Genomic DNA, 60,948 nt, shown 5'->3' on the forward strand with positions numbered 1-60,948 from the left:
TTCTGGTCCGATTCAGCTTTCGACCAAAACTACAAAGTTGTAGCCCTATGTGTTGGGCTTCTACAGTCCAAAGCACGACTCTTAACTCATTGTCACATAATTATCTAATAATTAACCCTAATTATTGGATCAACATGCTTTGCATAATATAACTCTTTATATATCCAGTAAAATCACAATAAAAGTTTGCATGAATTTCATGTGATTTTACTATTTATTTAACAATAAATAAAACGATACACATAATCATGCAATTCATCACATAATTTATATCAATTCACAATTCAAAACTTGTTTGAGGGTTTCAATCTCCATTGAACAAGGTTAAAACTTTTAATTAAACAAAACCCTAATTTTTATTTAATTAAAACGAAATTAATAATTAATTAAAATAAGAAAACCACTTTAATTAATTAATTAAAATTCAACCAACCCTTAAACCCCCTTTCAAGTTTTGATCTTTGTAATTAATAGATCACATATGTGGCTCATGATACCACTGTTAGAATATATGAACATATAAACATACAAGATCACGAATAAGCGCAACGGAAGAAATCGAAACATATATGCAATCACATTGATTAACAAAGAGACAATCGATACGTGTACCTTATATGCAAAGATCCAATTGAAATAATAATAATAAGATTACTATAATGCTTAGGGTTTAAAGCAAAACCCCTACACGATCGCACACTAAACACCCCGAATAATATATGCTAGTACCCCGATCACGAACCTAAACAACCCTTTGTTTAAAACCCTAAACTAAAGTTGAAAACCGAAAACCCCTTTGAGGTGGGGAGTTCGGCCGAACCAAGAGAAGAGGGAGAGAGGAGAATTGTTTGTGAATTGAATAAATGAAAAACCTAGGAATTAGCCCTTGTATTTATAAGGTAATTTTAGGTTAAACATAACTTGGAAACTAAGCAACATCAAGGCTATGGAAAGGTCCAAGCCCCCTTTCCAATTTTCACATTTTAATCCTCCTTTTTAATCAATTAAATATAATTAATCCTTTAACTATGTTTAATTAATTATTTCGTGATCAAATTAATTAATATATTACTTTAATATATCAATTGTTATTATCGAGTTACCGTGTCATTTCGTGTGACCCCGTAGGCTTAAATTATTTCCGGACATGCAACTTATAATAATATGATCATATGCCAACACCAATAACCTTATTCCTTAAATGATATAAACAATCCTCTAAAGCATTGTATGCATCCATTCTCTTCTTGTACTCTTGATCTTCAAATTTAAACTTCTCAGCATCTTCAATCATTTTCTCCATCTCTTGCTGCGACAATCTTCCGCTGTGATTGGTGACAGTAAGTTGTGTAGTTTTACCAGTTGATACTACCTTAGATGTCACTTTCAGAATGCCAATAACATCTATTTCATAGGTCTCCTCAACTTTCGAGACTCCTTGAGGAGCAGACGGAATTCCAAAAATCCTAAACTCTCCTAACAAATAGTTGTCTTTGGATCTAGTCCTCTCCCCTTGATAAACCTTGATACGTATAGACGTTTGGTTGTCTCTGGTTGTAACAAAGACAGAAGACTTTTTGGTAGGAATGGGAGTATTTCGTGGAATGACAACATTCATTATATCTCCCTTCACCTCGGTGCCAAGCAACAAGGGTGTGACATCCATTAGCACCAAGTCATTTATCATCAATGTTGTCTCTGTTGGGATAATCTTGACATATATGGTTCTGTTAGTATTTAGTATGCAGTGTTGGTTTTAAGTTTAGTTCGTATTGTTTGTCATCAGTGTCTTTAGCAAAATTAGTTAGTCTAATATTTTATATCATTTTGGTATAAAATGGTTAGTAAGTTAGGAGAAGTTTCTGCAAGTTTTATTAATTAGGAAGTATCTTGACCAAGTCACAAAGAAAGGCATGTTGAGTGGAGAAGTGGTCCTTCCATGTACCGATTTCTTTGGGGAAGTTGGAAGTTTATTGAGTCGTTTATGTTTCACATGTGATGTATGCCTATTTAAGGCCCCTTTATGCTTATGAATGAAAACAACACTGCATTTTTAGTTTCCATATCCTCTCATAAATTTGCAGACTTTCTTCACTTCGTTTTTACACAAACCATATAACAAAGACAGCAGTACTAAATCACACAAGGTAGTTCCATCAGTCTCACCACATAGATTTGCAGCCATGACGGCTGCTCCATATGCAACGGCTTCATCAGGATTAATGTTCTTGCATAACTCCTTACCACCAAAAAATTCCCGCAACATACATTGGATCTTCGGTATTCTAGTAGACCCCCCTACAAGAATCACATCATCCACGCTGTCTTTACTTAAATTTGCATCAACTAAACATGCCTCCACCTTCTCGATACACTTGACAAAAAAGTTCATATTCAGCTCCTCAAACTTGGCACGAGTAAAGTTCATAGAAAAATCGATACCCTCATGCAATAGTTCTACTTCAATTGAAGCATGAGTGGCAAATGAAAGAACTCTCTTTGCTTTCTCACATGCTACTTTCAACCTTCCCATCGCTCTTTGATTTCGAGTTAGATCCTTTTTCATCTTTTCTTATAATCATCAACACAAAAATTCACCATGCTGTTATAATCCTCACCTCCCAAATGAGTGTCCCCAGAGACAGCCTGAACCTCAAAAGTACCCCTTCATCAACGGTGACAAGTGAGATATCAAAAGTGCCACCTCCGAGATCAAATACAAGTACATTTCTTTTCTTAGTAATACCCGACCGACTGTCTACACCATAAGCGATTGCCGCTGCTGTTGGCTCACTGATCAAGCGAACAACATTTAGACCAGCGATGGTCGCTGCATCTTTTGTCGCTTGACGCTGACAATCATTGAAGTAAGCCGGGACTGTGATAACAGCGTTTTTCACAGTGTTGCCAATATATGCCTCTGCATCTTCTTTCATCTTCATAAGAACCATTGAGGATATCTCTTCAACCGAAAATACTTGCTCTTGACCCTTGTAAGTAACCGCAATTTTTGGACTGTCATTAGTCCCTTGTATGACCTTAAATGGCCACAGCTTCATATCTTCTTCCACCATGTCTTCACTGAATCTCCTTCCAATCAACCTTTTCACATCTAAAAGTCCATAAAAAAATCAATTAAATGATAAAAATATTAGACCATCTCCAATGCTAGAGTCTTCCTTAGGTGCCCATAATTGCTTAATTTACATCATATTCTCACGAACAACCTTATATATTATATGGATGCTAAAAATTAAAAAACAAATGACCAAAAGCTCAAGAACATGCTACAAACATGTCCTTAAACATTGATATATGTACAACTAAGGAAAACTAAGGATACATGCATTGGAGTTAATCTTATATAGTTATATATAACAAAAACCAAAAAGTATTAAACATTGAAATATGTAAAGTAACCGAATATAGTATTCGCGGGGCTCCTAGCAAACTGATTCAATGCGCCGTCACCAATGAGACGTTCGGAATCTGTGAAAGCAACAACAGATGGTGTTATCCGGTTTCCTTGGTCATTAGTTATGATCTCTATTCGATCATGCTTCCATACTGCGACACACGAGTATTTGGTTCCCAAGTCAATGCCGATTGCTGGTGCTTCCCTGCCCCTAAACGCCATTCTTGTACAAGTAACAAGTTGAAGTAAAAATTCTGAACGATTGAAGTATATAGGATAAACGAATATACTTGCTTATAAAATAAATATCATATATACAATTTTTTTTTTTTTGTAAAGTGAGTTTCGATTCAAACGTGTTGGAGGCAATTTTAACCAGAAATTTTTTGGACCTCCAACCCTCTCCTCATGGAAAATTTCTTTGAGATGAGAACCCCAAGACTCGAACCTGACACCTTAGGTAAACTCACCCCCGAACCCACATAGTGGATTTAGAAGATACCTTTTACGAGTTTACGTCCATCCCCGGTTATACTTAAAATAGTACAAATTTTAAGAGTAGAAGTTATAGTATATATATGTTTGTTTAAAAAAGTTATAGAACCCACTATGAGCTCGGTATGATAAACATCAAAATAATGCTAAGTAACTAGGATTTAGGAGATACCTCTAGTAACCAAACTGTGAATTTTAACCAAAGATTATTTAGTTTCTTCCGTCTATTAACCAAATGTCACAAATGATCCCTGTGGTTTGTCATATTCTTATTTTACCCCTTGCGTTTTTTTTCGTTGCAAATGGTCCATGACTTTTTCATTCTCGTTGCCAAAAGCCCCTGACACTAACTTCTGTTAAATTTGGCCGTTAAATCCTTCGCGTGCATATCATGTGAGGGCATTTAGGTCCTTTTTTGTAATCATTGGAACTATTTATGATAAAAGCTTTTTCGCAGGGATTATTTGCGATAAAAACATTTTTAAGTAATGATAATAATTAATTAATATTAAAATATACACACATATGACATATCTGTATCTAGACATAAACAGAAAAAGGAAATCCATCACTAAACATTAATATACTTGTCACAACCAACCACCGCTGTGCTCAACCACCTTCTAAAACCGACCACTAATTCCGTCCTACACCTGCTACATCAACGATCCACCACACCAATGGCTAGGCTTCCACACAATCGTTTCCACTACCTATAATTGATCGCAGGTTTTTGTCGGAAAATGGTCGGCGGCTTAAAGATATAAGGGCTACCATTTCCATTGCTTAGTGTTTGTTGATAAGATTTGGTTTGAAATTTTAGGGATATAAATTGTGAGTGATTGTTTAATTCACGGTTCTTATTACAAAAATTTCAATTGCCATTTATTGTTTTTAATTTGATAGTGGGACGGTGCCATTTTTTTGTTTGGAGATGATATCCTAGTCTATTAATTGGTTTATATTTGTATATATTTGTTTGGAGTTAAGTTTCATCTACTTGTTTGTTATAATTATTTAGAGTGAAATTATATTTGTATATATTTGTTGCTTCATAATAGATTCTATAATAGATTCATGAATGATGACAAAATATTAGAAGGATGGAGATGAAAGATCTAAAGGAGGAGAGAAAAATATGAATTTGAATTTAGAGTTGTGTGTTTGGCCTAATTTTGGTGGTAATGAGAAGAAGATGAGGAGGAGAAAGAGGAAGAAGAAGAAGAATACTGTTTTTTTTTTTTTTTTTTTTTTTTTATCACAAATAGTCCTGCGATTACAAAATGGGCCAAAATGCCCTCACATGATATGCATGCGAGGGATTTAACGGCCAAATTTAACAGAAGTTAGTGTCAGGGGCTTCTGGCAACGAGAATGAAAAAGTCAGGGACCAGTTGCAACGAAAAAAAAGCACAAAGATTAAAATGTGAATATGACAAACCACAGGGACCATTTGTGACATTTTCTCTTTTATATATATAGCTTCGTATTAGGCATTATGGTAGCTCTGCTTTGGCCCATAATGACTAAATTAGCGTACGGCTTGGCCCACTTTGCATTATACCTATGCATCTGGGAGGAACTGGATAAATAAGACATACTAATAATTCAAAGCTTAAAGTTTTATTCCTGTAAATTGAAAAACTACCAAATAAATTACAGCAGTATATCGCATACAATATATAACAAACCCAATAGTAATTTAAATGAAAGTTCACCTGAACAGATTGACATGAGCTTCAAAAGATAAGAAGATCATGCTAGATTGACTCTCCTTTTATTGTTTTACCAAATTTTTTCCTTGAATTTTTTGTTGGACTGGTGATTTGGCTAATTCATGAACTGAATCAAAGGGTTTTATTTTAAAGACTTCATTCAGTGACCCTGCGACCGCCCTCTAAACTATCAAAATAAGGTAAAGTTTGAAGATAAGTATGGAAAGTGTAATGGGCTAGTTGGCCCCTCCGGGTTTATTGCATGAGAATGTAATAAAGTTTACTCATTTTGTTATTGTGTGCATCTAATTACTTGAAAAACCTCCATAGCTTTTAACTCTTTGAGTTTTTAAATGCAAAAGTAGAAGAGTCAAACAAGTGATTTGTAAAAGTTGTAAATCATGGAATGTTGTTAAAGGCCGACCTAATTGGGAAAGTCGAGAGACTGCCAAGTTAACAGCCAAGCTTGAAAGTGTTTGCTGGAGAATGTATATGTATTGTCCACAAATTATCATATGAAGGCTGCGATTACAAAACAAAACAAAACTATATCACATGAAAGCGCTGCACATGAAATCAAAAGGCTGCACATAACCTGAATTAAGAAACTCGAATCTAAAATATCTATAAAGAACATGAAAGATGGTTTTTAAAAAGTTCCATAACTCAGGGATTACAAGTTTTGCAATACATTTTGTTTGACTACCTGGTTTTGCAATATCTTAGGTAGAAACTACTGTTCTTTCAAAAAAAATTAAGGAATAAATTATGTAGACCTTTCTGAAAGAAAATCAGTTGCCTGATCAAAACATACTACAATGACTACAGAAGCTAGCTTAAAAGTAAGAGTAAGATAAATGTCATGATAATGCATATTACAAGTGCAAACAGAATATGTGATCTCAAAAGACAGACTAGCTAGTTTGAAATAGAAAGCTTGGAGATGAAGTCTAGGTAGTCCTTCTTGGCCTCAATCTCATCACATGATGCAGATTTAATATCCGAGAGCCATGTGGTCGTTTCATCAATTGCATAATTCAAGGTCTTCGAGACATCAGGGGGCAGATCATTTCCATTAACCTTGTTCCTTAAATGATATAAACAATCCTCTAAGTCATTGTATGCAATCATCCTCTTCTTGTACTCTTCATCTTCAATTTTAAACTTCTCAGCATCTTCAATCATTCTCTCGATCTCTTGGTTCGACAATCTTCCACTGTGATTGCTAACAATAAGTTTCTCAGTCTTACCAGTTGATACCACCTTAGCCGTGACAGTGAGGATCCCATCAACATCTATTTCATAGGTCTCCTCAACTTTCGAGATCCCCTTGGGAGCAGGTGGGATTCCATAAATACAAAACTTTCCTAACAAATAGTTGTCGGCGGATCTAGTCCTCTCCCCTTGATAAACCTTGACTGAAACAGAATATTGGTTGTCTACGGTTGTATGAAAGATAGCAGACTTCTTCGTAGGAATGCGAGTGTTTCGTGGAATGACAACACTCATCATTTCCCCCTTTACCTCAGTGCCAAGGGACAAGGGGGTGACATCCATTAGCACCAAGTCTTTCAGCATCATTCTAGTCTCACCACATAACTTTGCTGCCATAACAGCTGCTCCATATGCAACGGCTTCATCAGGATTAATATTTTTGCATAACTCCTTATCACCAAAAAACTCCTGCAACATACATTGGATCTTCGGTATTCTAGTAGACCCACCGACAAGAATCACCTCGTCTACTCTTTCTTTACATACACTTGCATCTGCTAAAGAAGCCTTCACCTTCTCGATACACTTGACAAAAAAGCTCATATTCAGCTCCTCAAACTTGGCACGAGTTATATTCATAGAAAAATCAATACCCTCATGAAGCATTTCAAGTTCAATTGAAGCTTGAGTGGCATACGAAAGAACTCTCTTTGCTTTCTCGCATGCAACTTTCAACCTTCCCATTGCTCTTTGATTCCCAGTCAAATCCTTTTTCCATCTCCTCTTAAAATCATCAACACAACAATAAACCATACGGTTATCAAAATCCTCACCTCCCAAATGAGTGTCCCCGGAAACAGCCTTAACCTCAAAACTACCCCCTTCATCAATGGTGAGAAGGGATACATCAAAAGTGCCACCTCCGAGATCAAATACAAGCACATTTCTCTTCTCAGTAATACCTGACCAATTGTCTACACCATAAGCGATTGCCGCTGCTGTTGGCTCACTGATCATGCGAACAACATTTAGACCAGCGATGGTCGCTGCATCTTTTGTCGCTTGACGCTGACAATCATTGAAGTAAGCCGGGACTGTGATAACAGCGTTTTTCACAGTGTTGCCAATATATGCCTCTGCAACTTCTTTCATCTTCATAAGAACCATTGAGGATATTTCTTCAGCTGAGAACACTTGTTCTTGGCCCTTGTAAGTAACCGCAATTTTTGGAGTGTCATTAGTCCCTTCTATGACCTTAAATGGCCACATCTTCATATCATCCTCCACCATGTCTTCACTGAACCTCCTTCCAATCAACCTTTTCGCATCTAAAAGTCCATAACAAATTAAATTAAATGGTAAAACCATTTTTTATATATCTATATATATATCAAAAAGCATAAATTAAAGTTATAAACACTGAAATATGTAAACTGACCGAAAATAGTATTCCCAGGTTCTTAACAAATTGATTCATTGCACCATCGCCAATGAGACGTTCAGAATCTGTGAAGGCAACACAAGATGGTGTGATTCGGTTGCCTTGATCATTAGTTATGATCTCTATTCGATCATGTTTCCATACTGCGACACACGAGTATTTGGTTCCCAAATCAATGCCGATTGCTGGGGCTTCCCCGCCCCTAAATGCCATTCCTGTACAAGTAACAAGTTGAAGTAAAAATTCGGAACGAATGAAGGATACAAAGATGGTATAACAAACAAATATACTTGCTTAATTATATTAAAATAGTACAAATTTTAAGAGTAATATGCTGTTTAAAAAATTTATAGAACCTCTGGTAATCAAACTGTGAATTTTGACCAAAGATTATTTAGTTTCTTCCGTCTAGTCGTCGAATAAATTAGGCTTAACATATATATGTCTTTTTATATTTATATAGCTTCGTATTAGGCATTATTGTAGCTCTGCTTTGGCCCATAATGACTATAGTAGCATAGGGCTTGGCCCACTTTGCATACCTAATATCTGGGAGGAACCTTCTACGGTTCTGCCCAAATTACTCATTCCAAATTTAAGTTTTATGAAAGCTACCTTTGTATTTAGAATTGCATCTTATTTTCATAACACAATAAGTTAGCCATATAAATTCAGAAACTACTTTTGACACATTTTTAATGGACATACGTGTTTGTAAGAAGTTCACCTGAACAGATTGACTTAGTCCGAACTAATGGTTTGGAAAGCGAAAATTTAAAGATTTGCACGGCTGAATACATGAGCTTAGAAAGATTAAAAGATGCTAGATTTTCAGAGTACTATAACCATCTGTAGAGTGGTTTTGTCCATAACTCTGGGATTACAAATTTTGCAGAACATTTTATTGACTACCTGGTTTTGCAATTTCTTTGGTAGAAAATCACCGTTCTTTCAGAGTACAATGACTACCAGAGCTTTAAAAGTAAGAGTAAGATAAATGTCATGATCATGCTCATTACAAGTACGAAAAAACTGTTGGAAAAAGTGAGTATTTTCCTAAGTTTGGACATCGATAAATATATGATCTATCTAGTGACATATATCGAGAACCCTTTGGTGGGTGTGTAGTCTCTGGCCAAGACTATACAATATTAAGACATGTCCAAATTGGGTAAAGGTGAATGAGATGTCAATCTCAAAGTAGTGTGTTTGGTGCAAGATTCGGAATTGAAATTCATTTGCATTCCATAACGTATCATTTATGTATATACATAAATGAATACAAAGGAAAATTGGAAATGACATTTACTTGGCTTCATTCCATAACGTATTATTTATACCATTTACGTTCAATTTGTTGTTTAATGATCTTTATGGTCATTATGAAACTTCAAATTCATTTTGGTGTATAAATAACGATCATGATCTTATGTGATAGATATATGAATTATATGAGAAAAACACACACATAGAAAACTCACTATAATTCTCTGAAACAGCATCCCATCCCTGTGTTCCGTTCATCTCTCAGGCAAGTGTTTAAGTCGGGCAGTACTCTACTTTGAGCCGGTGTACCCTGGGAACAGACGACGAATCTGTTTAAGGGAATTGTGTCAAACACAAGCCCGGTTCCTTTACGATTATTGTTACTGTTTTGTTATCTTCTGCAGGATTAGAACCCGTTGTTGATTATATTCGGTTTCACATCATTTTCTTGTTTTACTTTGCTTATTTATTTTATTGTATTATAATTAGTAAAAAAAAAAGAAATGACAAGTATTTTATTCAGAATTTCCAACAAACTTAAACAGATTGGTATAATAACAATTCGTGTTATTAACTGGTTCCGGTTTTCTCTCATAATGGAATCTCAACCCATGTTCTCTATTGTTCCCACTACTGGTGTTCCCACTTCTGGTGTCTCTGCAGCTCCTGCTGTGTCTGCGATTATGACATCTGTTGTCTCTGTTACCTCCATGGTAGTTCCACCATTGCCTACTGCGGTGGCAACTCAGGTCGAGAAACCTGAGAAGTTTGATTGTGGGAACTTCAAACGTTGGCAACAAAAGATGTTCTTTTACTTGACAACGTTGAACCTTGCTAGGTTCTTGACTGAAACCGCTCCCCAAGTCTCTGAAGGGGAGATGGATGCTCAAATTGTGAGCGCGATTCAAGCTTGGAATCATTCTGAATTTGTGTGCCGCAACTATGTCTTGAATGGCATGGTGGACTCGCTCTATAATGTTTATTGCAAAATTAAGACTGCCAAAAAATTATGGGAGTCATTAGAGCGTAAGTATAAAACAGAGGATGCTGGCACCAAGAAATTTGTGATGGCTAAATTCTTGGATTTCAAGATGGTTGATTCAAAGACTGTCATGAGCCAAATTCAAGATTTGCAGATTATGCTCCATGAAATTCATGCTGAAGAAATGACACTGAGTGAGACATTCCAAGTTGCTTGCATGATAGAGAAACTGCCACCAAGTTGGATTGATTTCAAGAATTATCTCAAGCATAAGAGAAAGGAGATGACCATTGAAGATCTCTTTGTTCGTCTTTGTATTGAAGAAGACAACAAAATTGCTCAAAAGCAAAGCTATGTCCCAAACTCAGCAAAGGCTAATGTTGTTGAAAGTGGTCAATCTTCACGTGGTAACAAAGGCAAGGGACGGGTTGAGAAGAAAGGCAAAGGAAAAGGTCAGAATCTTGGACCTAAAGGTGGAATTGTGAAAAAGAAATTTGATACGAACCAATCCCATAATAGGCTCGTATCATGCCACAAGCTAGGTGTAGAACTCACTCCCAAAAGCTAGCTCAAAGGAGGAGGGGACACCTAGGCTTATAAACCACCAACCAATCCCATACTTGGCCGATGTGGGATCATATCAAAATTCCAAGGCAATTGCTACAATTGTGACAAACCTGGTCATCGGGCTAGTGAATGAAAACAGCCCAAGAAAGAGAGTCGTCAAGCTAATATGGCCGAAGACGTGGACAATCTTGTTGCCATGATCTCTGACCTCATAATGATGATCTCTGAAATTAACTTGGTTGGATCAAATACCAAGGAATAGTGGGTTGATACTGGGGCCACCCGCCATGTTTGTGCTGATAAGGATCTTTTCAACACTTTCAAGGAAATTACTAATGGTGAAAAGCTCTTTATGGGAAACTCTGCCACTGCTGATGTGAAAGGCGAAGGAAATGTGGTTCTGAAAATGACATCTGGAAAGGAACTCACTTTGCAAAATGTGTTGTATGTTCTTGAGATTCGTAAGAATTTCGTGTCTAGTTGGCAGTTGAACAAGTTTAGTTTCAAAATTGTGTTTGAATCTGATAAGGTCGTGCTGACCAAAAATGGTAATTATGTTGGAAAGGGCTATGCCCTCAATGGTATGTTCAAACTCAATGTAATGGTTGTGAACAATGGAATGAATAAGAATGGTGCTAGTTCTGCTTATTTGCTTGAGTCTTCTAATGTGTGGCATGGTCGACTTGGTCATGTCAATTTTAATTCCATTCGTCGTTTGATTAAATTGAATAACGTACCAAATTTTCATATTGACTCAAATCACAAATGTGAAACTTGTGTTGAAGCCAAATTAACAAGGGCACCATTTAAATCGGTTGAAAGAGCTACCGAACTGCTTGATATGATACACACAGATGTGTGTGATCTAAAATCCATTCCCACGAGACATGGATTTAAGTACTTCATTACGTTTATCGATGATAACACGAAGTATTGTTATGTTTACTTACTGAAAAGTAAGGATGAGGCAATTGAGACTTTTATTGCCTACAAGAACGAAGTTGAGAATCAACTTGAAAGGAAAATCAAGGTTGTATGAAGTGATAGAGGTGGTGAATATGTCTCACCTTTTGCTGAATTTTGTTCACAAAATGGAATACGACATGAGTTCACAGCACCTTATTCACCTCAATCAAATGGAATGGCTGAACGAAAGAATCGAACCTTGAAAGAAATGGTGAATGCCATGTTGGTGAGTTCTGCTGTCAATCAGAACATGTGGGGGGATGCCATTCTATCAGCAAATTATCTTTTGAATAAGATACCCCACAAGAAAAAGGATGTGACCCCATATGAGTTATGGTGGAAGAGGAAACCATCTTATGAATATCTAAAAGTGTGGGGGTGCCTAGCCAAGGTAGCTGTTCCACTACCTAAGGCCCAATAGATAGGACCCAAAACTGTTGATTGCATTTTTATTGGATATGCTGATCAGAGTAGTGCATACTGTTTCCTAGTGCATGAATCCAAGATTCCAGATATACACAAAGGATCGATAATGGAATCAAGGAATGCCTCATTCTTTGAAAATATCTTTCCATGCGTTGCAAAAGAATATGGAAATTCGTCTAGGGTAGTCAATGAAAGTGTCCAAGATGAGACACCCAATGAGCCAGTCCAAGAGGAACTGGAACAATCCGAGGAAGAAGAAATTGAGCCTAGACGAAGCAAAAGAGCTAGGACAGAAAAGTCTTTCGGTCCTGATTTCTACACTTATGTGGTGGAAAGTGAACCTCAAACTTACCGTGAAGCGGTAACTTCCTCAGAAAGGCCTCAATGGAGGGAAGCCATCAAAAGTGAAATAGATTCTATTTTACAAAACCATACTTGGGAGCTAGTGGATCTTCCTCCGGGATGTAATCCACTAGGTTATCGATGGATCTTCAAGAGGAAATTGAAGTCAGATGGCTCCATTGACAAATATAAGGCAAGATTGGTGATCATGGGTTACAAACAACGAAAGGACTTTGATTATTTTGATACATATTCGCCGGTAACTCGAATAACCTCGATCGGGTTGGTACTTGCCATTGCCGCCATTAGAAATTTGGAAGTTCACCAAATGGATGTGAAAACCGCTTTCTTGAATGGAAATCTTGAGGAAGAGATTTACATGGAGCAACCTGAGGGATTTATAGCTCCTGGGCAAGAAAAGAAAGTGTGTAAGCTTGTTAAGTCTTTGTATGGATTAAAACAAGCTCCCAAACAATGGCATGAAAAATTCGATAATGTCATGCTTGAGTCTGGGTTCAAGATCAATGAATGTGACAAGTGTGTATATGTGAAAGACACACCAGATGGATATGTCATCTTGTGCCTATATGTAGATGATATGCTCATTGCTGGAAGTAATGACAAAATGATAAAGTCTACAAAAGATCTCCTAAAGGCAAGGTTTGACATGAAAGACATGGGTTTAGCAGATGTGATTTTAGGGGTTCAAATCACACGAAACCATGATGGACTTGTTTTAAGTCAGTCCCACTATGTGGACAAAATTCTTGAGAAGTTCAATGCAAATGACTCTAATGTAGCAAAGACTCCTATTGACACGAGTCAACATCTTGTGAAGAACAGAGGAGAGCCAGTTGAACAATTACAGTACTCAAGAATTATTGGCAGCCTAATGTATTTGATGAGCTGTACAAGACCAGACTTGGCATATGCTGTTAGCAAGCTAAGTAGATATACAAGTAACCCAAGTTCAAGTCATTGGAACTGTATGACTAGGTTACTTCGGTATTTAAGGTACACTCGTGATTATGGCTTGCATTATGGCAGATATCCAGCAGTAATTGAAGGACATTGTGATGCAAATTGGATATCTGACACAAATGATTCCAGAGCAACAAGTGGGTATGTATTTACACTTGGAGGGGCAGCCATATCGTGGAAATCATCTAAGCAAACGGTTATTGCTAGATCCATGATGGAATCAGAGTTCATCGCTTTAGATAAAGCGGGTGAAGAGGCAGAATGGCTACGTCAGCTTATTGAGGATATACCAAGATGGCTTAAGCCGGTATCGGCCATATGTATACATTGTGATAGCCAATCGGCAATTGGCAGAGCTCATAGCACAATGTATAATGGTAAGAATAGACATATAAGACGTAGACATAATACGGTACAACAACTAATCTCTATGGGAATTATCACTGTTGACTATGTGAAGTCAAAGGATAATATTGCGGATCCGGTAACAAAAGGCTTAAGCAGAGAGTTAGTTCAGAAGTCGTCAATGGGAATGGGACTGAAGCCCATGAAAGGCTAAGCTTATATGAAGGAAAACCTAACTCAGCTGACTGGAGATCCCAAGATCTGAGTTCAATAGGAAAACCTAATTGTTTGAGCTGGCGAGGTCACTGTGGGGGGATTTGATAAAACCCCACGCCTTACAAGGGAGTTTATTATAGGGCATAATAATCTTCCTAGTTCATTCCTAAAAGTGACAAGTTAAAAGGTTAAGCCTATGGCTTTTAATGATTCGGGTAGCCTACGTGGTGAATCACCTATGTGAGAGAGAAGTGGGGTCGCTTCTTAGGGTATTGATGGGGGCACAATACTTAACAGCTCTCGTAGAACCAGGCGCATGTCCAGGACCATAACGGACATAACTATGAGGACTTGACTTTGTTAGGGAGAGTCTTGTGTGAAGCGTATTGTCGCCTACGCAAACGGCAGACGAGTTCAAAGACATCGCCGTCTACTCTGAGCCAGTAGACTAAGTGCGTTTCATAAGCGAAGGTTCAAAGGATAACACCTACCTTTCGTATGCAAGATTCAACTATTGAGACTTGAAGAACACTCTTGCTTCTGAGATCGACCTCCATTCATGTGGGGGATTGTTGGAAAAAGTGATTATTTTCCTAAGTTTGGACATCGATAAATATATGATCTATCTAGTGACATATATCGAGAACCCTTTGGTGGGTGTGTAGTCTCTGGCCAAGACTATACAATATTAAGACAGGTCCAAATTGGGTAAAGGTGAATGAGATGTCAATCTCAAAGTAGTGTGTTTGGTGCAAAATTCGGAATTGAAATTCATTTGCATTCCATAACGTATCATTTATGTATATACATAAATGAATACAAAGGAAAATTGGAAATGACATTTACTTGGCTTCATTCCATAACGTATTATTTATACCATTTACGTTCAATTTGTTGTTTAATGATCTTTATGGTCATTATGAAACTTCAAATTCATTTTGGTGTATAAATAACGATCATGATCTTATGTGATAGATATATGAATTATATGAGAAAAACACACACATAGAAAACTCACTATAATTCTCTGAAACAGCATCCCATCCCTGTGTTCCGTTCATCTCTCAGGCAAGTGTTTAAGTCCGACAGTACTCTACTTTGAGCCGGTGTACCCTGGGAACAGACGACGAATCTGTTTAAGGGAATTGTGTCAAACACAAGCCCAGTTCCTTTACGGTTATTGTTACTGTTTTGTTATCTTCTGCAGGATTAGAACCCATTGTTGATCATATTCGGTTTCACATCATTTTCTTGTTATTTTACTTTGCTTATTTATTTTATTGTATTATAATTAGTAAAAAAAAAATGACAAATATTTTATTCAGAATTTCCAAAAAAAACATAAAACAAGATGATATTTCAAACAGAATTGTGATCCCAAAAGACAGACCAGCTAGTTTGAAATTGAAAGCTTGGAGATCATAATTAAGCATGCGCGCAGCCTTTTTTGTTCTTATTCGTTTTGTACGTACATGGCCAAAAATTAAAACACAGTTGGATGGATTCTTTTAATTGGTTTTACATATTAATTACGAGTAATAAATACTGTAAATAATCATGCGTACATAACAGTTTAATTAGTTGTAAACGTATTGCCAATGATTAAATTGAAACTCCATTTTCACTAAGTGTTTATACTATTAAAACTCGTTAAAATATTGATAGCAATGAACTAATTAAGCATACACTATCAATAATATAATATATATAAATATACAAATATGGTTTAGACAAATAATACCTCTAGTTAATCAAGGTCGAACAAAGTAATTAAACCACTCTCTAACAACACGGTCCAACGAGTATTGGATCACTTTCGCACGTTTGCTATACGTACAGCAAGAGTTGGAACCAGAAATTTTTATACGAGGGGACAATTTTAAATTAAAGATTGTTTGTCATACTTATAAGAATTGTATCCGATAATGTAAAAAAAATTGGACAGTAGCTCGGGAATAGATGTTAGTTGACCATCAAAAGAATTTTGTTCTCTACACCGCGTGTAACACTCATATTTAAAAACTACCAGTTTTTTAACATTATATATAGACCACACATGACGGAAAAGATTTTATTAATTGAAAACGTAAACCATAATGCATGAAACGCGTGTTTTTTTTTTTTTGCAATAACTAGCTTATATATATCTAGCCTACATAACTATTATGATTATTATAATTAACTTTTGTGATAATTCTATAGAATAATTTGAAATAAAATAATTTTGCACAAACAGTTACAGTATTAATGTATTACACATTTGCATATCCAAATAAAGAAAACTTTTTCTTTAAACTTTCTTCATTTTTTTTCTATTAAAAATTAAAACAACTCAAGTTTTTTTATAATCCCTATGAAAAACATCTATCCAAAATTAATATTTCGATGACCAAAAACTTCCAAAAAATATACTTATGACAACGAAGATAGTATTTGTATGTATGCCTATTTATGTTTGCTTATTTTTAGAGAAAAGTTACAAATATACCATTTAAATTTTAGAAATTTACATTGTCTCAAAACTGAAGTGGAGGCAGCTGACCCGCTGCCCCCATAGTAAAGCCGTCCCTGCGTACAGCTCGATCTGTAACCACTGAACAAATATTGTAAGATCTATATATAATGCGCTACCACGTACATGAATTCTTATATCGAAGTGTGGATATGTAGACTGATATAGGATCTATATATAGCTACAAGAAAAATACTAGCTAGTATGCTAATTATAACAATTTTATGATGAATTAAACACAAATTGATGAATCTATTACATCTACGTAATTTCTCTATTAACACCTAGAGCACGACGTACACTCCAGGGTAATGTATTGGATACATACGAGAATTGTATAATGAAACAAATATTAGGACTCAATATTACAACTAGATATACCACTACTACAGACATGGGCTCGGTTTGTGTCGCTGCAGGATTCCAATTCGTCGTAAATGCCAGTGTGTGACAATCATTAGACCGTCTGAATATGGTCATTCGACACTAAATTATAAATAATAGAGAAAATTAACCCCCTCTGATATACATATTATATACATTAATTACAAACCACAACCAATTTCTATTACAACCATTTCAATATACTCCAAAAAGATACAACCACTCCAAACTAAAATTTCTTTCATTATTGTAACATTTATGATTTTTGACTATGTTTGACTTGTAATTTATGTGATTAAATGTAATTGATTTTCATGAATGAATGATAAATCACGATAGTTTTGATGAGCCTTAGTGTAATTTGAAGTCCATTTGTGTTTACGGGTTTGTTTTAGCGTTTAAATGGATAACGAATAGATGTTGGTCGAAATTAGTGGAGCGGGAGCCCCAATTTTGGAGCCATAGGTCGTCACCCACCCACACACCCCATTCCCACATTTTGTTTTTCCTTATCCTTTTCCTTATCTATCTCTCTCTCACCCTCTCATTTACTTATCTCCAAATTTCCCATCTACCATCCAAGATCATCATAAATTCACCATTTAATCCCAAAATTTTGTGTTGTTGATGTTAAATTAACCTAATCTTGTAACCCTAATAATAATAATCATTAAAGTGCAAGGTTTCTTGGGTTTTCAAAGTGTTCATCCATCCTTTAGGGATCAAATCCGAAATTTAAGTTGTAGGTTGAATTGGTAAGTGTTTCTTAGCTCAAAATGTTCCTCTTGCAGTGTAGAATACTTCCCCACTATTGATCTAAACTTTTGGTGGTCGATTTTGATGTAAAATGGGTGTTATAACTCAAAAACGGGTTTTGAATCAAATCTTGAGAAAGTGGAAGTGGGTTTGTGAAATGACATGTTTTTATGGTGTGGTTATACTTGAATTTGATCGTGTCAAAGTTTGGTTAACGGATTTTAAGTGATAATGGGTCGATTTGTGTCAAAAATTGTGTTTAGTTCCTGGAAACTGAAGAGTTGTGTCACAACTTTGGAGGGTGTGACGCAACTTTTATTTTGGCCATCCTACTCATCAAAAGTTGTGCCACAACTTCGGAGGGGTGTGACACAACTTTCATTTTGGCCATCCTACTCATCAAAAGTTGTGCCACAACTTCGGAGGGGTGTGACACGACTTTCCTTTTTGGCCATTCTACTGATCAAAAGTTGCGCCACAACTCTAGAAGGGTGTGACGCAACTTTCCCCCTTTCAGCATTTGATCTTATTTCGGTTTAACGATCGTAACTTTTAAACCGTAAGCCCGTTTTTAATGTATGAGCTATCGTTTGAATCGTATGAGAGTCTACTTTCTTAAGGTATCACCCATTTGTAGTAAATCTACCTCCATTTCTTCCGGGTTCTTTATTTCTCCAATTGATTGCACGTTTGTTTGACCGTGGGGTGTCTTGGTTTGGCCTAGGATGACTTGTAACATAACGTAGACTATAAAGTGATGATTTAATGTTTATGTAATAGGTTTGTGATCGTTGTGCTCCCCGCTCACCCGCTAAATCTCTTTCTATCAACTTTTAAAGCTAAGGTGAGTTCGTAGCCCCTTTTTCCTTACATGATTTTGGGATGAAAAGTGTACATCGTGTTTCATGGCTTAGTTTGATCGTTATGTTTTCTTTTATGTAAGTAATCAAGGTTATATGGTTGATTAGCTAGTTTATCAAGGTTATATGCTCGTTTAAAATGTGAATCAAGGTTGTATTATTGTTTGGCTATTTTATCAAGGTTATATGCTTGTTTGAACAGTGAATCATGGTTATATGATTGTTTAGCTAGTTTATCAAGGTTATGTGTTTGTTTGAATTGTGAATCAAGGTTGTGTGATTGTATATGTTCATATCAAGGTTATGAGGTTCATTAAATGATCCGATCAAGGTTTCAAGGCTTGGTGATCGTTTAACGATCCCAATTATGAGATCATTTAATGACCCAATCAAGGTTTCAAGGTTGTGTGATCGTTTATCGATCCAAAACAAGGTTTAAAGGTTATATGATCATTTAATGATCTATCTATGTTCGTATCAAGGTTAAACGGTTATTATCCCGACACTTGTTTCTTATAGTCAAAGACGTGAAGGATGATTGTATTGCATGCGATAGGATTGAGCTTGGACTTTTGTGAATCCGTGATTCATTGCTCCCGTTCATGGGTTATGCCTAGGATCGTTAGCCATCACTTGATCTATTTTGTAAACTATTGATGGTGTTGTGCTCCTTGTGCACGTATTTGATCCGTTGTTTGTGATTGTACTTGAATTATGTTTCGATTGCTCAATCCTTGAATGCATTTAGTTGCCTCTACTTAATTTCCATGTCATGCTGAGCTTTTCTATTAATGCCCCATGTTTCCGCCTTGTTGAGGTGTTACAATTATCCTCTTCCTCATCCGACAAGTTATTTTCTCCCCGACACTTTTGATATTGAGTTATCTGCGGATAGTACCCTAGGATTTTAAAACACCCCTTTCTTCTCTCAACAAGTTATTCTTTCCCTCCGACATTTTCGATGTTTGAGTTATCCGCGTGTAGTATCCTTCCAATTTTGAAATATAATATGTCATTATCATTTTATTTTTGTTTTATTATTACACGTGTTGTATTAAATTCTTACTTTGGACTATTATAAATAGTATTTTATTCTTAAATGAAACATATCCTAAATAATTTAGTTAGAACACGACAATGTTATATGTTTTTCTATAAAGATAACATTATAAGATATTTTGTTTTTCTTATATGAGAAGGGAAATGATAAATTGTTTTGTTAGAGAGAGGAAGAGAGAATGGAGATATTTTTTGTTTTCTTAAGGGAAAGGGTAATTTGGTAATTTTTCATGTTCCAAAAATTCTAAACTTTCAACACCACCCCTATAATTCTTATAAGGGAATATAGATATAGATAAAACAACAACAAAGCATGAAATATGGGTATGTGAGACAAAGTACTATAGCTAAGGGAGTACTCTTCCTTTAGCTTTAGGTATAACCTTTCTAACATGAAACTGTTCTTAATTAATTCAATGATACAAATAATAACAAATCCACATGATTTGTACATTCCTGTTGTAGGCCTTCTTCTCATCTTCATCTTCATTACCCAAAAGTTTGTTATAGTGGGAACCCTCACCCTCTTTAAAGTTTTAGAATGCGTGCCTCCCCGTCAAACTGTAAACCCTAGAGTAGTGGCTGAAGGCCCCGTTGTCATGATTCCTCATCCGAATCAAATTTGATTTTGAACGTCGGCCCTCCCCTACAAATTTATTTGATTTTAAATGATCATCGATCAGTTTTGATCCAAGAGTTGAAATGTAGCCCTTGAATGTTACCAATTTTTAAAGATTTAAGGGAATATGACTCAGACTTGTAATCGTTATTTCCCGTTTAAGATTTTCAAGGATTTGGCCATTCACTTTAAATCTTGACTTCTTGACATCTTTTAACTATTTTATTTTTTGGTGAATGTATATTTCTTGGTGAATGTTGTGTTATACAAAGAATATAATGTTTTATTTTAGCTACTGTATTATTTTTCTTTAGATTGTAGATTTTTGGAATACAAATTTTAGATTGATTTTAGTTGATGATATTGATGATTGATAAAGATCTAGGAAGGGAAGGGTGTGTGGTTGATGAAGATGATAGCGGACAAATGTTAGGAAAGAAATGGTTAAAAGACTAAAATGTCCTCATGTGCCATGCATGTGAAAGGTTTAACGGTTAAGTGTAACAGAAGTTAGTGTCAGAAACCGATAGCAACGAAAATGGAAAACTGAGGGACGACTAGCAACAAAAAAAAAAGCATAGGGGGCAAAATACGAATATGAACAACCACATGGACCATTTGTAACATTTTCTCATATATCTATAATTTATATAAAACAGTAGGAATCCAAGCATTCTAAACCATCCTATTTAACTTATATCTATTTTTAAACGTTGCCACATAAGATTTATCCTATGTGGCATCTCCATTTTTTTTTCAATATATATATACCCAAAATAAAATAAAAGTCAAATTTATTTCATATTTATCGAATCAAATCTTATCAAAAAACAGATGGCTAATTAAATATATTAATATTTTGATTTGGACGTGTATCTCATAACAATATAATATGATTTGATTAAGTATTTAGTTATTTTAAGGTCATAGTACAATAATAATTTTATAGATTTCATTGCATATTGGATATTATTTCTCTCTATAAATTTTATGGTAAAATACGTATAACAAATAGTGCATCTTTCAAATAAAATTAGATCTATATAATGATGTTGTAATTATTGAGTTAGTTATTAGTCAAACACAATATTAATTCTTATAATTTATAATTTGTCAAATATAATAATAAACAATCAAAAACTCACTTTCTTAAACATCTATTTAAAATAACCGCACATGGTGCGGGTAAAAAAAACGCTCGTATATATATATATAATTTGACAATGATAAAGAATATCATATTTGGAGAGCATTAATTTCTCGTTTCTTTTTAACAAATATAAAATTGTATTATTTCTTATGTTATCAGTGAATATATTTGTTTTGTTTTTCAATTCAAAGAGTCGAACTCAATATCTAAAGATAAATACAAAGAAAATTTTCCCACGGTCTCTAAATATTTATCAGTTGATCTATGCCTCATTGGCTCAAAATTTGTTTGTTGTTTTAACTTACATAAATTTAATTAAGAATATTTTTGTTTGTAAATATTTATTTTAACACTAAATTAAGTTAACTACTTGTGTTATGAAATACTTCGAAGTTGTGTCGAGTAAATTTAGTGTTTTTTTTTAATCAATACTTGATTAACTTGAATATGCCTGAAAGCAATTTATATATATATATATATTGATTAACTTTCTGTATATATGCCATCTATAGAAAAACATTAACCACAATCAAAGTGGTTTGAAACTTTCCATCAGTAAGTTTCTCCCATCATGTTTTTAAAAGTGATTGATTTATGTTTTGTAATAATCAAAAGAATAATAGAAGAGCCTAATACTGTTTGCCAAATATCCATAAAGCATTACAAAACTCGATACATTATATTTATGTATGATCAAATATATTATCAGACATACAACATAGACAATAATTGCAAATACATGATGAATATGCTATATCTCCTTTATAAGGACAGTGATCTAAGCACACTTCACTACATGAATCCTGATTGCATTGTTCTGGATCAAAGTTATAAACATGAGATTTGTAATGACCTCCATCTGTTTCAAATAAAGTGACTTTTTGGGCTATGATAGTTATAATAGAAAACAAAAGAACTATATAGTTAGATAAAAAAAAGTGTAATACCAAATTCACTGCAAAATTCTTTTTCTCTATCGCCGTTAGCACCTATAAAATGTATTATAAGTAAATAAAAGAGAAGAGATAGAATGATTTTCTTTTCCATGGTCAACCCTTTTTTTACTTGCAGTCTCATAATATATATATATATGATTACACTCCGGTGAGAACATTTTTAAAATAAGAACGGTGAGAACACTTAAAAACATCATTATGGTGCATTAAAAGTCCATAAAACTAACATAGTAAATAACTAATTATCATTATTTAAGTGTTTAACAACACATTAATCCGTCAAAATAAAAAAAAATCATATTTTTTGTTTTGTATATCCATCTTGGATGCATATAATCAAAATGATGCATCCAATAAAAAAAACATTATTTTTTCGATTTTGACGGATCAATGTTTGTTAAACACTTAAATAATTATAATTAATTATGCACTATGTCAGTTTTATGGACTTTTAATGCATCAAAATGATGTTTTTAAGTGTTCTCATTTGTTTTCATTTTAATTTGGCTCTCATTTGATAGTCATATATATATATATATATATAAAATGATAAAAAAAGAAAAAATTTAAAAACTAACCTATAAATCCTCCTAATTATTTAAGAAGGTTACATATGTTATCCACTAATTTTCTTTCCTAATCTTGCCCCGGACTTCTCCACATGTAATCATCTAATAGTTAGGAGTATTTTTAGGCTAATTTGTTAGGAAGATTGATCATTTCCCGTACTAAATCTTGACCATGGACCATGATAATTTTTATGCATGAAGATTTAAGAAGTACAAACATATATATCTATATATTGATGCACGATGATTTTTATAATGCACGATGAAGTTTAATAAAGAAAAAAATCATTTTTTTATTTGTTTTATTTTAATTAGAACTTATATGTGTGTGTATGTGAGAGAGAAACTTATTGATCAAAAGTTTCATTCCACTTTGATTGTGCTTAATGTTTTCATATAGATGGCATATATAAAAAGTTAATTAACATTATAGTACAAGTTTGTATAAATATATAAGAATTGATTTTATGTTTTTGTTATTCTCAGATATTGATTAAAAAAACACTAAATTCACAAAACATAATTTCAAAGTATTTTATAACACAAGTAGTTAACTTGTTTTAGTGTTAAAATAAATATTTACAAATTTAAATACTCTTAATTAAAACTTATATAAACTAGAACAACAAACAAATGTTGAGCCAATGAGACATAGATCAACTGATAATATTTAGAGTCTCTAAGAAAGTTTTCCTAGTTTTAATTCTCAGACATTGAGTTCGACTCTTTGAATATAAAAAACAATTATATTACGCTGATAACATAAGAAATAAAATTTTATTTCGATAAATAAAACAAGAAATAAATGCTCTCATATTATTTAATTAAGGGAATTTAATAAAGTAACGAAATTGATGGGTACGGGGTGAGTCTTTGTTAGTTCTCGGTTATAAAATCAACATAATTGAATTGTTTCTTCAAATATATGCAACCTAAATAATGTGTATCATGGAGTCGAAGTGGATGATCTTCTCATCCTAATTGATTTACAACAAATTTCTTTGCGATAAATTCTACGGAATTTCTAACTCTTCCAATCAACTAACTTTCAATTTTAAAATCAATATGACGTGGTGTCTTTAAAAACCAAACTTTCTTTTAAATTACTTAAAACTCACTAACTCTTCTTAGTCTCCGTGGAACGAACCTTTACTTACTTCAATCTATATTACATACGAACGGGTCCACTGCCCGATTGTGTGTGGTAAACGATTCGGAGTATTTATAGGATTTTAATTTAACTAGATTTTCACACATCAAGTTTTTGGCGCCGCTGCCGGGGACTAAGTTAAGAGTTTTAGTTTGAGATTTCGTAGTTGATCCTTTCTTGTACTCTCGTGCAAGAAAGTTACTTGCTTTCTTAGGTTGCTTTTCAATTTTTAGTTTAAATTTTCTGTTTTGTTTAATTTGTGTAACTTGGTGCGTTTTACGGTTTTCTTTGTTTGTGTTTTCAGGATTTTGTTTCTTAGTTAATGACCACAAGGGCTACCGGTATTCCACTAGTAAGCCCTCAATCAAATCCGGGAAAGATGAAGAGAAGAGGAAGGAAACCATCTAAAACCGTTAACCCTTCATCTATCAAAATAGATACCTTAAACTTAAACGTTGAAGCCGAAAGTTCCACACCACCGGAAAATAGGCCTAAAACTCCACCAAAGACTTCACCAAACTCAACACCAAACTCCACTCCACCCTCTACACCTCCTACTACACCAAGAAATATGGCCGAAGACATGGTTCACCCTTTTGATAGGACTATTGGGGAGAGTACTCGAGTCATTGCACCTAATAGGGGCTCGGCTATTCGTCCTCCCGCCACCGCTCCAAATTTCAATGTCAAAGGTAATCACTTGTCTCGGGTTGAAGAGAATCAATTTGATGGGGTTGTTAAGTGGGATCCGTATGATCATGTGGAGAAGTTTGAAAAAGTTTGTCGATTGTTCAAGTATGGAGAGACTCAAATGCCACTTGTTAAGCCCGAATTGTTTCCGTTGTCTCTCACGGGAGAGGCGGCGAATTGGTATAAGAATCTCGATGACAACATATTTGAAACATGGGAAGAGTTGAGAGAAGGATTCATTGAGCGGTTCTTTCCGGCTCAATTGGTTGAAACAATGAAGTTGGAGATTAGGGCTTTCAAGCAAATTAGTGGTGAAGATTTGGTTGATGCTTGGAAGAGATTGAAGGAGTTGATGAGAAATTGTCCGGGGCATGGTATTCGATTGAATGAGCACATTCTTATTTTCTTCCGGGGTTTAGATAGCCGTACTCAAAGGGAATTGGATTGGGCTTGTGGAGGTAACATTAACAATGTCACTTACAATGAAGCCTATAAGATTATGGAAGATATGGTTCGTACTAGTGTAATTCGAGAAGCGGGTAGGACCAAACCGGATCTTGTGAAAATGGGAAGGAGAAGTGTGGCTCGAATTGATAGTGATAGTGAAGTTGTGGCTGAAATTAAGGCATTGGCAAGTCACATGGATAAGCAATTTGCAAGCATGGATGGTAGATTTGGGTTGATTGAGAAGGATTTGAAGACGGCGGTTGCGGGTTGTGATATTTGTAGTGATAGGCATTACACGGAGGATTGTGATAAGGCACCACGGACCGAAGAAGTTGATTATGTTCAAAATCAATATCAACCACCGTTTGCAAATCGAGGATTATTTCAAAGGAATGCAGCTTATCAAAACCGGTACCAAGGTAATTCTAATTCTAACTTTAATTCTAATGGTGCAGGAAATTATAGGTCCACATTGGGAGCTTCATGGCAAGGAAGAAATCGAGGTCCTTCGGTTCAACCGGTAGAGGTTGTTGACCCTAATGCCGAGCTTAGGGATCTTATGAAGAAGTTCATGGTTGATCAAGACAAGAAGAATGAAAACTACCGAACCGACATCACCGCCTTGAATGATAAGTTGAATCAAAATATCAAAAGTCAACAAGCGGCGATCAAGGATTTAGGAGTAAGGCTTGATAGAATGGGTAATTCTAATCGTCAACAAGGTTCATTGCCAAGTAATACCCAAAAAAATCTAAGCCTTCCGGTTCGAATGATGGAGGTAATAAGTATCAACACCCGAATGTTAGGAATGAGCATGTAAATGCCATTACTACTCGGTCGGGAAAGGTAGTTAATTCTCCTATTTCTCCTCCTATTTCTAATGCTACTAATGTTCTTACGCAGGTTGATAGTGAGGATAAGGAAGAAAATGAACAAGTTGATGAAGAGATTGTAATGGAGCCGAACCAAGCCGTGAAACCACCGGCCGTTCCATCTACATCTACTACTCCGGTTGCTACACCGGTAGCTAAACCAACGATTGATGAGCCTCAAGTCAAGCCATACAAGCCGAAGATTCCTTTCCCTCAAAGATTGAGGAGGAGAAGCTCAAGGAGCAATACCGTAAGTTTGTAGACATGATTAAATCGGTACATATTAATGTGTCTTTGGTTGATTTGCTTTCAGGGATGCCGAATTGTGCTAAGTTCATCAAGGATCTTGTAACGGATAAGAGGAAGCTAGAGGAAGCTAAAGCTACTTTCCTCAATGCAGAGTGTTCGGCGATTGTGCAAAATCAAATTCCTCCCAAGCTTGAAGATCCAGGGAGTTTTCTCATTACTTGTTCTCTAGATGATAAGCTTAATTGTGATGCTTTGGCCGACATTGGTGCAAGCATTAATTTGATGCCTTTTTCGGTTTATAGGCGATTGTCTTTAGCAGCTCTTAAGCCAACTCGGATGAGCATTAGGCTCGCCGATCATTCTTTCCAATATCCTATGGGGATTGCGGAAAATTTGTGTATGAAAGTAGGCCATATTGTCTTTTTGGCCGATTTTGTTATTCTTGAGATGGAAGAGGATGCCAAGGTTCCTCTTATTTTAGGCCGACCCTTCTTGTATACGGCTGATGCCATCATTCGTGTTAAGGATAAGATTATTTCATTAGGCATAGGAAATGATAGAATTTCGTTTTCAATTGATAAAGCTTTGCAACATCCTTATTCTACCGATGATTCTTGTTTCAGGATTGATGTAATTGAAGAAGACGAAGCTTTGGAAATGGAATTGATGAGTTTCTTGGACACAGATGAGGGACAAGCTTTGCTTGCTTGTAGTAAAGAGGAACAAGTGATGGTTGCGGACATGGTAAGGGAGATTATGGAGGTAAGCACGGAACAAGTGATGGATCAATGCCGGAAGATGAGACTTTTGAGGAAATTAAGAGGGATGGTGTGAGGATTGAAGCTTCGGTAGACAATCCACCAACCGATTTGGAGCTCAAGCCACTTCCCGAGCACTTGGAATATGCATTCCTTGCAGGTAAGTCGCTTCTTCCCGTTGTCCTATCATCATAACTCTCGGATGATGAGAAAAGTAAGTTAATGACTGTGTTGAAGGCTCATAAAAGAGCCTTTGCTTGGCGTACAACTGACATACCCGGAATTAGCCCCGAATTTTGTAAACATAAGATTAATTTGCATGAAAATTTTAAACCAAGTGTTCAAAGACAAAGGAGGCTAAATCCGAATATGAAAGATGTCGTTAAGAAAGAGATAATTAAGCTTTTGGATGCCGGTATCATTTATCCTATCTCTGACAGTCCATGGGTAAGTCCGGTCCATTGTGTACCAAAGAAGGGTAGAATGACCGTTGTCACTAATGAACATAATGAACTTGTACCAACTAAAACGGTCACCGGGTGGCGTGTGTGTATTGATTATAGGAAGTTAAATGATGCAACCCGTAAAGACCATTTTCCTTTGCCCTTTATTGACCAAATGCTCGAACGGTTAGCCGGAAACGAGTATTTTTGCTTTCTTGATGGTTTCTCCGAGTACTTTCAAATACCCATTGACACCAACGATCAAGAAAAGACGACCTTTACATGTCTTTTTGGCACATATGCTTATCGTCAGATGCCATTTGGATTGTGTAACGCTCCCGCCACCTTCCAAAGGTGTATGATCGCGATTTTCCAAGACATGTTAGAAACATCTATGGAGGTTTTCATGGATGATTTCTCGGTCTTTGGTGACTCTTTTGACAAGTGTCTTTCCAACTTGGATAAGATGCTTGAGCGATGCAAGCGAGCACACCTTGTTCTTAATTGGGAAAAATGTCATTTTATGGTTAAAGAAGGCATAGTGTTGGGTCATAAGGTGTCTAGTTTGTGGATTGAGGTAGATAAGGCTAAAATTGATGTTATTGCTAAATTACCTCCACCAACTAATGTTAAGGGTGTTAGAAGTTTCTTGGGTCATGCCGGGTTCTACCGTAGGTTTATTAAAGATTTTTCTAAGATAACTCGTCCTATGACTCGTTTGCTTGAGAAAGATGTGCCTTTTGAATTTAATTCGGATTGTTTGAAGGCATTTGTTTTGATGAAAGATTGTTTGACTCACTCACCCATTATGGTTTCTCCCGATTGGTCTCAACCTTTTGAACTAATGTGTGATGCGAGTGATTTTGCAGTTGAAGCAGTTTTAGGGTAAAGGGAAGGTAATCATTTTCGTCCTATTTACTTTGCTAGCAAAACTCTTAATAGTGCTCAACAAAATTACACCACCACTGAAAAAGAGTTACTTGCGGTTGTGTATGCATTTGATAAGTTTAGGTCGTATTTGGTTCTTAGTAAGACCATTGTTTTTACCGATCATTCGGCCCTTAAGTACTTGTTTGCTAAACAAGATGCTAAACCTCGTCTCATACGTTGGGTCTTGCTTTTGCAAGAGTTCGATATTGAGATAAAGGATAAGAAAGGGGCTGAAAATTTGGCGGCCGATCATTTGAGTAGATTAGAGGATCCTCACCGTGAGGAACCTAAGGGGGATAATATTGATGATGCATTCCCGGATGAGTCTTTAATGAGTATTGAATCTAACGTTCCATGGTATGCAGATTTTGCTAACTATCTTGTTGCAGGGGTACTTCCAAAAGGATGGACAAATCAACAAAGGAAAAATTTCTTTTCCGATGTTAAGCATTATTATTGGGAAGAACCATATTTGTTTCGTGTTTGTGCAGATGGAATGATTAGAAGATGTGTTGCGGGTAGAGAAACTCGTTTGATTTTGGATGGATGTCACCAAGGGCCAACCGGTGGTCATTATGGACCAACCGTGACTAGTAAGAAAGTTTTTGATGCAGGTCCTTATTGGCCAACAATTTTCAAGGAAGCTCAAACTTTGGTGGATACTTGTGATGCGTGTCAACGTCAAGGGAACATCACAAAGAAAGATGAAATGCCTCAAAACTTTATCCAGGTTTGCGAAGTTTTTGATGTTTGGGGTATTGATTTTATGGGACCCTTTCCGCCTTCAAATAAGTGTCTTTACATTTTAGTGGCGGTTGATTATGTGTCTAAATGGGCCAAGGCTAAGGCCTTGCCAACAAATGATGCACGGGTAGTGATAGATTTCTTGAAACAATTGTTTTGTCGTTTTGGTTGTCCTAAGGCCTTAATAAGTGATCGTGGAACTCATTTTGCGAATCACCAACTTGCTAAGGTGTTAGAGAGATATGGTGTTCATCATCGTTTCTCTACTTCTTATCACCCGCAAACAAGTGGCCAAGTAAAGAATACAAATAGGGCATTAAAATGAATTTTAGAGAAAACCATAGGTGATAATCCTAGGAATTGGTCCAAGAAGTTAGATGATGCATTGTGGGCGTTTAGGACCGCATTTAAAACTCCACTTGGGACTACACCTTATCGGTTATTGTATGGGAAAATATGTCATTTACCTTTAAAAATAGAGCATAAGGCTTATTGGGCTCTTAGGAATTATAATATGGATTTAATTGAAAGTGGTGAATTAAGACTGTTACAATTGCATGAGTTAGATGAGTTGAGATTGCATGCTTATGAAAATTCAAAGCTCTATAAAGAAAGAACAAAGATTTGGCATGATCATAGGTTAAGAAGGAAAGATTTTAAGGTAGGTGATAAAGTCTTGTTGTTTATTTCAAAGTTTAAATTGAAACAACCTAAATTGATTTCAAGATGGATGGGACCCTATGTCATTAAACATGTTTATCCTTCGGGGTATGTAGAATTGTATAAGGGAAATGGGGAAACATTTATTGTAAATGGTCATAGGTTGAAGATTTTTAATGAAGAAAAGTGTGTTGAGAAAGTTGAGGTGGATCAACTTTCATTTTATGAAATTGACAAGTGATTGGGGAGGTGAGTCTAGCTAAAGACTCCTTAATAAATTAAGCGCTTCTCGGGAGGCAACCCGTGTGTTTTTAATTTTAGTTTATTTCATTTTTCGTTCCTTATATTGAAAAACCCAAAAACATTTGAAAAATCGAAAAAAAAACCAAAAAGATTTTCGTTTTGTTAGTTTAGTTTTGTTTATTTTTCGTTTATATAGCCTTTTTGTTGAGATGTGCAGGTTCCAAAGTGTTCCAAAAGTGTTACGGTAAGTCATAACGAGCCAAGGTAAGTGCGAAAGGTGAGTTTGGTTAGTGGTGCGCCAGAAGGCAGGTGCGCCGCACCTGGAGGTGCTTAGAGGAAGTGCAGATTCTGTATAGAAAATGCGACGCACCAAGTTAGGGGGTGCGCCGCACCACCTAGTGTTTTGACCAGTTTGACCCGGTTTGACTTGCATTGACTTATTGGATTGGGTTGGGATTCTTGTAGGGCCGAAAATCTTGTGATTAAGCTTACCCATTTCTTTTCTTTTCTTTCTCTGGAACATCACAAAACACACACACATCCATAGTATTCTTGTTTTCTTTGCTTTCAATTTCATAAAATCAAACTCCCATTTCACTTTCTTATTCTAAATTCTTTCAAGATGGTTAGGGGATTGTTCTCCAAGGTAAGTATTCTTCCATTATTCTCCAATGTTCTTGCTCTAATCCGAAGTAAAGGTAGTTTTCAAAATTAATGAGTTTAAGGCGTAATTACTTGAATCTTTTGAATGAGTTTTGTATTTTTCATCATTTGAACTATTAATGAACTGGTAATTTCATTCAATTTGAAGAAATTCGGATTAGGGTTCTTGAGTAATTTGGAAATAATTTGGGGCTTTTGATGTTAGATGGGTTAGGATGGTATGTTGATGTTTAAATTAGTGTTTAATAGCTTTAAATTAGAGTAATTTTATGTTGCTTGTTTTGATTATGGTTAAGAAGATTTTTGACAGTGACATGTATTTGAAATAGAGAGGGAACGTTGTTTATTTGATCATAAAATTTCTGGAAATATTTTTAAAATAAAATGAATTTTTTTTGAAGAAGGTGCGCCGCACCATGTGTGGGGTGCGACGCATATCGGGGGGTTCAGAATTTTTAAAGTGCAGCAGGTGCGACGCACCAGGTGGTCTCAAATTTTTGTTTGGTTTGTTCTGGTTTCTCGTGACTTATGCTTACTTGTTTTGTTGTTCTTGTCTATTTTCACAGAAAGGGAAGCAGGTGGAAGGCTCCAGTAGCAGTGAGGAGTTTGTTCCGGGCATAAGGCGTGGGTATGACTTTGGAGAACCCGATCCGAATGACAACCACCGTTTCAGAGATAGTGCGCTTACAATGGGTGCCAAAACTCACCCCGCTGAACCACATGAGTGGTTACGGTTTCCTGGAGTTATGGGTAATGAAAGAATTCATTATATGAATCGTCTCCAAGACCTTCGTTATAAGCATGTTATGGAACCAAAGGTTGTTAGTTGGGGTGATTTTCAGAAGTTAAATATTAGGGAGCCGATTATGAAAATGATCACTTGCAAAAGTAGGAATGCCAATGGTGAGATTAAGACTTATAGAATGTGGGAGAATATCTTTAATTGTGATATTACACCAGTTCGTGAATGGTGTCTCGAATTTTTGTGTACAATAAGAGTTGATTCGAATTTGAAAAGGGAGGACTTCTATACTAGGAAGGTGATTCATTTTAGAGCAGGGGGAGTTCAAAGGCATTGTACGGTGCCTAAATTTGCTTATCTAACTGGGATGGTTTCGGGAGCCGAGATGAATGATATAGATACATATGAGTTTTTGAGGAAATGAGTGTTTGATAAAGATATTACAGGTTTTGATGATGATAAGACGACTAAGGATTTTTGGTTTGAGATAGGAGGAAGTGGTAAGTTGGCTATGGCGATTAGTGAGGTATCCGAAATTCAGGTACCTATCTTGAAGGTTAGTCATCGGATGATTACACAATGTTTCTTGGTTCGCAATGATCATAATGAGAAGGTTTCTCCAACGGATGCATGGCTTATGAGGTTGTTCTATGAGGGGCACCTTATGTGTTGGCAAAGTATCTTGTCACACATAAGGATCGTGTGCTTGTGTGTGGAAATTTTATTTGCAAGATTTTTGTGATGTTGGGGTTTGATACATATCGGAACACAAGAAGTTTGGTAAAGATTCCATGTAGTCGGTTTGGAATCAATGATTTGATAAGCTTTGGTTTGATTTTTGAGGTTGATGGTCGGGATGTCTTCGTGGGGGATTTGCCGGAAGAACAAAGACCGGTGAGAAAGAGGCGTAGGGATGATGGATCTAGTGTCCCTCAATTTGCAGCCGGTTCTTCTTCATCTTCTTTTGATTTCTCTTCTTTGCAGGGGGCTGTTTTTGGTCTTCAAGAGTCTACGGACATGTTGCTTGATAATGCCCAGACGGCGAACAGTATGCTTCACCGAGTGCTTGGTCAACAAGAGCACTTTCGTCCGATGTGGGAAAGGCAGTATGAGCAGTTTCACCAGCAGCAGTATAGCCAAGTCGATGAAGATGAGCGCCCTGAGATTCCTACTTTTACCCCTCATGAGATAGTGCCTCCCAGCCAAGGTACCTTTGATTATCTCTTTCCCTCACAGGGTTATCAGCAGGACACATATTCGTATAGACCCCCCGAGTTTGATGCAGCTACCCATACTACGGGTTATGGGATGTATACCGGTGCTCCTAGATATGGAGGCGATTTCTTTAGTTACTCCATGCCGGGTGGAGGTGAGACTAGAGGGCATACGGGTATGGGTACTCCCCATGTTGATCCGGGAGATGATTGGTTTGCTGCTGAACGTAACCCTGACAGTGCTGACAGTGTTCCTTCTGTGTTCCCCGACCCTTGATGATTATGGATATTGTGGTGTTTGGATGGCGGTGCCGGATTCCGTGGGCATTGAGTCATCATGATTTTATTGGTTCACTTTGGTTGATGGTATTGAAGCATTGCACTTTTAATGTTCGATTTGGTTGTAATGCCCTTGGTTGGCAATGATACATTTTTACTTTTCCGTATTTAGGTTAGTTTATTTGGTATGAACAGTAAACGCTAAGTATGGGGGGGTTGGATGGTTATCTCATTTAGCTAATATTCTAATGCTTCTTTTGTTGAGTTTGTTTTTGGTTGTGTTTTTATGCTTTTGAAGAGGAGTTATTCATATGCATATGCTGGTAGTAAGTTCAGTGCCCATTCATTGTGAAGAATCTACCTAGCATTCCAACATTTACCAACATCCGGCAAGTTTTCGTATTCTTTTCTTTTGTTTTTATTTTCTTTTTCCTATTTCCCATGGTTTTTATTAGTTCATTGTACAATGAGGACATGGTACAACTCAAGTATGGGGGGTAGGTAAATAGGAAAAAGCCGGGTCTTGAATAGGTTTTTAACTTTTGCTTGCTTGTCCTTGTAGTTTAATTACTTTTGTCACATAGGTTTAATCATATTTAGTAAGTAACTGAACTCTAAATTCCCTTTGGTAAAATTTTTAAATTGTGAAATGTGTTTTGAATGATCATTAAGGCAAATCCATTCTGGATTGATTACATGACTAGCACATTCTATCCCAAAACACCAAATATGTGAGTTCTTAATTCATTTAGAGATTTGATAGGTGTTACGGTTTTGGTTTAGTTGCCTTGTAAATTTGTCCCTCTCATAGGCTTTTGGATTTATCCGGAAGTAAAAGTCTCTTTTAGAGCTTTGAACTATGATGTGCAAGTTTGAGGTTAATTTATTCCATTTCCGCTTTTCTTTCTTTGATATGAGTGTGCCGGTGATTGCGTTGATTCTAGAACTTGTCTTAGTTGATCATCCCGTAGTTTGCTAGATGTTAAAGAGGTCATTTTAGGATTTAACCCTTATTCTTTGTTTATTCACCCTTTGTTATGTTTATCATTGTTTAACCATGTTTATGTGCATGTGTTTTAGTAGCTAATCACATTGGTTAGTGAATATCCTTTGTTAAACCTTTGTTGCACTCATTTTTAGTGCAAGATACACTTAGATAACTTGTTGAGCCTCACCTTTTCGTTTGTGTTAAATCCACTTAAATATGTAACCTATCCTCACCACACCGATAGTCGAAATCCTTGGATGGTCATTAGTTGCCTATACTAGTTGGATGGTTTGGAGTTGTCTTGGTTGTGTCGGGTTGGTATATTTCCGTTTATTGGGGTAGATTGATTTCGTCATGATTATGGATTAAGTCTACATTATTCTAATTAGTAAGAGTTATGATTTGTCAATGTATTTCAAAATTGTAAAAAGGGGATACCAATTAGATAGGATAAAAGTAGTTCATTAAAAAAAAAGAGAATGAAAAGAATGAAAAACAGAAAAAAATAAAAGAAAAAGAAGAACTTGGACTGTCAATTGGTATTTCCCTAATCTTTGGCAAATCAATGTAGAGTTGGTACATAAGTTTAAACCAACAAAGTGTTCTTTGATTGATTATAATTTTCATTTGAAGTTGGTATGTTCGTTAAAGCTAACATTGGTATGTATGGTGGTTAGAAGTCGTTTAGAAGGTCATACACCACAATGGTGTCGGTGTTTATCGTTCTATTTGTAACAACCGTCCCAGAAATGTTCTATTTAAGTTCTTAGAAACGTACATATGCCACTGGATCGGCCAGACAGTTTAATTTATATGAGTTCTAGACGTACTTTAGATGTTCATTATGAGTTTATATGAACTTCAAATTGATCTAAATATTAATATTGTACGACGAGTTCGTGATTACGCTCAATAATATAATATGTTCGGTTCGTAAATGTTAAAAGTTCATAAAAGAGCTCAGCTCAAATTAATTGCAAAATGGTCCTTGTAGTTGTGAAATTTCATTTTTATGGTAAGGTATAAAAAGAAAGTGTAAAACCCTAAAAGTTTACTATTCATCACCTCCTACCTCTCTTCACTCACTCCCCACACCTTAAAACACACACTAAATTCATCTCCTGATTTTGGTTGGTTTGGGTGAAATCATTGATATCATTAGCTTCCTTGTAATCATCAAAACGTGTTTCTGTAATTGGTTTTGAGGTAACAACAACAAATCTTATGTTTTGATGAAACTAAAAATAAACCTTTTAGACTTGTGTTCTTGATGATTTGGTCGATGATTGATGTCAAAAACGTGTTAAAGATTAATGGGTTTATGTTTAAATGTGTCTAGTAACTGTTTTGTGATCAAATTTGGGTCGTAACATGCCTTAATCTTCAAAACTCGTGATTTTGTTAAGTTCAGTCTTATGTCCGTATGCCTGCAACATCAAACGAAATTATCTTGTTCAAAACGAAATTAGCTTTACGAATTTAACAAAAAACTTCGTTCAGTTCAGTCAAACGAACTTAAGGTCTAAATTCGTTCAGTTCAGTCAAACGAACTTAAGGTCTAAATTCGTTCAGTTCAGTCAAACGAACTTAAGGTCTAAATTCGTTCAGTTCAGTCAAACGAACTTAAGGTCTAAATTCGTTCAGTTCAGTCAAACGAACTTAAGGCTCACTTTCGTTCAGTTCATGTACGTAAAGTTCAGTTAAAACTATTTTGAGTCAAAACGTTCAAAGGACCAAATCATCCGTTCATCAAGGTCATTTGTGATTTGAATAATCACTTAGACTAATATATGTACTTCTATATGGTTGTTACGTGCATAGGAGTTCAGCAAGGCGTAATTGGATCTCGATAGATATACTTATCTATCTTTATACTCGTTCACTGTACTAGTTCTCTATATTGTACCAGATCACTGTGAGTTCACTTATTCCCCCTTCGTACATTTTTAAAGTTCTTTATCGGGGACTGAAAAGCATGAAAACTATTTTGTACTTATATATATACAGACTTATATATATATTTTCTTGACTGTACTATGTACTATCTTGAGACAGACAGACTATTTATGTACAGACTATTTTCAGACAGACTATGCACAGACAGACTATTTACAGACAGACTATTTATGTTATGATACTTATTTTCTAAATGTGTGTTTTAGATCTTGAATGGGCAGGATCTTGAATACATTCTTGTATGTACTTATTGTCTATGTATGAGACCTAAGACTTACTGCTATCAATTCATCTCCCACCAGTTCTGGGAATGGACCGTAGGTATATGGACAACGTTGTTAGGGTAGGCCCATCCTCATTCTCCTCAGGACAGGAGAATGCATATTACCTAGACTTATTGATCACCTGTTCTGATCACATGCTCTGGTCACCAGTTCTGACCTAGTTCGTACTTATATACTTTCTGATTACATGAGTTCCCTGAATTTTCATAGCTCGTTATGGCCAAGCGGATTAGCGGTAATAATAGACATACATATTAAGTACATTACGGACTCTAATCTACTGTTATTACAGCAAGGTACTTTTGACAGGCATACAGACTTTTGACTAGACTTTTATACATAACAGACTTATGTATATTTATAAAGTACTTTATGTGAATCTCACCAACTACTTTTGTAGTTGACCTTTGAACTTACATGCTTTTCAGGCTAGGTTCTAGATCTTAGTATAAGAGTCTTCCGTTCTAAGCTCATTCCTTTGGTGACGGTTCGTGAGTACAAGTTCTGGAGCTACGAAGACCTTATTGCTATTCCAGTTCAAGTTCTGTTCGATGAGACAATTGTTCTGTCCCATGAAATTGTCTATTCTGATCCAGATATATTCTGTAATAACATTTGTACTTCTGTTCTAGATTTAATTATGATCTGTAATGACTTTGTCCTCTTGATCTTTGATTAATCTTAATGGCTGTGTTGAACTTGTACTGTGTGCATTTGTACTTGTCTGTGCATCCCGTATATTCCGCTTTAGCGGGGTGTCACACTATTGGGGAGTAATGTCGGGAGAACGTCTTTTGGTTTGTGGATTGATGGCAACTAGTGATATGGGTTGTGTTGGATTAGACTATATGTTAAACTTTGTGTTACTTTTTTTTAACACCAATTATATCCCTAAATTTCCAAACACATTGTTAAATACCCTTGTGAGCCTTTGTACATTTCAACCATGTTATTTACCTTTTTTGATAGACGTTATATGGTACTTGTGCCATGGCGACATAGGGACGATTCTATTACAAGCCTATGGTTAAAATATATGCATCACGACTAGGCTTCAAGGGATTGATATGATATTTCAACCCAATAGTTTGTTAGTTGGAGAAAGTTAGTTGAGATGTTCTTCTTTCATTTGATTAAAGTGCTTAGTCGTGTTTTCGAGGCTTATGGATCATTCAAGTATTGTCAAACATTTCAATTTTTCATTTAAGATTAAAATTGCTTCACTAAACTTATGGTTTTCCTTCTTTTTGGAATAATGTCATGTTTTTCAATTGAGAACTAAGGGAATGAATGTTTTGAAATCTGAATTTGCTTGAGGACAAGCAAAGCTTAAGTATGGGGGGATTTGATATGTCCATTTATATGCATATTCCCATATCGTTTCTAAGACGTTTTAAGCTTAATTATGTGTAAATTATATGTATATTCGATGCTTTGATGGTGTTGCTAGTGATTTCAGGCTTAGAACAGGTAAAATGATTAGAAACAGCTGTTGGACGACTTTTAGATGCATTGGGATGGTTCATGGACGCGTACGAGTGAAGATGGAGTGGAAACCACAAGTTTTGGCCGAAAACAAGGCTGGTGCGTCGCACCATGTAAGGAGGTGCGGAGCATTTTCTACTCAGAAACTTGGAAGAAGTTGGAAAGCAGGGAGGTGCGACGCACCAACCCTGTGGTGCGTCGCATATCGGGCAACTTCAGATTTGGTAACAAGGCCAGGTGCGCCGCACCTGATGCTTGGTGCGTCGCACCTGTAGGTCGGTTTGTGAAGACCTCTTGCGAACTCTATAAATACAAGGCCATAACCCTCCCATTCGACACACAATCACTTCTAGTCGACTTTAGGGTTCTTTGGGGGTATTCTTAGCAGCTTTTTCGTCCATCAAGGTCTAAGGGTTGTTCGTGATCTCCAAGGCATTCGGTTGTCGATTTTCTTAGCGTTTACTTGTTTTCTACACATTGGTACAATATGTTCTTCTATATTTTTACTCTTTGTGCTTTGTTTTTTGATTATGAGTAGCTAAATAATTCGTCATCCACTGAGATGAAGTGATACATTGAATAATGGTTGCATAAATCTTTTGAATTCAAGTTGATTTGATTTAACGTTGTGTCGTAATCTTAGCTTATTAATTCTTTGTTATTTAACTCTCAAATTGCGGATAGTTTTTGCATAACTTCAGTGGTAACTAGGTTGTGTAGAAGTTATTTTGATTGCTTGGTTAGAAGCAATTGTTTCTATGACGGGTACGGTAGGAAGTAATTGATAGTTAATAAGGGTTAACGGGTTAATGGTTGGGTACAATCAATAGACACAATTGTTATCTAAATAACCAAAACAATTAATTGACTAGGAAAGTTATGAAAGGCGTCTTGGGGGTATCGGTCTTAGTAATGGAACTAGTTAATCAAGGGAATTTAATAAAGTAACGAACTTGACGGGTACGGGGTGAGTCTTTGTTAGTTCTCGGTTATAAAATCAACATAATTGAATTGTTTCTTCAAATATATGCAACCTAAATAATGTGTATCATGGAGTCGAAGTGGATGATCTTCTCATCCTAATTGATTTACAACAAATTTCTTTTCGATAAATTCTACGGAATTTCTAACTCTTCCAATCAACTAACTTTCAATTTTAAAAATCAATATGACGTGGTGTCTTTAAAAAACCAAACTTTCTTTTAAATTACTTAAAACTCACTAACTCTTCTTAGTCTCCATGGAACGAACCTTTACTTACTTCAATCTATATTACATACGAATGGGTCCACTGCCCGATTGTGTGTGGTAAACGATTCGGAGTATTTATAGGATTTTAATTTAACTAGATTTTCACACATCAGACGTATAGCTTATATGATTGTCACATATACCTGGATATATCCAATAATTGAAATTTGAAAGTTTACTACATATAATGAATACCCAAGTACTTTCTATGAGATTAGGCTTCTGGTATGCAATGAATTAATAGCAAGGACACGGTCCTCACAATAGATTACGCGGGAAGATTTGAAGTTTAAGAGGGAACTGGAAATTTTGAAACATACATTTAAATAATTAAAAAAAATATTATTCGTTTTGACTATGAGTCAAACATATTAAATAATTAAAAAAAATAAAAGTTGGTCTAAGTGAACATTATCCTCGTTAAATGTCTAATCAAACTAAAAATTAATTGGGCCCACCATTTTTGTCTTTCAGGGGGCTTTAATGAGGACTTCTTGTCCTTGCTATAGAACTTTCTTGCTAAATCTCAATATTCTTGTTGTAGTGTATAGATACTTAGCTAAATGTTTTTCTAGCTTTTATAGCAAAAACTAGATAAAATCTAATACTTATTGCATATTGAAATTGTATACGAGTTCGTCTTTACTTTAAAAAGCAAAGATTTAAAGTGAGAGGTTTCACATTTTTTATATATCATATATAACAAGTATATACGACTTCATCTTCTATCCCTTTTAGTTCGACTTGATTTTGTTGTTCAAGGTGATCGAGAGTTTAAATGAGCTAGGTTTTCTATTTTCTTTTTTCTTTTACACATATAAACACATAAATTTTGATAACGGATTTGGATATGATTAATTTTAATAACGAGCTAGGTAATTTTTATATTAGTTTTATAATTACTTTGTAATTTTTAATAAAGACTTAATTAGTAATTAGGTGGACTAGTTTGACAATTTGACATGATGTTTATTTACTGGACCTTGAAAATGCTTCGGCCAAGTGTTAAATCGGTTGTGGGTGTACTACTGTTGACTTTTTTTTTTTTTAACATTACTACTGTTGACTTAATAGTTGAACTTTAACTCTTATAAAAATGTCCGGCCCATTCAAATTCTGTTGGGCCTAATCGAGAAATGATCTAAGTTTTTATCAATGGTTAACAGTAGAGATTGTTTTCTTTTACACTTATTGTTGAGTTTAAAGTGCGTGAAGAAAAAATGGAATGGGTTGAAAAGAAAGTAAGAAAAGAAAAAAAAGAATTATTTTATCTCATTTTTTAGTTACTAGATTGGTGTCTGAGCAATGAAGCGGTGTTAACGGCGACAATGATGATTTGGTTATTAACGTAAAAGTAATTTCATTGCGGTCGAAGATATGAATTATTATGTGGGATATGAAAGGGGGAGGAGGGGGATGAATTTTGAGTTAAGGTTTTTTCTATGTGTTTCTGCGAGAGAGAGAAAGAAAGATAAAGGTTGAAATTTTTTAATACTCTATCAGCAGTAAAATTTTTCTATCAACTTAAATACTCTGATTTTTTAATACAAAAATGAAACCAGGCGACATAGTAAAATGCTAAATCGACTTGACCATGCACAACGTACAACTACAAACTCCCAAGAAATAATTAATGATTGAACTTTCCTCTCTAGAAACTTGCACATAAAATTGAAATGTACTTTAATATAGAATAATCTATATATTTATTAAAACAGTAGAAATCCAGACGATTTTAAAGCATCCTCAACTTAAAACTATCTTATAACATTGCCACATAAGCTTTAATTCTAGGTTGCACTTTTATAAAATTTTAGCCAATATTTTAATTAGAAAAAGAAATGAAATAAAAATAAAAACTCAAAGATATTATTTAACACTAAAAACTCAATATATTATCTAACATGACATATTCTTTTTCTTAGCAAACATTTTGTTGCCCTGCTCTAATTATATTAATATTAATTATATAATTAGCAATGCGATATTACCTACCCAAAAAACAAATATTTCTTCACCTACTCAATTCATTGTAATTTTAATTTTGTTTTTAGTCATCTTTAAAGTTTTTCATCTTTCACGAATTTTATTATTTGATGATGTAAACTTCATTAAAATATTTTATTTGAATGGGTATGATAAAATTCTAATGGATTACATATCAGTTTGCAAAAATAAGAGATTGTTGTGGTCTTACATTATATTAAAATTTACTTTAATTTTGTGTTTATTAATATTGCGTGAAGTATAATATGTCTTACATAAAATTAATAATTATAATTACTTATTAATCGACTAATAATTAAATAATAACAGTTATACTTTGGATATATATACTAAATATATATAAATATTTCCATTATCGATAAATATAGATTTATGTATATATGCTTAAGATATAAGTTATAATTGTTAAAAATTATTATTTATACTAATATAACATAAATGAATAACTTTTTTAAACAACCACATATCGTGCGGGTAAAAAACCTAATCATAATATTAGTATAATAAACTAATAAATTGGTTAACATCATAGAGTCCTGCTATTGTCCACTTAAAATGAGTATAAACAATCCTTAAACGATATAAACAATCCTCTAAGGCATTGTATGCATCCATTCTCTTCTTGTAATCCTGATCTTCAATTTTAAACTTCTCAGCTTGAATCATTTTCTCCATCTCTTGCTTCAACAATCTTCCACTGTGATTGGTAACAATAAGTTTTTCAGTCTTACCAGTTGATACCACCTTAGACGTGACTGTGAGGATGCCATTAACATCTATGTCATAGGTATCCTCAACTTCCGCGTCTCCCATGGAGGCAGGTGGAATTCCAGAAATTCTAAACTCTCCTAACAAATAGTTGTCGGTAGATCTAGTCCTCTCCCCTTGATAAACCCTGATATCCATAGAATATTGGTTGTCTGCACCCGTAACAAAATTAGCAGACTTCTTGGTAGGAATAAGAGTGTTTCGTGGAATGATAAATTCCATTATTTCTCCATCAATCTCTGAGCCAAGGGACAAGGGGGTGACCTCCTTTAGGACCAAGTCTTTTAGCATCAATGCAGTCTCACCACATAGCTTTGCAGCCATAACGGCTGCTCCATATGCAACGGCTTCATCAGGATTGATGTTCTTGCATAACTCCTTTTCACCAAAAAATTCCCGCAACATACATTGGATCTTCAGTATTCTTGTAGACCCACCTACAAGAATTACATCATCTACACGTTCTTCACATATACTTGCATCAGCTAAACAAGCCTTCACCTTCTCCATACAATCGACAAAAAAGTTCATATTCAGCTCCTCAAACTTGGCACAACTGATATTCAAGGAAAAATCAATACCCTCGTGCAACATTTCTATTTCAATGGAAGTTTTAGTAGCATACAAAAGAACTTTCTTTGCTTTCTCGCATCGCTCTCTGGTTTCCAGTCATATCCTTTTCCCATTTTTTCCTAAAATCATCAGCACAAAAATTAACCATGCATTTATCGAAATCCTCACCTCCCAAATGAGTGTCGCCAGAAACAGCCTCTGTTAGACAATGTGGGATCAGAAATCAATTCATCACTTCCCTAAGATAAAAGGTCGAGACTAAAAGACCACAGCATCAAGAATCAAGAAACAAGGCCCAAGGTCCATAATTAGAGTCGTTTGGTTTAGACCTAAGTTTCCATATATAGTTTTCAATTCTTGTATAAATATAGATATCATGTAAGTCGATTATCATCAATGAAAAGTAAAACATAAAAGTTCAATTCCATTCGTTGACATGGTATCAGAGCCACGATTAATTCTGGCATCATCATCTACTTTTTAGTTTCACCATACAAATCATCAAAATCATCATTGTCAGTATTAAGCCACCATGGGCGATAAACCCGGCGGCTCTGACTCAGAGATTAGTCTTACAGTTAACTAATCTTTTACAAAACAATTCAAATCATCAACCACAAATTCCAAAACTTTCCGATAATCTTACGATTAATCTGAAGTTAAACAGTCAAAACTATGCTTTGTGGACTCGAATGATTCGAGTCGCCATAGGCGGAAAATCAAAGAATCTTTTAAATCACTTAACAGACGTACCTCCTGAGAAGACAACATCAGAAAAATATGAAGTTTGGGAGCAAGAGGACCTTATTGTGTTCTCTTGGCTCATACAAAATATCAAACCGAACCTTGCCGGAAATCTGACCGAGTTTTCCACCTCCAAGCAACTATGGGATGCCTTGGTCACTACGTATAGTAGTGGTAAAGATAAATTGCAAGCTTTTAACCTCCATGTCAAAGCCAATGAAATCAAACAAACTGATAAATCATTAGAAGACTTTTGGATTTCGCTTCAAGGAGTTTGGGGTGAGATAGATCGTGTAGATCCAAACCCGATGAAGTGTGCCGATGATATCAAAAAGTATGCAGAGATTCGTTCTAAACAGAAACTATTCCAATTTTTAAATGGGTTAGATCGGAAGTTCGAGTCTATTAAAAGAGAGATTCTTCGAACCGATCCCTTACCGGCGGTCGAAGCAGCTTACGCCACCGTTCAAAAAGAAGCCGCTCACCAGAATATTCTGGGAGCAACTCACTCCGCCGGAGAATCGTCCGGTATTGCCACCGGATTAATGGTCAAAGAAGAAAATGGATTCGGGTTCGCCACCAAAAGGTTTAATCGGGTTCATGACAATCAAAAACCCGTGGTTCAGGATGACAAATCGAATCTTACTTGTGATGAATGTGGTATGAAAAGACATACCAAAGAACAGTGTTTCCGATTAGTCGGTTATCCGGCATGGTGGTATGAAAACAATAAAGGCCGTCGATATAACCCATCAGAAAAAGGGAAACCCTCTACCGCTCGAACTAGCCCCACAAAAGAAAGCAGCAGTATTGATGGCCGGAAAAAGGAGAAGGGTTTCGGTGGGGTAGCGGCGACCGAAGTTGAAGATGGGGGAGGTTTTTCGGTGATGAATGGTAAGAAGAGAAAGTGTGTTTTTTGGCCAAAGCAATACCAGACACACACACATATAAGTTCGGTTTCAAGAGTGATAAAACAACAAAAAAAATCTTTTTCCATTACCTATAATAATAATAAGTGTATAGGAAGCCCTAGTGGGTCATGTGTTGGGCTCGGGTATTATGTTGGGCCAGGGAGTATAACTAGGCCAAAGTCATTAGCAAAGGGGATCGTGGCCCGATCTAATCACTCTAAATCGAATGGGTCATGGATTTTCGATTGTGGTGCTACCGATACTATGACTTATGATATATCAGATTTTTCTGCTTTTTCGAAACCTAGGAAAACTCATATTGAAGCTGCTAATAAGGGAAAAATGGATGTTATGAATGGAGGATATGTTATGATTTCTCCAAACATAAATTTAACTAATTGTCTTTATGTTCCATCTTTGTCTCACAAACTTTTGTCCATAAGTCATGTGACAAAGGAACTTAATTGCTCAGTTCTCATGCATCCAACCTTTTGTCTGTTACAGGATATCAGGACGGGACGGATCATTGGGCGTGGTACTGAGAGAGGAGGACTGTATTATGTTGATGAAGTTACTCAAGCTGGCAGTGTCATGCTTGCTCATGGGACTAGTGAAAGAGAAGCATGGTTATGGCATAGAAGATTGGGGCATCCGTCAGTTAGTTATTTACATGTTTTATTTCCGAAACTTTTTCCTTTGAATAAAAAGATTGATTGTGAAACTTGCATTTTAGCAAAAAGTCATAGTCAAACTTATAAACCTCGTAATACTAGAGTTGAATTTCCTTTTTCATTGGTTCATTCAGATGTGTGGGGGCCTGCACCAATTGTTGGAGGTAATAATTTCAAATATTTTGTGATTTTTGTTGATGATTGCACCAGAATGACATGGATTTATTTTTTGAAAAATAAAGATGAAGTTTATGATAGATTCATTGTTTTCTATAACATGGTTCAAACTCAATTTCAAAAATCTATCAAGATAATAAGAACAGATAATGGTGGAGAATATATGAATTCAAAACTGGACCAGTTGTTTCAAACCAAAGGAATAATTCATCAAACTACTTGTCCTCATACCCCCGAACAAAATGGTGTAGCTGAAAGGAAAAATAGGATACTTTTAGAGATGACTAGGGTAATTATTATTGAGTCCTTAGTTCCAAAGAGTTTTTGGCCTGAAGCCTTAGCTACTGCTACCTACTTGACAAACCGCCTTCCTACAAAGATCCTCGATATGAAAACCCCTTTGAAAGTCCTCTCTGAGTTTCATAAGCTTCCATCGGTTCTTACTTTGCACACTAGAGTATTTGGATGTACAGTATTTGTTCATATTCCAAAATCCTTTCGTGATAAACTCGAACCATGTGCTGAAAAATGTGTTTTTGTGGGATATGGGATCACTCAAAAGGGGTATAGGTGTTACAATCCTAAAACTCGTCGTATGTTTACTACGATGAATTGTGATTTTTTGGAAACCAAGTATTACTATTCTCAAGAATTCAGTGGTCAGGGGGAGGAACAAAGTGACACACTGAGTTGGCTTCAATATTCATCAGAAGTTCATATCACTAATCCATCAGAAGTCCAGACTACAGATAAAGATTTACAGTCCTTCTCTCAAAGTGAAAACCCAAGTCCAGACCTGATATCCGAGGTAAGTGTTTCTGAACCAGTTAATGATATGAATGTTCCAGTGAATGACACACTGCAGGAAAATGTTAATCCAGAAGTAACTCTTGAAAGTGCTCCAGAGGTCACTCTTGAAAGTGCTCCAGAAAGATATGTTCTCCCACCAAGATCTACCAGAGGAATTCCTGCAAAGCGATATTCTCCAGAAAAGAGTTCTCGATCTACTAAGTATCCAGTAGACAACATTGCTAATATTACAGAAGGTGTTTTCTCCAAAGAAGCAAAGGCATTTGCAGCGAAATTATATTCAGAAGAGATACCTTCAGGAGTAGAGCGTGCTTTGCAATTAAAAAATTGGAAGGATGCTATGGATAGTGAAATGGAGGCTCTTGTGAAGAATGATACATGGGAGAAGTGTATTCTTCCAATAGGAAAGAATCCGGTAGGGTGCAGGTGTATATATACCATCAAATATAAACCAAATGGAGATATAGAAAAATATAAAGCAAGACTTGTTGCCAAAGGGTACACTCAGACCTATGGCATTGATTATTCAAAAACTTTTTCTCCAGTTGCAAAGCTAGATACAGTAAGGGTTCTTTTCTCAATAGCAGCAAATCAGGGGTGGTCCCTTCATCAGTTCGATGTGAAGAATGCCTTTTTGCATGGAGAACTAAAAGAGGAAGTGTATATGGACCCTCCTCCAGGTTTTTCTCATAATTTTAAAAATGGCGAAGTTTGTAGGTTGAAGAAGTCCTTGTATGGACTTAAACAATCACCTAGAGCGTAGTTTGGAAGATTTACTCTTGCTATGAAGAAATATGGATATCAACAAAGCAATTCTGATCATACATTGTTCCTTCGTCATAGAGGGAATCTAGTAACATGTCTAATAATTTATGTTGATGACATGATTATCACAGGAAATGATGAAAAGGAGATTAATCAACTAAAAACAACTTTGTTTGCAGAATTTGAAATGAAAGATTTGGGACATCTGAAGTATTTTCTTGGAATAAAAGTTTCAAGGTCTAAACGTGGAATTTTTATTTGTCAGAAGAAGTATATCTTGGATCTTTTAGCTGAAACAGGAATGATTGATTGCAAACCAACAGACACACCCATGGTCATCAATCAGAAATTGTTTATAAAGACAGATGCTAAAACCACTGATAAAGATAGATATCAAAGGTTGGTAGGGAAACTTATTTATTTGGCTCATACTCGTCCAGACATAGCATATGCTGTTGGAGTGGTTAGTCAATTTATGCACCAACCTCAGGAAGATCATATGGATGCAGTTTTGCAGATTATCAGATATCTTAAAGGAACTTCAGGTCATGGGGTGTTATTTAAAGCTAGTTGTCATCTCAAGATCCAAATATACACAGATGCAGATTGGGCAGGAGACAAAGGTAATCGGAGGTCAACTTCTGGATATTTTTCAATGGTCGATGGAAATTTGGTTACATGGAAAAGTAAAAAACAAAAAGTCGTCTCTTTGTCGAGTGCTGAAGCTGAGTTTAGAGGTATAGCTAGAGGATTAGCAGAAGCGTTGTGGTTAAGAAAACTTCTGTCTGAAATAGGATTCGCTCCAAAAGAAAGCATTCAAATTATGAGTGATAACGAAGCTGCTATTCAGATCTCAGAGAATCCAGTTCAACATGATAGAACCAAACATGTGGAAATTGATCGTCATTTTATAAAAGAAAAGTTAGAGAGAGGAATTATCAAGCTTCCGTTTGTTAAGTCTGATGAACAGCTCGCTGATATTCTAACCAAAGCAGTGGGAACATCTATGTTTCATAAATGTCTAGGCAAGTTGAATTTCGGTAACCCCGATATTCAACTTGAGGGGGAGTGTTAGACAATGTGGGATCAGAAATCAATTCATCACTTCCCTAAGATAAAAGGTCGAGACTAAAAGACCACAGCATCAAGAATCAAGAAACAAGGCCCAAGGTCCATAATTAGAGTCGTTTGGTTTAGACCTAAGTTTCCATATATAGTTTTCAATTCTTGTATAAATATAGATATCATGTAAGTCGATTATCATCAATGAAAAGTAAAACATAAAAGTTCAATTCCATTCGTTGACAGCCTCAACCTCAAAAGTACCCCCTTCATCAATGGTGAGAAGGGAGACATCAAAAGGGCCACCTCCGAGATCAAATACAAGTACATTTCTCTTCTCAGTAAGACTCGACCAATTGTTTACGCCATAAGGGATTGCCGCTGCTGTTGGCTCACTAATCAAGCGAACAACATTTAGACCAGCGATGGTCGCTGCATCTTTTGTCGCTTGACTCTGACAATCATTGAAGTAAGCTGGGACTGTGATAGCAGCGTTTTTCACAGTGTTGCCAATAAATGCCTCTGCAACTTCTTTCATCTTCATAAGAACCATTGAAGATATTTCTTCAACCTAAAACACTTGCTCTTGACCCTTGTAAGTAACCGCAATTTTTGGAGTGTCATTAGTCCCTTCTATGAACTTAAATGGCCACATCTTCATATCATCCTCCACCATGGCTTCACTAAACCTCCTTCCAATCAACCTTTTCGCATCTAAAAGTCCATAACAAAATCAATTGAATAACAGAACCATCATATTTAATAAAAAGCATAAAGTATTAAACATTGAAATATGTATATAAACTGACCAAATATAGTATTCGCAGGGTTCCTAGCAAATTGATTCATCGCACCATCACCAACAAGACGTTCAGATTCAGTGAAGGCAACACAAGATGGTGTTATTCGGTTGCCTTGGTCATTAGTTATGATCTCTATTCGGTCATGCTTCCATACTGCAACACACGAGTATTTGGTTCCCAAGTCAATGCCGATTGCTGGAGCATCACGACCCCTAAACGCCATAAGTCCCTAATTAAGTTGAAACAGAGAATATGCTAAAACACAATGAGTTAATTATTACAGTAATAAGTTATGATCGATGAACCTTCACAGTATGCTTGAAGTTATATATATATATATAGCATGAATATGAAAGGAATTCGAAGGAAAATAAGAAAGCTGGTCAAGATATTAATGACTTGTATTTTTCCCATATACTCGATTCTAACGAATATGTTCATAGCTGGTCAGACTTTCATCTGGCTATCCGTTGATAACTTAATACTCTGTTTCACATTTACTCATTTGTATGTTTATTTTTTATTTTTCTTTTGAAGGGCAACTAATTAAATAACTACAATTAAGTCTAAACGCATATTTGTTTTCAGCATAACACTGTTGTTGATTTTACCATAACTCAATCTACGTCTAAAATGCATATTTCTTTCTTACTTACTTGTATTGCACTTCATCCTTTTCTTTATGAAACTAAAAGGCAACAAAAGCAAACAATTCAATACTTATTATAAGAGAAAAGAACATACACTCAATCTTTATAGATTCATACTCTAATTAAGACTGTCACAAATTCATAATAAGTAACAAACAAAGAGAGCCAACCAAAGATCTTAAACAAATCAAACAGAAATAATCAAATATATCTGACAATGGAGGTGCGGGTGCCTCAACATGAGCATCCACTTCGTCTCAGAGATTTGCTACTAGAATATGAAGAATATGAAGATGAACACGAGGCCGAGGAAGAAGGTGAAGATATTATCATACCTCAAGACTTCCATTCTACATGTAAGGAATGTGGAAAGGAAATCAATTGGCTCCATAGGTATATTTATGAGTGTGTTGATCATTCATGTGACTCCGCACTTCACAAGTTTTGTGTCGAGCTTCCCCCAAAAATAAATCATAAACTTCATACTGCTCATACTCTAACTCTATTTCAAACCGATTATCCGCCACCAGAAAATTCCAAATATAGATGTTTGAAATGCAACTTTTCTATAAGTGTTTGTGACGCTATGGCGACACCAGAATATCAAATCATCCATCACCCGAGCCATCCACACCCATTAGTACCTCTTTCAGAACCAATTTTGCGAAAGTGCGATGCTTGTGGGGAGAAACATGAAGGGATATTTTATCTCTGTACAACGTGTTTCGGTCTCTACATTCATAGAAGTTGTGCTTTCCTACCAAAAAAGTTGCTTATTCAAGAGGTTACAAATAATAATTTCTCTCATCGTCATCCACTCACTATTTCTTACTCTTTTCCATGGGCAGAACAAAAAGATAACCTTAGGCCCAGGTGTAGGGTATGTGATAGATTTCATTACGATGAGAACAGTTGGATTTTAAAATGTGAAAAATGTCGATACTTTGCCCATCTAAGTTGTGCAACATCAGGACGTGATTCTCTTGGTTAGAATTTTCCCTTTTATTTTATAATCGATTCGTTAATAGTTTAAAGTGATTTGCATAATTTTCACCATTTTTGATGATTGGAGCATAATAAATTATAATGTTGTGAATATATATAATTACTTACTTTTTGTTTAATTAACTGCAGGTAATAAAAGAATCATACCGAATTTTAAAGATTCTGATTATCCTGATCTCGTCCGTCTCCCATTCCCTACCGCAAGTGATAGCATCCTAAAGCACCTCTTTTCAAACCAAGTTATTGGATGTGAAAATTTTAAAATGGAAGATGCTGGAAACCCGAAACCTTATAACTGCCATCCACACCCATTGATTCTTGTTCGTACAGAGTCGGGCGCAATGCCATCCTCCTCCTCAACAACTATTCTTTTATCATGTCTTCATGACCCAATGAAGAAGATCGAGTTGTTATGCAATGGTTGCTTGAGACCAATCACCAATATGCCATTTTACAAATGTGCCGACAAATGCGACAACTTTGTTCTCCATGAGTGGTGCACCCGACTTCCTGATAAACTCGAGAATCAATGGGATCACCCTGCACCACATACACTCTTTCTCCAACCAAGTGCCTCTAATAAGTTTTTCTCTGTCTTTGTTTGTGCCATTTGCCAGCTTCCGTGTAATGGATTTGTCTACACTTGTGTGCAATGTGATTATCATATTGATGTTAAATGTGCATTCTTATCCGAAAAAATAACACACGACGCTCATCCGGGTCACCTCATGTCAAGGGTTAAGAGAGTATATGACAATGCGGTTTGTCATGTATGTCGAATTACTTATAATTATGATCAATCTGAATTCCATTGTGACACTTGTAGTGACGTATGGGTACATACGAGTTGTGCTATGTTATTGCCTGGAGAAATCAGGCACAAGTATGACAAGCACCCAATGAGGATATGTTACACCCCAGTTGAAAATCATAAAAGCCAATATTTTTGTGAAATTTGTGAAGAGGAATTTGATCCAGAGGTTTCTTTCTACCACTGTTATCAGTGTGCCCAATCCATCCATACTCATTGTGCGCCGCTAATACTTCAATCTGAAAGAGCTCAGTGCTTGTATGGATGGTCGGGAGTTTATGAGATTACACATAACGAGTTCTATACAAGGCCAAATCTTGGAGTTTTTCTATTTGTGAATATAAAGTTTGGGGGAATATTGCAAACCAAGATGGTCTTCAAGGATCACCCGCACCACCCTCTCATTTTTGATCAAGGGATTCATAGTGATGGTACCTGCAACAAGTGTGGTGAAATATTGCAAAACAAGATGATCTTCAAGTGTCAACAATGCACATATGCAATTGATTTGGATTGCTGTGAGAATTTAACTAAGCATCGATCAGCTAATTAATTAAAAGAGTTGTTTTTTAACCACTGGAACCGAGGCGGCCGGGCTGATGTCATTCTCTCTTCAATGGAGAATGAATCAACTTAAATTAGTTGAATGCTGTTTATATACTATATATATACAGTAATACTTTGTTTACTAATTAGTTTGATAGTTGCAGTGTTTCATGAAAGTAAAATTGTTTTCCGTGTCATTTTCTTTTATTTTCCTTTTAATGTTATGGTTATTATAATTACAAAGCGTTAAATTATCCATATATATTTATGAACAAGTTTTTTTTTTTAAAAAATTTACTTATTTTTATTGTTGAAAGCCATTATGTTCATTAATTACCTTTATATTATCGCTTAACATAATTATTTATATTAATCAACTATTTACTATGTTCCTTAAATTAATACTTACACAGCTCATTTAACATTAACTACTTTTATACGGCTCCTTTAGCTGCCACCACCATTAGTCGTAGTAACCACCACCACATTGTCGCCTCCACCACTACCGCCATACCCAATAATATGAATCAAGTGAGCGTGTGTTTTTATTAAATTGCTTTCGGTTGACTCGGCAAACGAAAACCACATTCGGGTGATCTAAACAATTAGCGTCAAGTGAATTTAACAAGAATCTTGGCTTACATAAAAGATTTTAGTCATTAGTTAAAAAACTCGGGTCTTTTTAATGATGGGGGAGTGATCTTAGCAGGAATCTCTCACTGAAGGGTATTACCAATCGAAAGACGGTCAAGCTAATTAATTTAGAGAATCTAACGAAAACCTAAATGTAAAAAGAGTTGTACAATAACCCTTTCTGCATGTGAACTGAACTTAAACAGATGTTAGTTTTAATATTATTGTCTTTGTTTTAGTAGCAATCATCACATGTTGTTCACTAGTTTTATAAAGATAGGAAACTTCTTGAATTTCAAAATCCACATTCAAAACTTCATTCCAACATTTTTCTTTAGAAATAGATACCACGAAATATCCCAACTATGATCAAATGAATATAATAAAAATAATAAAAATAAACTAAATTTTTGTACATTATAGGTTGACAACTTAATAAATTATCTAAAGGGGCTTCCTATTGGCACCTTTTTTCTGCTATTGACACCTCTCAGATGGGGTGAAAATTCGCTTTCGCCCCATCTGGCCTAACAATTTAAATCAATTCCTTTTCAGCTTTAAGTCACCTCAAGCTGACACGTCAGAGCAGAAGGGGCGAAATTGGATATCAGAAGGGGCGAAAAAACTTATACCCACACCCCATCACCTTTATGTCACTTTTACCATACCATTTTTTACCCATACCGTTTTTTACCCATACCGTTTTTACCCATACCGTAAATCACCTTTATGTCACTTTTATCTGAAAATGTCGGGGGCAAAAGGGGCGAATTTCGCCCCATCTGCCATTCGCCCCTTCTGCTCTTGCTAACCTCCTACCTATATATGCATGTACGAATGATTCCATTTATAGTAAACTTCAAAACGGTATCCAAATATAAGGTACGTATGTAATGTTCTATATTTTATAGCTAAATTAGCCATTGCTATTTTGTTGATTTATATATATAGGTATATAATGTTGTATATTTTAGATGGATAATTCTGACGATAACAACTCAGATGAGGGCAGTAACTTTGATTACGACGCTACTCCCTTTTATACTAATGAGGTATAATTCAACATATCTTTTCTTTAAGTATTTAGCTATTTAATAAAATTATGAGATTTATGTTTTCTATTATAATAATCGTTCAACTCAGTCGAAGAACTGACGGAATGGGCGCAAGCAACAGCAATGTTGCTAGGTTATGTCCTAGTAAAGGGTAGATCAAACACAAATGCATCGGATGACGTTTCTAGAGTATTACTCATTTGATCGTGGTGGTACATACCGTAAGAGGAGTCAGGGCATCAGAAAGAGTTTTTCAAAAAAATGTAATTGTCCATTCAAGTTGCAAGGTTATTATTCGGAATATGGTTGGAGGGTAAATGTGATAGATCATACACATAATCATGACATAGATGATGTGTATGGTCATGCGTTTGCCAGACGTTTTTCTCCAGCCGAAGAAGAATGGGTACGGAGGCAGTATTACTTAAAACTGAATGCGCAAGGTATTTTTGATGGATTGAGAAAGGAATTTCCAAACAACCTGTCTCTCATCAAAGGTGTACACAACTTACAGAAAAAAATAAGAAACGAAGAGGCCCAGAAGATTGGAAATACTCCAATGCAGGTTAGCTTTTCACTTTTACATATCCTTTGAGTTGAGCATGTAGACATTAGGATTTTTGAAAAAAAAAAAAATTTTTTAAATGTAGGTGCTTTTGTCAGTGCTACAACAATTCCATTACACTTACGAGTATACAATGAACGTATATTCAAACCGGATGGAAAATCTGTTTTTTATGTACCCAAAATCATTTGAGATTTGGCGTGCATTCCATAACGTGTTGTTCATAGACTCCACCTACAAAACTAGCAAATATGGAATGCCATTTGTTGAGATTGTAGGCGTCACTTCAACGGGCAAGACATTTCTTATAGCTTGTGAGTTTATAGTAAACGAACAGGAGGCCAACTATGTTTGGGTGTTACAGACTTTAAAACGGACACTTGGTGAAGGTTGGCCCGTGAGTCTTATAATTACTGATAGGGAGCTAGCACTGATGAATGCATGTCGGAATGTGGTGTCGAATGCTGCGCGACAACTCTGTAGAGTTCACATAAGGAGGAATATAATAAAACATTGTGAGCCGGTATTTAAGAATAAGGGGACTCTTTATTCTTTTCTTCATCGGTGGAAAGTACTTATTGAATCTTACACGATTGAGGATTACATCACTAGAGACGAAGCACTTCAAGAGTATTTGAAAAGTTATCCAGGTATATTTTTTGGTGTAATCATCAATTTTAAGTTTGGAAAAAGCTTATATGTTATTTGTTTCATCATTACCATATTATTTTAATTTTCAGGTGTTTATCGTTATGTAAGCTTAAGTTGGTTGTCGCAATATAAGGAATTTTTTGTGTCTTGTTGGGTGGATCTACACCTCAACTTTGGCCAATACAATACGAATAGAGTCAAGTCGGAGCATGCGCTGTTAAAGAGTCACTTGGATGGCAAAATAGCGCGCCCACATAGGCTTGTTGAGTGCATTACTCGTATCGTAGATAGTCAACATATAGCAATCAGAGAAACCTTTTCAAAAAGCAAGATTAAACACAACACAGATTACGATTTACCATGTTTCAAGAGACTACATGGGTTCGTTTCCCATAATGCTTTGGAAATCATGCTACAAGAGATTAAACGTATCAAAGACGATGATATAGCGGGGGACTCATCTCATTGTGGTTGTAAGTTATTTACCAGTTGTGGGCTACCATGTGCTTGCGGACTTGTATTCTATGTCCACCATGGTTAGTATATCCGATTAAAATAAACTCATTTGTATAATAATGCAAAGTTAAACATACTCATAATAAAATTTACACGGAATAAAACTATGTAAATTTAATCTATAAGGTTAAGCAACAATAATACTAACATGCTGCTTAGCCCTGAGCTCACTTGTCCGAGACCTATCCTCATGTTGATGTGACTCAGCCCAAGTAGCGAATAAGCTTGGGTATGTAGTAATTGGCCCAGACTATAAACACATGAAATTATTTTAGTATATATATGTATACAATAAATGAATTAATTACATAACAATGTACTTACAATCTCACGTTGCCTCTGAGCAAATGATGTACGACCCTGCGTCGGAATATCCGATTGGAGAGCCCTGTTCGCCTTATTTACTTGGGACCTACGCACAGAGCCCTCACTCACGAAGAAGTCTACATGCTTGTTCCAATCTTGGGGATCTATACCAGCCGGAGGGTTTGCCCGAATATTGCCTACACTTTTTGCACCTCCTTTTTTAACGAAATGATCGTTCTTGAATCGGGACTTTCTATTTCTGTAATATTTCTTCAATGATGCAGTCACCCAGTATTTTACTCCCTTTCTGATTGGATTATCTGGATGAAGGTCTTGGATGTACGACCTCAAGTTAAAAAATACTGCAAATGATAATAAATATTTTAGTATTATATCATTAATTTTAAATAACAAATTTGTATTTAGTAGACGAACCCAACCTCTAGACACGTCCAAACATGTTCCTTAGCCTCCTCAGGGAATTACTCCCATGAATCATAGTAAAATGGCACCGACCTCGCCAAAGTTCCCAGCAACGGTGCAAAATACTTAGCATTCGGTCCAACCGGATTATACGTTTTGGTTCGGATATCAAACTCGATGTCTAGCGGTGCCCCGTTGTCATTTCTTAGCTTTTCTAACTCTAAATTCTTGGCATACGAACACAACTTCTTACCTACAAAGGTGCGTTAAAATTAGTAAAAAGTATACTAACAACTTATAAAATACAACACAATACCACATATTAATAGAAACTTTCTTACCACTCGCAAGACATCCTGATTCTGGCTTCTAATATGGAGCCGACGGATCACCAGCACCATCTCCACCATGTCCTCTAGCAACACGTGTCATACTAACAAGTACTACATAAATATTTTACATGAAAAATATCATTCGAACCAAACAATTATCATACAACATGTCATAATCTAATGCTAACAAATCTATTACTACATAAACTTTATTTTACTAATAATATTACATCTATACATTCAATCAAACTCTATATATTCCTTTTACCAATGATATATTAACAACAAATACTCACATAATACTAATAATAATAGATGATGAAAACAACATGATAATAAAAAAAAAAAATATCAAATTAATTTATTATTACTCTATAAAAACAAATAATAATAATAATAATAATAATAGTAACAAAAATAAATAAATAAAAAACAAAAATTAAAAGATGGTGAACGGACCTGGAAGGCAATGGTGGTGGTCGGACGGTGGTGATGGTCGGACGATGGTGGTGGTCTGGCGGTGGTGGTCGGATCCGACAGTGGTGCTCCAACCTAATTTATTGAGGGTAGTATCAAATCAAAACAAACAACATTTAAATTTATATATATATATATATGTGTGTGTGTGTGTGTAAGATATACAGATATAATTATTAATATGATATATATTTATATAATACTTGACATTTATTAAAGAAGAAAAAGATGGTATGGAAGAAAAAGATGGAGATGTGAGGAGGCAGATTGTGGAGTGGAAATGGGGTGGAAGAAAAAAGGGGTATAAGGAGGAAAAGTGAAGTGAATGTCTGCCATTTTGGTGGTTACAGGGAATTAATTACACTGACAGAAGGGGCGAATTGCTTTGGTCAGATGGGGCGAATTTCGCCCCTTTTGGGGTCGGGTGTCAATAGCCAAAAAACCTGGTGTCAATAGTATGCCCCTTATCCAAATCATGGAACATAAATACATGGCAACTCATATGAGTCAGTTTGTACAAGTTTTTAATTGATCGGTTATATGATTTAAATATTTTTATCATGTTGTTTATATACAATGTCCAAAACCTTAATTAATTTTTATTATATACATTTGATATATTGTGTGTTTATTATCATGCCCTTGTTCTGTCTCTCACCCCTTCATCCATCGAAAAAGATCCACAATTAAAATTTCTACCGAAGTACCAAAACTGCCTTCCCTCATCTTTTAAGCACAATAGGCCAACTCGGCCCAATCTCTCCAATCCAGCCTCTATTAATTAACTTCAAACCCATCACATGTTCCCCATCTCACATTCTAACTAGCCCAAATAAAGATCCCTACTAATGTTTTTCTTTCCTTTTTTCTTTTTTTTTCCTCCTAGGCTAGCAATGATAAGAAAACGCTAGATTACACACAAACAAATTATACCGGTAGATACTCAACCAGTCTCGATCGAAAAACACAAACTTCTTATTCACATCCATAATTACATAAATAGCTGCACGACATTTTTAATTGTACGTACGTATTGCTTGATTATTTAACAAGAAGCCATCAATAAATGAATAACAAAGTTTTTCATCCTACATTGTATAATCCACAATTACACGAGGCTTCATTCACTAAATCATGGCTGAATTTTATGGATTATGCATCCAAAAATCCGAAACTGACTGAATGTTTTCTCGACCCCCCAACTTTCGAAACCTAAGGAGTAAGTGTGCCACCATGCCCGAAACAAAGCCTAAGGCTGCACTCGAGCCAACTAGAGATACTGCGGTGCAAATGAGCACAACAAATGACTCCTCCTTGGACTTCATGTCCCTAGCACACATGGCTAACTCAATACCAGCAAACAATAACAACACGCCTAGAACCCCAACAGGAAACGCGGTCAAAATCTTCACGATAGAGCTGCCTAATAGCAATCCTAATACCATTTTAGCCGCGCCAAGTAAGGCTACACAACCACCACTTCGCCCTCCAAACTTGTATTGACCCGCTAACCCACCAGCCCCGTGACAACAGGGCATTGCACCGAACCAACATCCAACTATGTTCATCACCCCAACCGTCATGGAAACTGATGTTGCCGTGACGGTTTTTAGGGGGAAAAGATCGGTTGATAATTTGCATACCGCGATTACAGAGTTAAGAATCGACAAGGGTAATTGTGGTATTGTGCCCTTCACAAACCCCTTTTTCCAAGCATTTTTGGAAATTTTTATAACTTGTATTGAAGATGGCCCAATTTTAAACCCTTTGATCACTTTAGGCTCTCTAACTATAGCCAAAATTATTCCCAACAAAAAAACAATAAATGCTGAAGGTAAAGCTTCAACAAGTTTTCTCCAATATGCCTCTTTAATATCTTTATTTTCAATTTCATCTTGATTATCATTAATTTCGGCGTCTTTATCTTTATCTTCATATTTATTACCTGCACCATTTACAATGATAATAAAACAAACACAAACAATTGCCAGGACCAACCCATCGAGTCCTAGCCAACGTCGATTCCCTTTGGATTTCGACTCTGAAAAATCTTGTTCTTTTCTTATATACTTAACCGCGGTCATGGCAAACGATAAACCTTGTGCTAGTTGAATTCCTCTAACAATTGGTAAAGGAATGACCCGATAAGCTAGCCGCATAAGCCCAGTCACACCGAGTATAAATAAAATCACACCAGTACATATACCCGCTGCCATAGCCTCGGGAATACCAAAATCGGGATCAGATATAGCGACCGCGGCAATAGACTTCATGGGTTGGACAGGCATTGGGACACCATATATTGCACCTGTTACAATGTTGTAAATTCCTGTGAAAATCAATGTAGTACCTAAATTAAGGTCTCTAGCGAGCGTTAGCGCTAGGACGATAGGGATATACGTCCCTAAGTCGCCCATTGCGCCGTTAAGCTCGCCCCATTTAGACCGGAAAATCAAGTTGGTTTTTAGTTTTTGGGCTAATGAGGTTTTTTGTGATGGTGTTTGGGGGTTATTGGACTCCATGGGGTTCATCTTGCAAATGTGGTCTACATTTATAGTTTTATGAAATGAATTTTATGTTATATATATAGAGAAAAGTTTGGAATATGTCTTTAGAAAGAATGGCGTAAAGAAAAATGAATAAAGAGGCAGAGCATATAATGTGATGTCAGGCATCTTTTTAGTTATATACTGTAAGTCAACTTCTGCACTATTTTTTTTTTCTCGTTTCTGTTCATGACATATATTTAATGGTTTACAAAATTTTAGTTTCCTTCTTGAAATGACAATTACTATTTTTTTTTTTTTTTTAATAGCAAACTCGATCCCAAAATTCTCAATACGATGCTTAAACAAATCATTAGCGGACTTAAACAAATGAACATGAGATTATTGTATCTTATTCATACCATTCAAAAGTGAAGGTCCATTCAGACCAAGATAATTGGTTGTCTTGAGATTAATAAGATCGAACTATCGCCTAGTGGGTAAAACCTAGATGTGTCACCAACTAGTTGGGTTGGATATGTGGACTTTGACTCGCAAATGCAATTGATGTTGATGATAATGATAATGTTTTCATTTATAATGTATTATAAAATAAAAACTAATATCTTCTCTTTTCAACTCTCTATCTTTAAAATACTCAAAATATCCTTAATTTTCAACATATTCCTAACTCGCTCACTAAATCTAACCAATATATCCCTAAATTATTTATCAAAACTATCTATCTCCTTTATTCATTAATTTAAATATTTTCACCTAATATCTCTATAATACTCTTAATAAGATTATATCTCTTAACCATAAAATAACTACTTTATTATTTACATCAATTACTTTTATAGATTAACAACCACATCGTTACCATCATCGCCACCATCATCACAAGTTGCCGCTACCGTCGCTGCATTGTACGGGTACCCATTTCTTTTATATTATTGGTTGGCTTTGTTGATTACAACTTTCCTTCTACTTTTTTTTCTTATAAAAGATAGTTACCCCTTTTCCTTGTAGAAGCAATTGTAATTAGGGGTGTTCATCGGTTCGGTTTCGGTTATTTGGTCTATTCGGTTCGGGTTTTTCGGTTTTTTTATTTTTGTTTTTCAAAACCAAAACCGAACCAAAACCTAATTCAAAATGAAAAAACCAAACCAAAAACCAAATTAGAATTTGGTTCGGTTTCTGTTTAAAACCGAAAAAACCAAATATGAAAAACACAAATTCACAATTTTTGTTTGTCTAGGTTGTGTTTCAACCAAAATAATTTCAATTTTCACCGAAATAGTAAATTTAGACTTCAAGTACAATATGAATAAATAAGTAACATAACTGAAACAACTAAACTCTTATTTGTTATTCTTATTAAAAATTTTTTATCAAGTCTTACATTGTTTGTCAATTGAATTATTCTAATTTCAGAAGAAATCAATATAATAAATAAATAGAAAACAAAAGTAAAAAATACATTAATAACTATCCATACAAAAAATTATATATGTATTAAATATTTTTGATAATACATAAAAGGAATATAAGTTATTCGGTTTTTTCGGTTTAACCAAATTCATTATCATAAACCCATAACCAAACCAAAAACCAAATATATAATTCGGTTTCGGCTACAAACCAAACCCAAAACTTAATTCAAAAACGGTTTGGTTTTTTTCAGTTTTTTAAACTGTTCAGTTTACGGTTTAACCGGTTAAAGACCAAACACGAACATCCCTAATTATAATTTCTTTGTCATTTTGCATTTTAGCAATTGTAGTTTGTTATTCAAGAGAATTAAACGGCATTTAATGTGGAGTATAAGTATGTATAAAGTATATCTTTTGTTAACTTTCAAAAGAAAAAATATATATATATCTTTTGCTTGGTCATTTTCGTTTTATATACTT

General features: G+C 35.5%; 3 protein-coding genes and 3 pseudogenes across 3 annotated transcripts; 2 read left to right on the forward strand and 4 right to left on the reverse strand.

The window, feature by feature from the left end:
- Positions 1–1,168: 1,168 nt before the first annotated feature.
- On the reverse strand, positions 1,169–3,637 carry LOC122607093 (annotated as a pseudogene).
- Positions 3,638–6,543: 2,906 nt separating this feature from the next.
- On the reverse strand, positions 6,544–8,494 carry LOC122607094 (annotated as a pseudogene).
- Positions 8,495–41,761: 33,267 nt separating this feature from the next.
- Positions 41,762–48,799, reverse strand: LOC122607644 (annotated as a pseudogene).
- A 1,007-nt stretch (positions 48,800–49,806) lies between these two features.
- LOC122608589 lies at positions 49,807–51,848 on the forward strand. The gene is made up of 2 exons (XM_043781685.1): positions 49,807–50,212; positions 50,361–51,848. The coding sequence occupies exons 1-2, from the start codon at positions 49,813–49,815 to the stop codon at positions 51,593–51,595; spliced, it is 1,635 nt and encodes a 544-aa protein (XP_043637620.1). The 5' UTR covers positions 49,807–49,812; the 3' UTR covers positions 51,596–51,848.
- Positions 51,849–53,451: 1,603 nt separating this feature from the next.
- On the forward strand, positions 53,452–55,033 carry LOC122607096 (protein FAR1-RELATED SEQUENCE 5-like). The gene is made up of 3 exons (XM_043780015.1): positions 53,452–53,841; positions 53,927–54,491; positions 54,582–55,033. The coding sequence occupies exons 1-3, from the start codon at positions 53,452–53,454 to the stop codon at positions 55,031–55,033; spliced, it is 1,407 nt and encodes a 468-aa protein (XP_043635950.1).
- A 2,505-nt stretch (positions 55,034–57,538) lies between these two features.
- On the reverse strand, positions 57,539–59,082 carry LOC122608552 (molybdate transporter 1). Its single transcript, XM_043781651.1, has one exon. The coding sequence runs from the start codon at positions 59,075–59,077 to the stop codon at positions 57,692–57,694; it is 1,386 nt and encodes a 461-aa protein (XP_043637586.1). The 5' UTR covers positions 59,078–59,082; the 3' UTR covers positions 57,539–57,691.
- Positions 59,083–60,948: the final 1,866 nt, after the last annotated feature.

Source organism: Erigeron canadensis, chromosome 7 (genome assembly GCF_010389155.1).
Source record: "Erigeron canadensis isolate Cc75 chromosome 7, C_canadensis_v1, whole genome shotgun sequence".
Taxonomy (NCBI): domain Eukaryota; kingdom Viridiplantae; phylum Streptophyta; class Magnoliopsida; order Asterales; family Asteraceae; genus Erigeron; species Erigeron canadensis.

Bases quoted from the DNA above. Each gene is read 5' to 3' on its own strand.
- LOC122608589 (XM_043781685.1), top strand. From the start codon at position 49,813: ATGGCGACACCAGAATATCAAATCATCCATCACCCGAGCCATCCACAC. The intron at 50,213-50,360 runs GTTAGAATTTTC...AATTAACTGCAG, and splicing joins ATCAGGACGTGATTCTCTTG to GTAATAAAAGAATCATACCG.
- LOC122607096 (XM_043780015.1), top strand. From the start codon at position 53,452: ATGACGTTTCTAGAGTATTACTCATTTGATCGTGGTGGTACATACCGT. The intron at 53,842-53,926 runs GTTAGCTTTTCA...TTTTAAATGTAG, and splicing joins TTGGAAATACTCCAATGCAG to GTGCTTTTGTCAGTGCTACA. The intron at 54,492-54,581 runs GTATATTTTTTG...TTTAATTTTCAG, and splicing joins GTATTTGAAAAGTTATCCAG to GTGTTTATCGTTATGTAAGC.
- LOC122608552 (XM_043781651.1), bottom strand. From the start codon at position 59,077: ATGAACCCCATGGAGTCCAATAACCCCCAAACACCATCACAAAAAACC.